This window comes from Pyxicephalus adspersus, chromosome 6, assembly GCF_032062135.1.
Source record: "Pyxicephalus adspersus chromosome 6, UCB_Pads_2.0, whole genome shotgun sequence".
In the NCBI taxonomy this organism is placed as follows: Eukaryota; Metazoa; Chordata; class Amphibia; order Anura; family Pyxicephalidae; genus Pyxicephalus; species Pyxicephalus adspersus.
In genome coordinates this window covers 76,061,169-76,124,039 of record NC_092863.1, presented here as the reverse complement: position 1 = coordinate 76,124,039, position 62,871 = coordinate 76,061,169, and the positions used below count along the sequence as shown (strand labels likewise).

The 62,871-nt window shown below is 37.9% G+C and overlaps 2 protein-coding genes across 4 annotated transcripts; both read right to left on the bottom strand.

The window, feature by feature from the left end:
- Nucleotides 1-3,209: 3,209 nt before the first annotated feature.
- Nucleotides 3,210-24,581, bottom strand: GTF2H2 (general transcription factor IIH subunit 2; the record flags this gene model as incomplete). 2 transcript variants are annotated; one of them, XM_072416228.1, is given in 14 exon segments in its annotated part: nt 3,210-3,312; nt 3,799-3,902; nt 4,616-4,679; nt 4,992-5,099; nt 5,817-5,904; nt 6,756-6,846; nt 8,041-8,146; nt 9,921-9,975; nt 10,813-10,863; nt 12,228-12,314; nt 19,303-19,339; nt 21,672-21,749; nt 21,835-21,921; nt 24,503-24,581. In XM_072416228.1, coding segments are annotated over 13 exon segments (1,028 nt in total), but the record flags the coding sequence as incomplete, so codon positions are not given.
- A 9,905-nt stretch (nt 24,582-34,486) lies between these two features.
- Nucleotides 34,487-55,303, bottom strand: OCLN (occludin). 2 transcript variants are annotated; one of them, XM_072416226.1, is made up of 9 exons: nt 55,175-55,303; nt 48,697-48,771; nt 46,070-46,745; nt 45,524-45,685; nt 40,717-40,853; nt 39,915-40,118; nt 38,826-38,997; nt 38,264-38,305; nt 34,487-36,039 (listed from the first exon to the last, which is right to left on the bottom strand). In XM_072416226.1, exons 2-9 carry the CDS (start codon nt 48,744-48,746, stop codon nt 35,941-35,943), a joined length of 1,542 nt encoding a protein of 513 aa, XP_072272327.1. In that variant the 5' UTR covers nt 48,747-48,771; nt 55,175-55,303; the 3' UTR covers nt 34,487-35,940. The 2 variants fall into 2 exon arrangements, with proteins under 2 accessions (XP_072272327.1, XP_072272328.1); XM_072416227.1 differs by lacking the exon at nt 55,175-55,303 and adding an exon at nt 48,878-49,022.
- Nucleotides 55,304-62,871: the final 7,568 nt, after the last annotated feature.

The window sequence follows — 62,871 nt, the reverse complement described above, 5'->3', positions numbered from 1 at the left end:
AGAAGGCTGCCTCCAGGGAGGATATGGTAAGTAGAAGTATTAGATCTCCCATATAGTTTAATAATATGATTGGGAAAAGGATAAGCATAGCTGGGTATAATGTAATAGATAAGGTGCATAGTATGTAATTATATAGAATAAAGGGGAGTGATCCAGGGTTCCCAATATCATAAAAACTTATGTGAGTGTTGTTAGGTATTCATGTCAACTTGCCATTGGTTAATTAATTAACCAATGACAAGAAGGACACACAACCAGTTCTAATGCTCCTGACAAATCTCCACCAATAGCAAAGCAGCATCATGTCATGTGTCTATCACCCCTGACAACAGGCCTAACTGTGGCCTTGTAAACACATAATTGCCATGTTGAGCAGAGCTCTGGTCACATGACCACACAATCACCTGTGATTACATTATGGCTGTGTGACAGGATAGATAATGATTTCTGGTAAGGCTCTGGTAAGAAGAAGGCTGTCTTGAGGGAGGATATGGTAAGTAGATCTCCCATATTGTTTACTATTATGACTGGGAAAAGGATTAGCATAGCTGGGTATAATGTAATAGATAAGGTGCATAGTATGTAATTATATAGAATGAAGGGGAGTGACCATAATATGGTATGTGAGTTTTCTTAGGTATTTATGTCAACTTGCCATTGGTTAATAAATAACCAATGAAAAAGAGGACACACAACCAGTTCCAATACGGCTCACAAATCTCCACCAATAGCAAAGCAGCATCATGTCATGTGTCTATCACCCCTGACAACAGGCCTAACTGCGGCCTTGTAAATACATAGAAGCCTCTCAGCCATAATTGCTATGATGAGCAGAGCTCTGGTCACATGACCGGCACAATCACCTGTGATCACATTATAGCTGTGTGACAGGATACATAATGATTTCTGGTAAGGCTGTGGTAAGAAGAAGGCAGTCGTAGTGTGCAGCGTGCTTATGGCAGGTCTGGAGGAAGGCAGTGAGGTGTTGTACAGGCGAGGAGCCGGCCAGGTAAAGAGCTAGAAAGCCGTGTCTGCCTGTCATGACTTCTTACCGGGCGGAAGCCGGTCACTCCGCGGTGTCATTACACCGTGCAGCCTCTACATGAGGCCAGGTACTGTCGGTGAACTGCAAGTCGCTGCATGCCAGCCTCTTCCTTCATAGAGCGAGGGTTGTGTGTGCTGCTGGTTCCAATGGCAGGCCCAGAGATTGTGGATGAGGAAATGTCCATTGTGTTGTAACTGTACACATGCTGGCCTATGAGTCCATAACAAGGCAGCCCCAGCCCTCCAGGGCCACAATTTTACATAAATCATTATCTGACTCTGTAAACTATTATAGTGATGTACTTCTAGCTATTATTATTAATAAACAGCATTTATATAGCGCCAACATCCAGTGTAGTGCTGTACATTAAATAGGGGTGGCAAATGACAGACAGTGACACTGGAGGTGAGGACCTTACCCCGAAGAGCTTACAATCTAGGAGATGGGGGAAGTCTCACACAATAGGAGAGAGATATGGGAAGTGATGGGAACTAGTGAGGGTTTTAAGAGACAGAAGAAGAGTCGGCAAGTTTGAAAAAATGGGTTTTGAGAGCTTTTTAAATGATCAGAAAGTAGGAGCAAGTCGAATAGGATGAGGAAGACCATTCCAGTGAGTGGGGTCAGCTCTAGAAAAGTAGGGAGTATTTTTCTATCAGGTCAGAAATGTAAGTGGGACAAGAACTGCAGAGAACTACAAAGAGATGCAGCAGAATAGAAGTGGCGGGAAGGATGGATCTATATTTTGTGCAGATCCTGGGCTTAGAGGACTGGAGGTGGGCAGCTGGGGGTTATAGGACCTCCATAAATATATATATGATTACCTCTGTAATAATGATATGTGCAAGTGTTCCTCTGACCAAAACTCCCAGCAAAAAACGGTGACAGTGGTGGGGCAACCTATTGCCAATGGTGCCTTTAAGATATATATATATATATATACATACAGGTAGTCCCCGGGTTAAATACAAGATAGGGACTGTAGGTTTGTTCTTAAATTGAATTTGTATGTAAGTCGGAACAGGTACATTATTTTAATTATGCAATTAGGACAGATGTTTGTCTCAACATATTATTAGGCAGCGTGGTGTAAGTTACTGTATAAAATCCTCATTGTGAGCTAATCACAAACAAAGCAAAAATAAAACTGTGTGGAGCCTGGACATTCATTAACTTCTGGAGTAAGCTGTGCTATGATATGCAAAAAGAAACAACTTGGTCATTAAAGAGTTGGCTGCAGAAAGAGCTCAACCCTAAGATCACCCACAACCTCGGCTGGGTTTAGCAAAAGATTTCTTCTGCAAGTCATGCAAACTTCCCTCCCTCCCCACATCAAGCCTCCTGCACATGAGTATCTAGGAGACATCTATATGTTGGATGTCCTTTACTCAGTAACTACCTGTGTATATATATATATATATGCACACTATACAACACACACACAATGTCCATGATATTAGTTTCTTCTAAGATTTATTAGAAATAATTGATCTCCCTCAAGCTGGGATTACATTTTCGTACACTTGTATTGCGCTGATTTTTAATGTTCATGACAGCTTGTCAAGATGAGCCCAAAAATCACATGCGTATATCAGGATACATATATTCTGAAATGGTCGTTTGTGTAGTGATTGTGTACAGTACCTTAAGGGGGTAAAATTAAATAAAGGCTAAATAAGTATTATAACAGACAATTCACTATGAAGATAAAAAGCAAACAGAAATGTTACAAGAACACATAATAAACCACAAAGGGTAGATTAATAACCGTGAATGTGACTTTCATCCACTGACTGTAAATCAATCACTGTCGTTTAAAACACACGCACCTGGAGGATTCCCTCATACTAAATGTTTAGTAAATGCCTGATTCATGGATTTTTATATATGTCCCACTGTGGGTGTCATGAGCAATTTACAAAAGAAAACTGGGCAGGGCTGACACCATACAGTCCACACAAATGCCGTGTGTTTTTTTTAAATGTAGAGCATGAAAAGATGTGCAGGTACTGCAGAAATGTACAACATAAGTTTTTTTGTATTTATTTGCCTTGATATACACTAAGAAATGCTAAATCATTTTTTAAAGATATTATACAATAAATGTATTCAGACACCATGTTGGTCACACAATGTTCACAAGTTTCTTTTAATGAAAAAAACTTACTTTTCCCCTTCATATTCTGCAGTGGAAACTTCTCTAAAGGCATCCAATGGGAAAAGGTGATGGTACGACCGTGCTAAGTGCGGAGCAGACACTAAAGTAAGGTCTAAAAGAAAAAGAAAAGAAGGTTCAGTTATAGGAACAGTAAAACATTTACAAAACATTGTTGTGCGAGAAAGTTTCCATCAGGTGACTTGCATGAGTGTTCCTTTGGATACAGAGAGGGATGAACTTGCAGGTGTAAGCCGGTCCTGGGGGAAATCATTCCGGCAGATCTATCCTAACCATGAACAGGTCGGGTCAGGAGAGTCCAGGAGAGATTACAGATATAAAAACATTTCTTAGTATGACCATAAATGGATGGACTGGCCTAGTGAATTGCATATTAGTTTGTTTCACCATTAAAATCATTACATAACATCAAAAAAAAACTAAAAAAAACATAATATAAAAAGATTTTTAAAGTTAAATCCCATTAAAGTTTCTTAGGACCTGTCACAATAAAAACTGTCACATGAATGGCTCTAAATAGCTATAAACTATCCTCTATAGCAGTATTTGAGGGATGAAATAACAATGTTCATTTACTCACGGCAAACTTTGCATTCCACTGGGAGCTCAGAGTACTTTGCTTTACACTGAGGGCAGAAATAGCCTCCTAATGTCAGTCCAGGCTCATTAGTGCTATCCAGGTGTCTAAAACAGAAAAAAATAACTTCACTTATATACACAATAATATCCCCATTATACCAAAACGTTTTTTCACTTTATATTAACTTTATAATAATCTACTGAACTGGAAAACAATGAAATGGTGTAGCAAAGAAGATCATCTTTTCACTGTCAAATTTCATACACAAAAAGGTTCATTAACATTTTTCAAACCAACTACACTGGGTGTATGAACTAAATGTAACATTAATAAACAATGTTTAACCTTCGCTACAAATGGGGGAATTCTCTTCTTTGCACCTGTGAAGTAACCATAGGGGCCACCAAGTATACTACATTAGACCAAAAAGGCAGAATGCGAGAGGGCACAATGGATCACTTCCTCTAGACACAGGGAGCCCCCTATGAATATTGGTCCTTTAGTAATTGGCAAGGTGCCAATGCCAATAATCCTCCTGCTTGGCTTAGATAAGGATGCAGCAGGAAGAAGGATGACAACCCCGCAAAGAGTTCACTGCAGGCAATTTAGCTGGGAATTCACTGACTAGAACACCAATCATTTTCATACACTTTAAATTAGGAATTATTTTGTACAGTATTATTTGTTTTTAAACAATATTTGTCCTAAATTTTTCAGTTTTGTGTAAATTACTTTAATATCTGTTATTTATAGACCAGTTGGTGGATTATTCACTATTTTTAACAAAACATTTTTGTACACTGTATTTCATACATACGCCATACTAAAAGAAGGCTTTGCATCTTGGTCAGACAGAGAACCCATTGTATGCTGAGGGAAGCCTATAAAGAAAACAGTTAAAAAAAGATAAAATATAAACCGACACTCACATTTAAAAGCCTACTAATTAAATCACAAGTTTCACTTTTCTTACTTGAGAATATTTATCCAGATGATTTATTTCTCCTATTGAAACCTGTTCACCTCTTATATTTAAACTTTGCCACATTACTTCGGACATCCCCACCAATTTAAGGACATGAACCAGGCTCTATAAACCTGGCCAAAAACCTATAGAACTTTTTACCTTCCTTACTTACAGATGACTGGGCTGTTTTATTAACATGATTAGAAAGGAATTAAAAGTCCCTTACCCATTCGTATCAAAGAACATTCTGAACTGTTATTAGCTGGAGGTGGGCTGACATGGTGCATTAGGAGCTCTTTGAAGTGACTCTCATCCAGGATGACATGATAAACACCTAACAAATATAAAATAATCCATGTATACGTAATACATTATTTTACTATATAGTAGGCAATCATGAAATATATATTACCTTAATTGTGCATTTATTTGTCATCTATGATGCAGGGCTGGATTTCTGTATGATGAACACAGGACCTAACCTGGTGGAGTAGGTTTGCCAGGGGGAGACACAGTGCCACTAACTTATTATAATCAGGACTCCACATTCCTTTTCACTATAAAAGACTTTAAGGTGCCACTCCGCCTACCAGTGTAACCTATCTTCAATGTTCCTGTGCCTGCACAGCTCACTCACTTTGGGTTCATACACCTGGCATTAAACGGCTAGCAGAATAGGCTATAGACTTATAGTTCTCCAGACGTACGGACACAAAGTTTTCCCACTCAACTCCCCAGCCTCGGGCTGCTTGTGTGGCTGTGACACCCAATAATAAGCACATTAGGTGGATACACCTCTTCCACTGGAGATATACGTTTATTACAGTATGTGTCTGTACAATTAAACATTCAAATAAATGCTGCAGCAATCTGAAAGTACTGAATTAGTTTGAATTATAAAGTTAAAAAATTAGCATGAAGTTAAATATGAAGTCCTGGATATTTAGGTGCAATAAACCTTTTCCAGCAGCTTACTAGTAACGCACTGCTGCAAATTACACTATTGAAGGATGATTATTTCAGACAATTTAGGCTACTAAATATATCTCACCACCAGTCTCTCGCGTGAGTACAGTGCACACGCGAACCTCGGCTGAGAGACCAATAACAGACACCCGGATTTTACTGGCTTTCAGGCACTGACGGAAAAATGAAAACATAAAATTAGTTAGTTGTATAACTGCAGGAACAATATCAAACATTTTTAACAATGTTAAATGTAAAACTGCCTACAAGTTTTGTCAGTTTATACAAGTTAAAAGAAAAACTAGTCTCAGACAATGTAAATATACTGCAGTAAAAACAGTAAATGTCTCTCCTCCTGTGTCACTGTCTATATCTGTCTATCATTTGCAACCCCTATTTAATGTACAGCACTGAATATTATGCTGGCACTAAATAAATCCTGTTTATTAATAGTAATCAAATATTATATAGTGGAAAATGCAACTGGAGCTGATCCATGGGTTGTATGCCAACCAACCTCAAAACACCAGGTAGACATGAGATCCCCCTAAAGGAATATCCTGATTATTAATGAAGGCTACTAGGCTATACCTTTAACTAAATTGACAATATTGGGAAGCCTGTTCCTTAAAAAGGTAAACAGTTTTCATAGCTAGCTTTGCGTACCTAAAATATACTAACACCGTAGCCTGTTTACAGACAATATACTGTAACATTTTATATGAGCAATGCTATTATTTTTCCTAATGACTACAAAACCAGTAATTTATAGTATACCACACATTCTACTAAATTCTTTATAGATAAAATTTGAATTTTCATGTTAATGCCAGAGGTGATTTTCTCTATACAGGTCTGGAAGAGCCATAACTAGCAGAAACTTCAAATTTTTGCAACATAAAGGTGATCTTCACTTTCCAAACACTGTACAGCCTACTAGCCAAAGAATCTGTATTTCTAGGTTTATAAATTATTGAGACACTTTATACTTAAAAGTTACAAAGTTACAAAAGACAACACTTACCTTAATTATATCATATATATTGGAAGGATCACATGTTGTCAAGCTGCTAAAGATTACCAGAATCTCACGGCTGGTATGGCCAGGCATGTGTCTTCATTAAAAGAAACACAAATGAAAAATAAAGATTTACTCAAATTCTAGTCACAATATGATTTTTTACACAAACTACATATTGTTTAAAATAAAACTTATGTATTTCTAAAGGTTTTGAGTCTCTATTGCCAAGATGAAAGTACTTTTGGCTTCAATTTGCTTACTGTTCTAATATTTTCATATTACTCATCTGTGGAAAGCACCATCTAGTACCTAAATGCATGTCTAAGAGATTTTATCAGGTTAGTACCTGGACAGATGTAGTAGTTAACAGAATAGGATACAGAAATGTCAATAAACCAACAAAACAAAAGGAAACAAAGGAGCTAAAGGTAAAACCCATAGAAATCAATCAGATTAGATATTGCAATACAGTTGACATTCAAAAATTTGGCCTTCAATAATCCGAATCCTTCAGTTTTCCAGCATGGATTTCAGAGCGCACTTTCACATTTACACTTTCCGGAGGTGCTGTTTATGTTTTGATGGTGCTCTACTTCAGAATCAGCTGTTGGGTTTTGCTTTTCCTCCATAAAATGAAGCTGGTCAGTCATAAGGATGATCATCCTGACAGCCCATCTGCTATTTAGCTTCTCTTCGGGGGTACAGTAATGATTAAAATTCTGAGGAACTATTTTGTTTAGTTTTTTAGAAATTGAGTAAAACTGTTTTATTTAGTTGGTGAACAATAAAATTTCATTTGCTTTTCCTTTAGTGTCATTTCATTTTAATATATACAGAATATATAACCTTCAAAAATCTGGAATATTCGAAAATCCAGCACACCAAGTCTGGAGGTTGCCGGATTTTTGAACCTGTACTGTAGTTTATTTTACTGCTAGTTGCACAGTCATTGTATTAAAATAGTTACAGCAGGGACAGGATGAAATTCTCTTAATTTCCTGTCCCATATACACACTGGAAATGGATTCTTCATCCCTTTTAGTCCAGGGACAATGCCTTTATTAGGGCAAGCAAAGGATGAATCTCCCCAGAGGTGACACAGCAATAAATAAAAAAAAAAAAACAGTGGTTGTAACTCCACTTTACCAAATCTACAAAATGAAAATGTACATATTAAAGTCATTATTGTTTGGAGATGCATTAGTGTTTGGGTATAGTTGTATTGTTTCTTTTTACATTAAAAAGTCTTGTGTCACATATAAGACATAACAATAGCACAATTACTGACTTCAGTGTCTGCAGAGCGAGGTTGAGGGAGTTGTAGAGAGATGGCTCGCCACTGCAGGTCATGTCTACAGCTTTCTTGAGGGCAGTTATGTGCTGTCTAGGGTTACCTGGAAAAAATGAAATAGGATCCATGATATGTAATTATTGCACCTTAATTTTACAAAACACAATAAATCTAAAGAGGCTCATCCAGCTCCTGCAATGCCTGTTCCTTTATTGCTATCCTATTTTATTGTAGCTCCAACCGGTGGAGAAAATTTTGGTGGTCTGCTGATCTGGCCGAAGCGCCCCCAAGCGGAGTCAGGAGAAAGACCCTGATGGCGGGGTGCACCTGCCAGAGACGCAGACTATGTTTCCTGTACGAAATGCAGGCTCAATGAAGTGGGCGGGTGGTGTCCCTGGACAAAACCCACCACTCTCCCATCACAGGCTCAGATCTGTGATGGGAGAGTGGGTCGGTTCTGGCATCATGACGTCACTATGGGGGAAGTTTCTTCCCCTTTGAATGATACCCGGCTCCCCGTGCATGCGCGATGCAGAGCCGGTAAATTTTAGTGATCCGTGGGACCGAAAAGGTTGGCGACCACTGCAATAGCGGACAATAGCACTTTACCAGAACATGCAGTTCCCTTTCCTCCTCTAGATTTTACCTAACTTCCTGATGTGACTTTAAGACAGGAAGAGAAGGACAATCTCCACAACCATACAAAGACATTAAAAAAACAAAACGACAGGGTTTTCTTTCTCCTACTCAATTTCTAATCCCCTAAAGCTGAAATCTATGAAAACTTATAGACCTTATTTCATACTGTTCCAATGTCCCTTCATATTCTGGCCTTTTTTTGGGGTAAAATCTGCAAATGTAGCAGCAGGAAATGGCACAGCAGAAGCTATACTTCCAAACCACTGTCTAGTAAATCTAACATGGTCCTCCACCTCTTGCATCCTGGTGATTCCTAATAGGAAGTCTGAGGCTGTATATTTATAAATGGCCTGGAGGAAAAGCACTGATTTATGTAACTATAGCAGCTGTATGACTGAGTGGCTGCCCTTATACTACAAAAAAAAAAAATTCACCCTTAAAGAATACCTGCTGGATGAATTACCCTTGCTTTTGGTGAAGAAGGCCCTTGAAAAGAATGAAATAATGTACCATATATACTCATTTTTATACGAATATAAAACAAGATACCTACTTTTTCAAGAAAAAAAAAAAAACACTGACTTGAGTAACAACCTAGGGTACAAAATGCGAGCATTATAGCCCAACATACAAAGGAGTAATCAATAAAAATTCCAATATAATTATTATGAATAATTGCATTCACGGGGCGTTATTTTTATTGGGAAAAAAATTACAATCACATGGACTCAACCTGTTTATCTTTTTCCCCCCTTTTTCCAGGGTAAAGTATGTTGTACATTTGAGTTGGTTATGATGGGTCAACTTGCTCTTAAATTATCTTTTGTACATTACTGTTGGCCTCCAGTAGATGGCACAATTTCCCTATGTAAAGTGCTAATAAATGACAAAGTATTCTAAAAAAAAATCAATGGTAAGAATACATTTACATGAGGACACAGCACAGTCTACTGGTGTGACCAAGATTCTTTTTCTAAAGACATTTTCAGGTCAAAATAAGTGGTGTATACGCACGTATTAAAGATAAGTATGTTTGCCTGAAGTTCAGCTTTAATGAGGTTAACAAAGTACCTGATTGCCTGTTAAAAGTTACAGTCCATTGCCTTATAAAAACATTTTCGGAAGCCCAATATTCTCCTGTATTTTACAAAATTGTCAACTTTATGACCATTGAATAAAAAAATAAATACACAAAGTTGCAGTAAATAGGAAATTGAATATGAATATACGGCTCATACCAGCAAGCTCTGTCAGCTTTTCTGCCCTTTTATTTCTTGTGATAATGAGACCAATCTGAAAATGATCAAAAACGTGTTTAATTAGTAAAGGAAGTGCTTCATTTAAAATATTTAGAAAACAAAGAAGGCAGGGACTCTTTAAGCTCTATTAAATATAAAACAGGGAATCTAACATTCCCTCAAACATTCTCTTCTAAATACTGCCATTGAAACACATGGACCTGGAAGATTCCTGTGAAGGAATGTTTGAGAGAATGTCAGATTCCCTGTTATAATTAGAACCCTATATGTGGCAATTCAGGCAATTTTTATAAATCTAGAGATTTCCTGCAGATATTATTATTGTTATTACAGTCAATATAAAGCCAAGAAAAGGAAGTACTTTAACTATGCAGTCTATGCAGTCCAATCAATACAGGGGCACCACAGTATCATTTATCAAGGCAACAGACATTCCCCCAAAACATTTTGTCAGGACACTTTGCATGGAGCTACAATAAAATGAACTATGAGTCCTGTTTGAGACTGAAAGTGAAGAAAGTCTAATTTTAGAGCTCTAATATCTTATATTTAAGATAATACATAGTTCCAGACTATTTAACACAATTATAACCAAGTATATCAGAGAGGTGTGGCAGAATGTATAATCAATAGGTCATTTGTGCTGAGATGTGTGAAATATTTTAACTTCATCCATTTTATTTTAGGTTACAATTTTTTCATCAAAATGTTTGATTTTCCAATACAAACACTGCATAGCCACTGAATCTTTTTTTAAGACAAGAAACTGATATTTAATTAAACAAACAACCAAAAAAAAGTGTTAAAGATAGAATTCTAAAACAATCTGGCAACACTGTTTTTTTAATATAAAATAAATTATAACCCTTACCTGGCTTATTGGGTTTTGATCAAAATATTCATCCACAAAATATTCCATAAGCTAAAGAGAGACAGAAAAAAATGTATATGGAAACAATATTTTTTAGTCTATGTAATCTATATGTTAAAATTAGCCATAAATCCAAAAACAAAAATATTTTTTTACAGTCTTTCCTTTATTTTGAACAGGTGATCCTGCAAATAACACTCACTTACTGCTTTATATCAAACTGGAAATTGCCTAAAGTGATTTAAAGTGAACCTGAGCTAGGATATGGACATTATTTTTACTTTTTCTATCAAGTAGTAAAAAAGCCTGAATTGACACTAAAATACTCTATATTGTCTGTGGCTACAAAAGTAAGGGTGAATTGTTGAGAAGTACAATTACTGCTTGTTAAGAATAGACGGATACTTGGAATACCACCAATTGTCTTTGAAGAAGGCTGTTTATTATTTTAGGAACATACACAACAAATAACACAGCATTACATTTGTCACCCCCTTTGGCGTCCAAATCCCTGTGAGCAGTTCTTTAGTTCTTCTTCTTTGAATAACTTTTTGTTAGGCAATATCCTATGCATATCTGGATTATACAATCAGGCCTGCTATTTTATAGATGATCTGTCTATACTGTTCCCTTGTCATCACAAATTCTCAGATCCTTACACTTCACATTTATTTCTGCTTCCCACACATCACCATTAAAAACTGTTCACCCGATGCCCAATATATCCCTCCCCTTGACATGTAGGCAGATAATCAATGTATTCATTTATCCTGTTGATGACAAAAAATGTCCTGTTTGCTTTTATGTTGAATACCCAATAGTTAGATTTACAAAACCAGACCATATTTCTATGTTTTTATCAAATCAAGTTAAAGTGGACCTAAACTCAAAAAGTTTACTTCACATAAAAGGGTAGCAACCCTTAAATTTGCAAAACAAAAGTGCAACATCCTTTTAGTTCTGTAAGAGAAAAAAAAAAAAAAAGGGTGCAGCACCTTCCCTCAGCGATCAAGACAGAATGGAGTGCAAAGCCTCCTGGGATACCTGCGTCATGCATCCTAGGAGGCTCTTGGCTACTCCTTCTCTGCCGATCACATGCAAGCGCAGTAAGATCAGCAATCTTTTTCCCTATCTACATCCACCCGATCTTGCGCCTGCGTAGTGCAAGATCAGTAGGTGTACAAAGAAGAACCCGGAAGAAGAGAGAAGATGTCGGCGCTTCTTCTGCAACCATCTGGAAGACAGACACTGGGGCAACACGGGACCCAAACAAAGAAACATCCTGACGGATTTGCAGGATTAAAATTTTTTTTTTTTTTTATTAACTTGCAAAACAATTTGGCTACCGGTGTTATGACCAGTTTAAAAAAATGTGTGTGTCACAAGGAAATCAAACATTAATAATTACAGCTTACCTTCAGTGTACTTGTAAGTCTGTTAGGTTTCAGATCCTGATCTTCCATCGTTCTTGACCCATCAATGATCACATATAAGTGGCGCATCTAGTAAAATAAATACATTTAGGCTCACAGTTGTTCACAAACAATACATGATTGCTGTCCAATTTCAGAAGCATAGGTCAAAGGCTAGGAATAACAGCTAGTGCCACCATCGTATTTAAGGAGGTATGAAGTTACAAGTTTGGGCAACAGGTGTATACAAATTTACAATTTGAAACCAAAGTTTTGCTTTAGTTTGAAACAGCAATAAAAAAGATCAAAAAGCTGCACGGAGCATGTGACCCCATCGGATACTGATCCAATCCCAAGGGTCTACCTAGCCGCGCATTCAAGACTATAATTGGTTGGGACGTGTGGCCAGGTAACCTGTGCGGCCTCCCAGCAACCTGCAGTGCATCCTGGATAGGCAAGGGGGACAGAAAAGCAACAAAAAATGTTATTGCCACACCACCCTTTATCTGATGTCACACAATCACTAGCGCCCAGGTGCTTCCTGTGATATATTGGAGGAGGAGAACTAGCAAAAATATGTAAGTGTATGATGAATCATTATATGTTCTGTGTATGTAAAGAATATTTTGAACAATAGATGAATACATATAGCAATATGTGGACCCTCTAGATCTCCTGAGGAAATGGGCGGTTGTGCTGCGAAACGTGTAGAGAATACTAGACTAACCAGAATCCCCATATATCTGGAATAGTACAGCTTAATTGGTAAAGGTTTTATGTGGATACTAAAGATAAAACAGAATAATTATAATTGTTTTATTACATGTACTGTTTTTAATTTAGGTTTTGAATATACATGGATGATGCAATTTTGTTGTTACTGCCCAACTCATACATATAGTAATGATGTTTTATATCCCACTGTGGGCCAGCCTCCTCTTGTTTTTAAGGGACAGACGGTACTAGAGAGGTATTAGTATTTCTTTCCACTTTTATTGAATATTGTCATGGTAATCCTAGCTCTCACAGGTTAGGTTATGTGATGTTGCTGCTTAATTTGCAGCTGTTCCCAAACAGCTCTAGGTTCCCCAGACGTGCAGATTTGACATTTAGGATATGTCTCCATATGGTTTATGTGGACCCCTCAGGCAGGATCGGGCAGATACCGCTATTGGCTGACACTCCCCCACATGGGTAAATCATCTTTAGTTGACGGAATTTGGGGTTATACTCCCCCTCCTGCCCCGCTTGGTGCTCACCCTCTGTCCCATAGTTTAGTCTTTTTCCGCATTTCACCCCAATCCCTCTGGTTCCCTTCTGCCTCCCCTTATTACAACTTTACAACATAGCTGATGCCACAGATGTCATCACAGTGCCCACTAGTTCAATCTTTACAAGTCCGTACCCTTAATGTCAAGGGGCTCAACAGCCCTACAAAACGCTCCCAACTTTTATACGCTCAACACAAGGCGAAGGTCCACATTCTCTTGCTCCAGGAAACATATTTTTAAACTAATAGGTTACCTTCTCTTCGCAACAGGTACCGGCGGGGTACAGCACCATAGCACCAAGCCTGGAGCCAAAACCAGGGGAGTTTGTATTGCATTCCACAAATCATTGTCAATTCAAGTTATAGATACTCATGCAGATCCCCAGGGGAGATACCTGTTTCTTAAGGTGTCTATTTGGGGAAAGATATTTACTTTAGCATCTCTGTACTCACCGAATTACCAACCGACTGTGTCTTCAATTAAATACCTAGACGCCCTAAAACAGTTTTCTGAAGGTATCTTGGTTGTGGGGGGCGACCTCAACTTTGCTCTTGTTCCCTAAATAGACACTTCATCTGGGAAAACCCCCATATCTTTTGCTAAATAAATGCATTCCAGGCTAAACTGAACACGCTTAGGTTAATGAATGTTTGGCGCACTTACATCCCTCTGACAAAGATTTTACATTTTATTCCAAAACACATCGATTATGCTCACGTATTGACTACATTTTTGTTAGTCACCCTACACTTGATTGTCATCCCCTTTCTACTATCGACACTCATCCGTGGTCAGACCATGCATCTATATCGGTCACTTTTGTCTTTCAAAGGGGGGACCTGGAGGTGTAATGATTCTTTGTTTAAGGACCCCGTTTGTGCCAAGGCAGTTGTCGATGTTATAGCCAACTTCATACAGGACCATAATTCAGACACTACCCCTCTTCCCACGCAATGAAAAGCCATGAAAGCATATATTTGTGGGGTCCTAATTTAACAAGGCTCACGATTGAAGAATATCAGATCCCAAGATTTTCAAACCACAATAGATAAAATTTGAAATTTGGAATGTCTTCATAAACAAACCTTGTCCTCTGACACTTGGTTTAACTGCAGCTAGGACCCATCTATTGGAGCTTTATGATCTGGCACACCAGGGATCGATTTGGCAAAATGCTATACCAATATGGAAACAAATGTGGGAGGCTCTTATCGAGGGGACTTCATCCTCGGGCACCTGTTACATATGTACCATCTATAGCAGGGGTGGGCAAACTTTTTGACTCTTCTAAAACTTGACAGAGGGACCGGACTGGATTATATATTATATATAAAGATTTCTTTGTGTTGGACTCAAAGAAAATACAAAGACATTTTGTATTGGACTTCCACTGTTTTAGTGAATCTCCTGCTGCCAGCTTCATACACAAGTAAAATCCCCAAGTGCTGCATCTGTATTGACGAGGGAGCTCTACTCACATACACTGTTTTCTGTGAAAAACCAAAACTGACAATTACTTTGGCTGCAGCTTCATAAGCAATTCCCAGCCTCTTTTTTAGAAAACTGTTTTGTCCTGTCATTTTCTGACATAATTTACCTTAAATAATCATTCAGAAATTGCACATAATTATTAGTACCACAAACATTATTTCACAGATTCAGCTGCATTAAATTGGAATTATGAAATGATTTGCATGGTAATTGCTGCTGCTTCTGCTTTAAAAACTCAAACAAATACTCATTAGGTAGGATTGGTACCGTGCAGCACAATGCAAGCAAATATTCATTATGTAGAGCTAGAAGGGAGATAACATTCTTTAGCTTTCAACCCTTCAATCCCACAATAACGTCACAAGCTTAATTCCACAAGCTTCTTCTTCTGCTATGGACTGAACATGTGAGGTAAGTAGGCGCCAAGACATAACCCCGCCCACTCTCCTATCGTGGATCTGAGCCTGCGATGGGAGAGTGGGAGGGTTGCGTCAGGGACACAGCCCGCCCACATCAAGGAGCCAGGAAACAAACGGGGGACGTGGTCCTCGGCTCTGCCCAGTGCGCCAGCCCAGCGGGGTCCTTCTTCTGACCCTGCTTGGGGTGGCACAGGCCACGGACCACCAAACAGGCTGCAGAAATACGCCGATTGGGCTGTAGTTTGCACGTGCCTGATGAATACGTACAGCTCAGGGTGACTTAAGAGCCATACTTCAAGATATACTGCAAGAATTTTATAACTATTATGCAGATCTCCACCAACTCTGAGCAAACCCTGTCACTCCCGCAGCTCTCCAATATGTCATGGAAACAGCTCTCCCGATGCTGGACCCTAAGGTAGTGTCTTTTGTGTAATCACCTTTTACGGAAGGTGGCGAATGCCATTAAATCCACACCGGCGGGGAAAAGTCCAGACCCGGACAGGTTCACACCCAAAGTCTATAAAAAAAACATACTTCTAACCTGGTCCCTTTCCTGGCAAGGATGTTCTCTCTCTATATCAGATGATAACCCTTTCCCACCCCAGAGTCTAGAAGCTCACATCACTGTCCTTCCAAAGCCGGGCAAGGACCATACACTGTGCTCAAAATATAGGCCTATCTCTCTCATCAATGTTGATGCAAAATTATTTTCCAAGTTAAAAGCCAATAGACTTACCAAACATATGCCGTCCCTAATACATAAAGATTAAGTAGGATTTATCCATGGACATGAGGCTAGGGATAATACCCTTAAAACCATCCTTCTCACCCAATATGCTAGGACGTCAGGGGTACCGATGTGCCTTCTCTTGGTTGATGCCGAGAAGGCATTTGATAGGGTCAGTTGGTCATTTATGTACGCTGAATTACGCCAAATAGGTCTTGGTTCAAGTATGATTTCCAGGATATCTGCTCTATACTCCTCCCTCAGCGCGAGTTCGGGTTAACCGATACCTATCAGATTCCTTCCTGGATATTAAATGGGACTAGACAGGGATGCCCTTTATCCCCTTTAATATACGCTTTGGTTATGGAGCACTTAGCTGTAGCGCTCAGATATAACTCAGATGTTCGAGGGGTCCAACGTGGAGAGAGAACCATTATAAATTGTCTTTGTATGCAGACGATCTTTTGTTATATATCACTTCACTGCATACTACCATCCCTTCTGTTTTGAAGGAATTTAAGAAATTTGGTTCTTTTAGTAATTTTACAGAAGTCCTCAACATCTCCTTGACCACATTGCAAGAGTAGTCCCTGAGTTCCAATACCTCTATTAGAATATGTAAGGAAGCAGTTAAATATCTCTGTATTCATTACGTCAGACCCTGCCAAACTCTTTGATCATAACTATACACCGTTGCTCAGCAAATTGCAATCAGATTTACAGAAATACAATTCCTTCTCCCTTTCATGGTTTGCTAGACTCAATACACTTAAAATGGATATCTTACCTAAACTGTTATACATCTTTTAAACAGTTCCAATTTTTCTACCTACTATATATCTCCAGAAGATCCATAACTCTTTTAGGGCCTTTTTGGAAGGGTAAACTTTCTAAGGTAGCATATCACACTTTGCGAAACCTAAATGCATGGGTGGGTATTCTGGATGATATATTGTATTACAGAGCATCAGTCCTGGTAAGGTTGATTTATTGGTTCCATAACAGAGAACAAAAGAGTTGGGTCTTGTTGGAAGACACTCTTTCTCCGGTAGACTTGAGATCTCTACCCTGGATAGATCGACTTGGCACAAACTGTCCTCTATCCGGTCTCACATCTGATCTTCTTCATTTATGGGATAATCTTATCCGAGGAGGATGTGTCTCTACACGCCCGAGTCCCATGACACCTCTTTTTGATAACCCAGACGGCCCTCCAACAATACACAAAAAGTGTTTTCAGATTTAGTCACTGCCCTAAGATCGCTATCTTGTAGGTATTACACAACAGCCGGGCAACCTCAATTCAGGCCCAGACGAGCAAGAGGGATGACTTCAGGGTTTGCATACAGGCAGATACAATCATATATATCCTGGTCCCCAGAAACATCTATATTGTCCAGAGGTCTGACAGGGTTCGAGGCATTGTTGCAGTGGCCCTCACCACCCACTCACATAATTTCTTTACTTTACAATCTACCTAATAGGGAAGCCTCTTCCAGCACTCCAGTATACATGCGATATTGGGAGTCTGAATTGGGCATGGAAGTATCCGCAGAAGAATGAGAGAAATCTTTTGCTCTTACACAAACTTACTCCCACCTGTAGGGCACAAGAAACTAATTATAAAATATTGGCACAGTGGTATCTTTGCACGGCAGTCCCCTATCGTATTTCTTCCGCCATTTTAGATAAATGTTGGCGTTGCCTTACACATAGAGGTTCCATGATCCACATTTGGTGGGCATGCCCAATGATTTGCTGTTTCTGGAAAAAAATTTAAAATGAATGTACCAACTCCAATGTGCAAAATAACCCTAAGGTAACTTTGCTGTCCTTGATTCTGGGCTCCATCAAATCCATTAAGCGAAGCGTACTTGGCCACTTTCTTACAGATGCCAGAATGCTCATCCCGAGGTACTGGAAACAAGCCGTAACTCCAGCTGTTAAAAACTGGGTGAAGGAAGTTATTTGATTATTGAGCTGTATTAATCAGGATAGGGAACTTTGATTGTATTTAATTATATTTGCATATGTATCCCAACCTCTCTTTTTGTGCACTGGGATATGGCACTGGAGGCCTCCTAGCCCTGTACAAATTGAATTTTTGGATTGTAATTGGTTTATATATGCTACAACTTATAGGTTGGCCTTTGTATTCCTGATAATGTTTTCATTGTATTTTGTTCCTTTTTTACCCACTGTTTGTTGTGTTCTATGTTAAAATTAATAAAGATATATTATAGAAAAAAAGTCCCAATTCTCTCTTTTGTGCTACTTGAATTGGATTAATAAAGGGAAGTGTCAGTTAGTAATGAGATAACCAGGTTGAAGAACAATTTATTTCATACAGTTTTGTAAACAGTTAATATAAAATCTCTTTCTTCTAGTTCATTGAAAGATAAAATCCACTAGGAGGATTCGGACGAAGTCAAAAAGGCACCAGCTAGTAAAAACCCTACACTCCCAGCCTATGTCAGTGATTTTTTACAAAAGACTTTTATTCTTTATCATCCTTAGAGGGACACAGAATTCTGTACTTTTGGGAGTTTCCACAATAAATGGTGGAAACTGAAATACATAAAGACCAGAAAACTGACCTGGCCTCATGAATAAAAGAAAAACTCATCAGGGGAAATTAAGAACTCCAAGCAGAAACAACACTGAGAGAACCAACTGTTCCCAGAGGTTCCAGGGCAATAGCTAAATGACAAGTGAAACCCACAACCTCCAGAAGACCAGATCAGAACTCAGCCAAGGGTTCTAACCCGAAGTGACAATTATTATTTATAAGGAGAAGATAGATCCAAGCTGCACATTATGACTCCATACAATACACTAAATTTACACTAGATTCCAAAATGAACAGGACTGACAATATCTGGATGGAGGTACAGCCTGAGGAAGAAACACTCCATAAACTCCCGGGAAAAATTGTAACTCATCAGAGATTAGGCAACCAATGCAAGATTGGGTCAGCCAGTTAGAAACAGAAAAAAGCAAAACTAATTAGGAATGTTACCAGAAGGAACAGGAAAAGAGACCTTACCAAACCACACAGGGAGTATGTTGCTCCCAGAAGGCATGGAGAATAGGTCCCAAAACAAGGACGATATATCCGACGAAAATCAACAAAGTTTATTTAGGAAAGCTTTAAAATAAATTCTTACCATGCCAAGTCGAACTTGTCCCCGATGCTCAAATACTCTGTAAAAATTAAATATCCATTTAAATTTATTGCCAAACACAAATGTAACATTTCACCAACTGTTCACTAGATCTTCACTATGATCTTAAGTAAAATTTAAATTTGATCTTAAGTCGAAATTTGGCCTTGAGGACTGTATGATTTATATAGTTACATAGTAGGTTAGGTTAAAAAAATCCAAGTGTAACCACTAGACAAATAAACATATCCCAGATATAAAACAATATAAATCATAGTTAGTCCAGAGGAAAGCAAAAAAAAAACCCTGGTACAATTTGCTTCAACAGGGGAAAAAAATTTCCTTCCTGATTCCATGAGGAATTCGGATGTTCCCTGGATCAACAGTCACTGTTATTTTTACTTTAAAGCTTTAATACCCAGTTATATTCTGTGCTTCTAGAAAAACATCCAGCTTTTTCTTAAAGCAATCTATAGTAGTTGCTGAAACTACTTCCTGAGGGAGCCGATTCCACATTTTCACAGAGTCTTGCCAGTGACTAATTAGAAATAATGGCTTTGAAATAACAGAGCTCAGCTCTTTGAGGACACGTAGATGTAATCCATCAGGTCCTGGTGCTTTGTCAACCCTAATTTTTCACAGCTGTTTCTCAATCATATCAATTCTGAATCATTGTGACTCATTTAAGGCAGTGACATTGCTATTATGAATTTGGACTTGAGCTCTGCCATTTTCCTTCGTGTACACAGAGCTAAAAAAAAGTGTTTAGTAAATCTGCCTTGTCTTTATCCCCAGTTACCAACCCAGTGACATCCTTTAAGTGGACACTTTGCTTACTTGGTGCTTGGACCGATCTTGAGGATCAATTTTCTGGGGGGGGGGAAGAATGGGCTAGTTTGTCTTTGCTGGCAGCAAAAATGGCCATGATGAACCAATGTATCCTTCCCAGCTCCCTACACTGGAGACGGTTAAGGCAACACTCATGACCATATTCTATGGAGATATGCTGGAGGCCACACAAAGAAAAGAACAACATAAATCAAAATTCCTGAGGAAGAGGTATGGCTTTATAACCAAGGTACTGCCAATTCCAGAAAGGGGGGAGACTCTGGAATGTTTCTAATACTCCTCCTGGTACATACTAAAAGTAACATAACAGGGTATACCACAGAATAGGCGACACCCCAGTAACCCTGCACATGTGCACAATCCCTCTTCTCCACTCTCTTTCGCATAGTGATCACTGATAATATGGGAATCCCTATTTTTAAGGGAATCCTTCATCCTAGCACTGGAAGTGGTATGGCAGGATAACAAAATGATGTTCTTCATGTTATGGTGCACTAGAATTGTTCACGACCCCCCCCCCCCCCCCCTTACCCATTTTCCATTTTACCTTGTTTCAATTTTGTTATTTTAGAGAAACCAATTGAACTTTCTTGTAATTAGGTTTTTATTGTATTTCTCTACTGTTTATACCGAGATATAGAAAACCCAATAAAAATATTTTGAAAAAGGGCTGATTCATTTAGCGTAGATTCACACATGCTTCTGAGTCACAGGATTCCACATGGCTCCCCACAGCTGGCACTATTCCAGCTGCTTAAGCACTGACACTGCAGCACTGGCTCCCAAAGAACCTGTGTGTATGCGCATTTGACATCTGGTGGAGAGAGTGTTACTAGTATCAGTCACTGCTACCCCTATTCATTTGCTATGGAGATACTGAAGGGGAGATGCTGAATGTAGCATCTCCACGAGAGGCAGCGGAAGAAAAGGAAAACACTACAACCTCACCACCAAGGTGGATTTAGCCGTTCATTCCTGATTGTTAGCTTCATTATCAGAGGGAAATGCTGTACTGGCTGTAGAATGTGATATGTAGCATTTAGTTTATATGTTGAAGAGGATATACGCTCAGAGAAATTTCACCCTGAAGAGTATAGCATGACTGCTGACTAAATTGTTCTTGTAATGCAGAACTGTGTTTACTGTCCTAAAAATCCACTGAACCAACAGGACATGTTACTGGAATGAAGCCAGGAAGCATATATGGTAATGATTCTGCTCTTTTTTACTCCTTAACAAACCAATAGGTGCTTCAGCAAACCTAATTAATCTGATCTACTGTTTATTTTATTGCAACAAACCCTATACTACATGTGTGTATTAAATTAAGCATTTTTGTCTTTTTTATTTTTTTACCTAATGATAAGTTATTATTATAATTAAAATTAATAATATTATTAAACAGGATATAGCGCCAACATATTACGCAGTGCTGTACATTAAATATTGTATATAAAATGCATAACAAACAAATCATGTGTGTCCTATTTATTCTGAATATAAGCACCAAGAACAAAAATTACCTTTTTCTTTTATCTTTAAATAGAATTTCATCTATTGTGGCTTTCAGAGAGCCTGACTCGTCCTCCTTGAGAACCTCCCTGGGGAAGAAAGCAATGCAATTTAAACACATCAGTAATAGCAACGGACTGAAGATATATTAGACAATGGAGGCACGGTCCTTACCATGTTCTTTCATAGCCACCTTCCCAACGCTTGGTTCTTTCTGGTTCTTCATCCATCTTTAAATGTTCTGTTATATTATGTTTTATTCTGAAGATAAGCAAAGACACGTAATATAACTATGTACTGACTAATTTACTAGATTTCTATGAATAGGAAATATCTCATTTATCAGGTAAGCCTTCAAAAAACTCAAGAACTTCAAAATCATATATATATATATATATATATATATATATATATATATATATATAACACAGACAGGTGTACTTTTATCTTTTTTTTCCAAATAATTTTTATTGATACAAAGGGTTCAAACATACATAACAAATGTATCAAAAACTAATAATCATATAAAAGTGTGGCAGAAATAAAAAACAGAGTACAAAAATGAGCAACATAAGATTTTATTATCTAACTTCAAGGGTATGGGGCGAGGAAAAGGAAAAAAGGATACATAAGCTTGAAGAACTTAGCTCATTGGATCAGAGGCTGAAAGTGCTGGGTCAGCTTGTGAGTGTTGCATAAATGTACTATATTCTGAAGAGGTGCTGAACTAGATCCAAAAGAACCAGGTCACCTTACACCTTAAACCTGCTCCAGATGTGATCATTGCTGATGGAAGGAGCTTGGCAGAGTGCTGTACATAGTTTCTTGAAGATACAACAACACCCTGACTAGGTCCTGATGGAAGAAGTGGGCTGACTTTAAGGAAACATTTTGTTAATATTTACAATTTCTTGATGGGTGGATGTCATTCTGGAAAAGTGTGTGTTTGCCTGCAGACCACCCAAAGTAAGTAATGCCCATATTCCGATCCTCCATGATTCCTACTAGCCAAAGAAAAAGCTCATCATGGTGAATGGCCAAAATTAATGCATGAGGAGGGCAGAAAAGTTTGGGCAAACTCCAAAACTTGAGAAAGGTTCACTATAGTGGCCTTCTGTTATGTTCCTATACCTGTCATAATACGGGTAATAATATGATATGGTATGTACATCCAACTGTCCCCCTTCCTGGTTTCGTCACAAAGGAATATTGGGTGTCTAAAAAGCCAGGCCAAATACCCCTCAAGTGGTGGATAGTTGAGGGTATCCAGCCTTGCTTTCCTGTGAGCCCATAAACACTCTGGGGGTATTAATGCAGCCTTAGCTCACATGGGTAGTGGACTTGTTCTGGGATCTCTTAGATCTTCTTAGTAAGATTTCACTTAGATTTCTGCTTTACCAATAGATTTTTGGTGCAAGTAATTGCATGAAAAAAAGAATGATGAGATCCATACCATTGTATTGCAAAGAGCAGATAAAGGACATGTACTATATTAGGACAGATACCATTGCACCATTGCCTGAAACTTGATAATAATGTAACAGAATTAAAGATGAAATTTGTGGGATCTAAATTGTAATAATAAATAATAATAAATCCCATACATTGATCCGGGTACAATCATATCTGCGAGACCTTATTAACCCCAGATCTGATGACCAATAATGGCTTGACCCTTTATGAGACCCAAGTAGAGAACAAAGTATTCCTATAAGTTTATACATTCCTCTAATGAGGAAGTAAACTGAAAACGACGAAAACAAAAAAAAAATCCACCTACCTTAAATCCCGCAGAGCAGTCGATCGGTCCGGAGGTCTCTTCCATCGGGTCCTGCGTCGTCCTAGTATCTGTCTCCATGCCGGGCGCTGCCATCTTCGCCTTTTCTTTCTACCTCACCCGACTCAGCCGTGAGATAAGGTGACGTAGGTTGAAAAAAAAAATTGCCGATCTCACGCATGGACAGTAAGTTTTTCCCTTTTCACAAAAAGGCTCCTTTTGTGCATGCCCGAGCATCACAAGGAGCACCCAAGACTCTTGGGATGCGTGACGTAGGTATCCCGGGAGGCTTTGCGCACCCCTAGGCGATTGAGAATTATGGGGCGGTGCTGCACCATTAAAAAAAAAAACACACAGAATTTTTACTTAACATAAAGGGTTGTCTACACTTTTATGTAAAGTGAAAATTCTGAGTTTAGGTACGCTTTATTGTAACAGATTTAAAGATGAAATCTGAGAACAGGATCTAAATTGGTTTAATCACCAGACCAAAGAAATATTCCCATACGATTATAATAAATGCCCTAAAACTGCTGCTGGGTGCCACCATGTTGGACGGGCCGTCACCAACACACAGATACGTCCCGGTGTGGACAGGAAGCTGAACCATAATACTGATGTGCCGCTGATATTGGGGTGTATGTGTACAGGATATGACTGGATGGGACTGAAGGGAAACAGTGGCATGAAAAAAATGTATTCACACAGATTCACACATTTATAAAGCAGTGAATCTGGTATTGATTGCAGGTGAATCCTGTGAGTGCAATTGTTTCATAAAACATGAATTCATCCATTGCCTGTGAAAAGGTCACCTTATAAATGCAACCCTGGGTGTCACACAGTTAAGGTGTAACTCTAATCTGTTATAACCCGGAACAATATCTAATAGGACTTTATTATTATAAACAGCTCCCATCTACACACATTCTGCAACGATGCAGCTCGTTGACCCTCCGTTTACATTCATTTGGGTGTAAACAAATGAGGGCAAACATTAGCCCAGAGCCTGCACTGCCCACGGACCATACACTATCAGCACACACACCGCCTCACACATCGTACCTTCTCCGTTACTGTCCGATCCCTTTAACCTGTGTACGGCAATGCACAGCTTCCCCGGAAACATTCACACTGCACAAACGTTCCGCTCTCCAGACACAGCAATGTACAATGTATGCTCAGTGCTGGCTCACATACGACACAGTGTCTCATATATTAAAATAGATTACTGTGCAAACATAGAGACAAATCATATGAATTCTTACATGAAAATTGATTTAGTGTGTAATTGGGCTTCCTAGTTTATATGACAGGGAAGGTTGGCCAAATCAAAGTCCTATTTTAGTTGTGGATATTGGGGAAAGGTTGTAAAGTTCTCTGTGCCGCTAATGAAGAGATTTGTCCCTCCATACTGGTGGCCATGGTTACCAAGACTGGGTCTACACCGACTTTAGTGTTTAACCTGAGGCTTTAAAAGCCCATGTTTGAAATTCATGCATTTTTAAGCTTGCCTTTAAACTGCTGGAAACGTCTATGCTGTGTCTTTACCGCGATTATGTTTTCAAGAATTTATAAATGTGGGAAAACGCCCCCATTGAAATCATTTACCCACGTTAGCCTGCTTTTGAATTTTGCAAGGCGCGTTACCTATTTTAAAAAATGTCCCCCAAGGAAACGCCTGCTGTAGATTAGCCCAGTGTTTTTCAACCGCTGTTCCGCGGCACACTAGTGTGCCTTGAGAGATCTTCGGGTGTACCGTGGGAAATTATCCAATTTCAGTTAATTGGTCCCAAAATGATTTATTTACTGCAAAAAATTTGTCTTCATTTGTCTATACCAGCGATGTATAGTGATAGGCAGAACCAAAAAAAACTCTTCCACTAGATGGCAGCAGGGAGCTAATTTACGTGTCTGACTTTTTGGTGGTGTTCCGTGGGATTTTTCTAATTGTAAAATATGTGCCGCGACTAAGAAAGGTTGGGAAACACTGGATTAGCCTATTGGAATGCATGGGAATATCTGACATGGGCTGCTTTAAACACTGGGGAAACAGCCTAAGAAAGAAAAAGGAGAAATCAAAATAAGAGTTGAGGGGAAATTTTCCTTTTGGGGCAATTGTCCTAATAACAACTAGGAGGGGAATTGGTCTAGCTTTTTTGGGGATTTATTTACCTTGCATCTCTTGGACAGGAAGGAAGTTTTCTTAATAGGAAAGAACTGCCAGAGATTTTAACCCTTACCTACACTATTCAAAGTAAAAAATACCATTTACTTATCCCAGAAACAGACTTACAATGATTACCTCCCATCAACCCAAGTTCTCAGTATCCCAGTCTTTTCTGAGATTCTCCCTGGGATCATTTGTAACTTTCACCATTAGGCTGCGTACACATGTGCAATTTTCATCACAGGAAACAAGCCCGTTCATCTCGGTTGGGAATCATCTGAAATGTGCACATAGCTTAATGCTCCCCAGAAGATTATTGTTCTCAATATGTCCGCCTACTATAGGAAGGCGATTACATATGTAGGATGATAACGGCCCACCTTGGATTGGTTTACTGAGTGTTGAACTTAGTGAAAGCGACTACTGGAGGCGGTGTTTGTCTTCTGTTTGTTCTCCATGTGTTTCACTATTCTTGAACAGAATAAAAAAGGACAGGGCATAGAGTTTTATTTTTATGGGAGAGATGCCTATTGATGTGTGTGTTCTATGTTCAGTTTACATGTATTTGATTTAAAATATGCGTTATATTTTTTGTTATGTTGTCCACTGCTGGTCCTCTGGGCTGCATTCCTTTCATGTTGACAACTGCATTTTTCTATTCTAATTATTTAAAAAAAATAATTTATATAAAAAGAATATTACATTCCTAACTATATCCCCGTATTAAGGATGTTCAGGTTATGGAACATCTCACGGCCCCAATTCCAAGGCACCACAACATGGTAGTTGTGAATTAATCTACTTTTTATAACCACTGGCCAGTTCTTGCATTGCTGGGCCTGTTATTGGTGTCCAGTCCGGGCTTTCTGTATCCCCCACCCACCTGTGCTTCGCCAGTCCAGTCCCTACTATAACTCCTTTGCCAAAGAAGTCTGCAAATAAACCCCTAATATACAATAGTTACAGTTGGTGTTTATATGTAGAAATTAGCATTCATTTGTGTTTTAGTTTTACTTCATGTTTTTCATTATCAGGTATCCCCTTACCTGCCATGTGTCCTCACAGTTTCTGGTGTGTGACATGTATAAATGCCCTAACTGCTCCCTGTGTGTCAAATGCATTAGGGTCCCAGATTCTTTACAAGCCTATATCCATGGGTGTCCCCTATGCTTCCTGTGTAAGAGCCTGTGTAAAGTACCAGTATCTGTAACCCATCTATATCACAAAAGTCTCAAATATGCTTCATCATGAAAAAAAGAAATATATGTTTTTAGCTAAAAGCCCAATACTAACTTGAATTAAACCCTGCAGCACTGCTCCCTTGCTAGCTGCTGCAATCTTTTTTTCTTCTTGTACCCAGTAATGATCCTCGGTTATCTTGACTGGCCATGCCAGCGTGATGTAAGCTTAAATTTTTCACATATTCCCAGCACAATCAGGCAGCTAAGATGTGTTATTGCAGAAAGGACATTGCTTGTCCCATTCTGCAATAATCACTGCCTGGATCACTAAAGGTTAAAGCTTTAGTTCCACTTTTAAGGAAAGAAAGAGTGAATCTGGACAGATTAGGGTTAACACATAAGAGGTTAGGATACTCCTTTCATCTGCACCTAAAACAACATAGGAAATGTTGTAATCTAATGTTTTCATGACACCCTTGAGCTCAAAAGAAATCAGTTGAATGATGCTGGCTGTCATTTACCGTGAAAGACTGAGGACATCCAGTGGTAGAACACAAGTACTGCATGAGATTCAAAGTGAGTACTGACACAAAATTTTATTTAGTGATTTGGCTGACTGAATAGGTCAATTCATAAATGTATTTGCCCAAGATTCACCCAACTTTTACTCAGAATTGAATTCAATTAGGAAATGTGTCAATCAACCTCAAATTATGTTTTGTGTATCTTCTAATTGCATCCAGTGTAAAAAGTATTTGAATATTGGGTAAATTTGGTTAAAGATTTATAAATAGACACAATAGACTTTCATTGTGAAAAGGGGCAGTAATAAATCATTTATGTTTACATTTTAGCAAATACGATGGGGCTCAGACTGGCAAAGAAAACAATTCATAGGTTTTGTTTCAAAATTGAATTTTTGAATAGTTACATGTAAAGCTAAGTAAAGTTAGTGAGAAATAGGGAATGTTAGAAATGTGAACTAACAACCTCTAAACTCACAGCAGACATACAATATTTCTATTGTTCAGGCAAATGGAATGATTTAACTTTTTCAATAGTTTTGCAGTATTTAGTAAACACAGATTATGGATTAGACATAGGCACCATCAATTCTGTTCCAGAAAGCCGACAACATTGTAGCAGATTTATTTTTAAATGAACATTCTGTTTGTTCACCTTCCTCTTCAGCACAATGTGCCCCTCCTGCAGCACCTGAAGACTTTTTATATATTTGTTTCACACATGTCCTGTGTGTATGTGATTTTTTTGCCTCTGATAGAGATCAGAAACTCTTCAATCTTTAAATGTTCTGAGGGTTGGTAATTAACACTATTGTATTCCTGTAGGTGATGTCACCCAAATGGCTTGGCTATGTATATTACAAACATAGTTGGAGAGAAATACAAATCATATGGTAGGTTCGTTATTTTATATATGTATTTACTCTATTTACAAAGCAGGGGAGAGATATAAAAGAAATCTAAAGACTTCCTGCCTGGAATGTCATTAGTGACACGACTAAGGACTTAAAGTGTAAAGTGCTCCATGTTATGTTGCCAATAAATGAGACAACAATAATAATAAAGAAGTAGACATAATGTGGAATTCCCCTTTCCCTCAGAACTTGGACTTTAACTTAATGACAAAGCAAGCTACAGGGAAACAGCAAGCAAATCAATCCTTGGGACAGAAGATTGCAACAATCTTGCAGTGGCCTCAGAATATCTTCTTAACAGGTCAGGCTACTACAGCCACCTGGGCCACCGCAAGGAAATGAAGATAAGGAGAAAGTCACAAGATTGAGAGGATAAATTGCATAGATCTCACAGAACCACCAGAAGACAAACCTGGACAGTCTGATGTATATCCTGGTGGTCAGGAGGTCCACAACTGGCATTCCTCAGCTGCAACACAGGTCCTGGCAAGGGCTCCATAGCAAAGCACAGGCGTCACTGATGTGCTGCAAAGGTAAAGACATGTACTGTAAGAAAGCTCCTTGATTGCCAGAAAAGCCAAAAAGTCTCCACGATGAAGGGAGGTAAAAATTGGGTAGCCTCTTTTAGGAATTTATTGGAGTAAAACTAATGGAACTGTTGTCAAGTCTTGTCACAAGAACTGGCCAATACCACCTTGATCCAGAAGACAAAAAATGGCTCAGTGATGGCTATGTGATGGCACAGAAAGGTTGATAGGAAAAAAAGAGGGCTCCAGTTTGTACCCCTGGGATACCACTTCCTCTACCAAAGCACAGGAGAAGCAAGCAACACTCATGGAGAAACAGATAACTTTGCAATTTGTTCTACAAATAAGAAAGATTAGTCCACCAGTAGCATCCTTGATGATGTTTGTCCAATGCTGTCCCTTGAAGGCCATGTAGATTAAACTCCTTTTACCCAAGGGTTCCACACTCCCAGCATTTTAACCATTCTACAAATCTTGTGTTATCTGACTCAAAAATGATCTCCCACTCATCAGTTGTCACTGATCTATCTCTTTTCGAGGAACCTTTTGCTTATCTACAACTAAGCTCTTATGTATCAGCAGTTATAAAAATTTGTCTCCCAGGGACCAGGCATCTGCGTGTGAGCATGTGGCTGGGGGGCGGGACCAGGTGGGAAATTTAAATTAATAAATATTTTTAAATGTAGCGCTTTTACATTTAACCACCTAAGCGTTACACTGAGGTCTAGATTTCTGTACCAAAAGTGATCCACTGTTTTTCATGAAATTTTTTTTTAAATTGTAGACCTGTAACTTACAGAAATATGTCCGAACAAGGGTTCTAGTAGATAATATGAATATAAAAAATGTTTGAAACACACAATCATGTAAAAAAAAAAATTACTTTTAATAAAATTAAAGGAAAAACACAAAAATCAGCAATGTAAACAAATCATAAATACTGAAAAAGCAGTAACTCTGTATATTGTAAAGTACTATATTATTCTAAAACACCTCCCTAATGTGGCAATTTTTAAAACTTTGATTCTGTATTTATTGGAGTTTGTTTTGAATTATTTTGTATTTGATTGGATACGGGAGTTTGTATCCAATCCAATACAAAATAAGAATTTGAATTTCCAAGTTATTTACTTTTATTTTATTTTTTTTTATTTTCTTGTATTGGATTGGATGCTGGAGTTTGTATCCAATCCAATACAAAATGACAGTTTGAATTTACCAGGTATATACTTTGTAATTATTTGAATTATTTTGTATTGGATTGGATACGCAAGTTTGTATCCAATCAAATACAAAATATAAATTTGAATTTCCAAGTTATTTACTTTTATTCTTTTTTTATTTTTTGTATTGGATTGGATACGCAAGTTTGTATCCAATCCAATACAAAATGACAGTTTGAATTTACCAATTATATACTTTGTATTTATTTGAATCATTTTGTATTGGATTCAATACAGGAGTTTGTATTGAATCCAATACAAAATGAATGAATGAGTTTCAGTTTGAATTTCCCGCACACGCGCCGACGTCATCACGCACGCAGGGAGGAGCCGTCCGGTTTTTTTTTTCTCCGCCGGACGGCTTCTCCCTGCAGAGATCATCCGGCGCTGGAGCGAGGACGACGTGGGACGATGAGCGGGTCCAGGTAAGATGCCAGCCGGCATCTTGTGTTCCGCCGGCCGGCTTCTTACCGGTCCCGCTGTCACCCGACGAAGGCACCCGACGCTGGAGAGATCGGCGGACGATGATCGATGGAGGACGACGCTGGATGAGCACAGGGGGACCAGGTAAGTATGGATGTACAAAATCTCGGGCTTAACCATCCTTGCAGTTTTTTTTTGCCCGAGCGAAGGTCGGGCTTAACTGCAAGGTGGTTAAACATTCTTAATATTCATACCGCCAAGGAGGTTAGCAAAGTAAGGTGACAATGGCTGGATGAGGGACAGGACCCTTAAATTATAACAAGGCTCTAGAAAAGGCCTCCACCACTTATCTGACTGTCCATAACATTGCTGGATCAACCAGGAATAGACTACTTCTGCACAAAATCCTAACAAGTCTTTAAAATATCCTAACAATATATGTACGGTATCTAAAAACTAATAAGCATAGGAAGATAAACAGCCAATGTTACTTCCAATCTTCATAGAAAGAAATTGTTGAGAGTGCAATTGAAAAGTCTTTGTTTTTAAACTTTAGGTTTTAAATGACCAAAGACTTTAAACACTTATAAAAGCAAGAGACTTATCCTTTATTTGTGCATACCGCAACAATCAGACAAACTGGTTTCCCAATATTTTGGAGTAATAGCAGTAGATTGCTTGACTAATCTTACCATTGGGTGATCAGATTAGTCAAGGAATAGAGTAACATAGAATCAATGTATGTAAAGAATCATATATGTATTTTTAAGAGATAGCAACCAGATATTTAAGAAGGCAGCAGTGAAGCACAGTAGCATCACCCTAGTCACTTAAAAGTGTCAGAATGTGGATCCAAAGCAATTTTGCAACATCTTTACTTCATTACTAGCCTTGAGGACCCCACATTTTGGGAGTGGATTAGACTAGGCACCTTCACTTTTACACTTTACTGATTCATCTGCATGATCCCCAATTCCCCAGCTCTGAACTGCACATAACACTGGGGAACAATTTTGAACAAATTTTTTGTTGACTTCAATTTTGTATACTTATTTACATTAAAATAGGTATGCTGATTCTGAAAGTGCATAGTTTTCTTCTAAAATCAAAATCATGTTTTTTCTCTACCGCTTATATTAATGAGATTACTGTAGCGTAGATTTGTATAGGCTATTCATTTACATGCAAAACAGTATGGTCAGAGGTTGTGCGCTGCTCTACTTAGTGAATAAGCAAAATTTATTTTTCTACTTACACACGCATTTCCCTTCATTTAGATCATGTCTGGCCGTGCTGGTTTTTCGTTATAAGTGCCTAAACAACCCTGATTCATTTTGTTATATCTGTGGCAGTTTTACCATTCCCAGTCAAAGGGCGAACATCAGCACAATTGTAGAGCAAGCCTATTTGGCATATTAAACCAAAGTTAAACCTGGTGATCAAGATAAGTCTTTGGCCCCTCATAAGGTGTGCAAACAGTGTGTTGAGGGTTTACGGATGTGGACAAAGGGAACATGTGATAAGATGCCATTTGCTATACCTATGGTTTGGCGAGAGCCGGGAGATCATTTCAATGACTGTTAATTTTTTGTATAGTGAAAACTTCAGGATATAAGAAAAAAAATAAATGCAACAGAGTATCCTAGTCTACCATCGGTTATACGCCCAGTGGCTCATTCAGATGAAATCCCAGTACCGGTTTTCGTTATACTACTCTCTCTTGAAGAACATGATTATGGCAATGAAGTAGGTGACAACAATGAAGAGTTTGAAATTGAGGAGGACTCTGTAAGGGATTTGATCAGCATGAGTTGAGTGATTTGGCACGTGATTTGGGACTATTGAAGAAGGCTTCAGAACTCCTAGCATTAAGAAAAACATGCGTGAGAAAAGCTTACTTGAAAAAGGAACGAAGGTATCGTACTTTTGAACCTGAGAAATTGCATTTCTGCAGCACTTTAGAACTGACAGTGGCTTTGTGTCTTGCCATAACATACCTGCTTTAATTGAGGAATTGGGAATTCCAATATTTAACTCAACTGAATGGCGACTATTCATTGATAGCTCAAAGTGGAGCTTAAAGTGTGTCCTCCTTCACAATGACAATATTTTTGGGTCAGTCCCAATTTGCCATTCAGTTTCTCTTTGTGAAGAATATGCAGACATAAAGAGAGTCATTGAGTTGTTGCAATATCACCAACACAATTGGGTCATCTGTGTTGACCTTAAAATGATATGCTTCCTTCTTGGTCAGCATTGCGGATACACCAAGTATCCCTGTTATCTGTGCATGTGGGACAGCAGAGCTCGTTGGAGGCATTGGTTGGAAAGGAATTGGCTTCCAAGATCTGCCCTAAAAACAGGTGATCCAAACATTACAAAAGCGACTTGTTGATAGAAGGAATATTATATTCCAGCCTCTACAAATTAAACTGGGTCTGATGAAGCAGTTCGCTAAAGCTTTGCTAACTAAAGGAGACGGTTTCAAGTACCTTATTTAGGCATTTCCTAGCCTGTCATTTGAAAAAATAAAGGCCGGTGTGTTTGATGGTCCACAGATTCGGCAGCTCATCAAAGAAAAACCATTTCATCAGGGCAATGTCAGAAGTTGAAAAGAATGCTTGGTTATCATTCAAAGCCATTGTCAAGGACTTTCTTGGAAACACACTAGCAAATATTTACACAGAAATTATCCATAAACTTTTGGGAGAGCTTCAAAATGCTTGGTTGCAATATGAGCATCAGGGTGCATTTTCTGCATAGCCATCTTTCTAACTTCCCAGAAAACCTTGGTGCAGTCAGTGATGAGCAAGGTTAAAGATTCCAAGATTTGAAGGTCAGGGAAGGACGGTATCAGGGTAGATGGGATGTACATATGATGGCTGACTATTGTTGGAGTATCTGAACTGAACACTCCAGGAAAAGCAATAGGCGTAAATTTTTTTGTTAATGTTTTACTGAAAAAAAATGTCAGAGTAACAATAAATCCTGTGTATGAACAAAATACATTTAAATAAACAGTTCCATCAAGTTATTATTTAATTATTTTATAATTGTATGTAAACTTTGCATGTTTTTTGACAAAAATTGAGGGTGCCCTGCATTGTAAAAACTTTTCTGGATTCACCATCCAAAAATTTGTAAAAAAACGTGTAAGATCTAACGCAACAAATAATGTGTTCCCCAGAGTAATCTTATCAAATCCAGGTTTTGGAGGACATTCCAACTAAATCACTTCCTAGCTTAACAGCTGACATAACACCCCCCCCCCCCAGCACTCAGTCTTAAATTAGACCATATTCAGACCTGGAATCACTTTGCAACCCTACAACTCCTCTTTAAAGTAGTTTCTCTTATATCTATAGGCTGCTGCTTTTCAAACAATCCCCTGCAGTCCCTTCCTTTGTCCAGAAGAGAAAAATGTCAAAATGTCACCGTAATATGAACTTTACCAACTAGCAGTAAGATAGCATGTTATACTTTGGCCACAAAACCAATTTTAGCAACAAATATAAGTAAATCAACACTCCCGACTCCTTAGGTATAGAATGTCTGTGGCTCTAGTATATATCCACATCTTCATCCTATGTGTTGGAGATACCACAAAGAGTCTAGTACAAGCCTATTTATTTTGTGTAGTTTTCCAGTACTTTCCTCCTTTTGTTCTTAAGTCTTCAACATCATCTTTGAGCTTACTCAGCTTACTCATATCAATTCATGATAAACCTGAACTGGCTCTTCTGTATGTCTTTGCTTCATCCAAAAAGATATACCAAGACTCTCTATTACAGTGGTCGCCAATCTTTCAGACCTCACGGACCACTAAATTCATAATTTTAAATCCAGCAGTGGTGTAGTAGAAGCTAATGCGCAGGCACCATGTCTGGAATTCAGTGCTTTCCTTTGTTACTTTCTAGCACTTTTGTAATTAAGCATTTTCATGTACAGCTTGTACTTTTTGATTGCTAAGTAGATATTGGTCATTCTGGCTGTAAGTAAATACTGTTTATTCCTTTTGAATGTATTCCTATTTATTTACATAACACCTAAATTTTACATCAAAAGAGAAAAACAAGTGCCTTTGAAATAAGATGCTATAAAACATTTATTATCACAGTTCCCATAAAACACACATCTGTGCATTTGAAAAGGATACATTAGTGCATAAACAAAGTGCCAAAGGCCCAATATGATAATGCAGAAATACACAATCTGTAACAAAATTTTGGTATGTTGAATCACCACAAATAAAAATTGAAAGGAAATTTATATTACACAGATTTTTTTATAAAAAGTATACAAATCTAAAACACCTCACATACAAGTTTAAAGCAATGTTGTTTTTACATTCATTAATGCATAGCTTTTATACACGGATTTCAACTTACACCTAACAAAAAGTACAAAAAATAATACATAATTTTGTGCTGCCTCAAATATACAGCACCAAAAATGTTGAAACTTTACATGGATAAGAAACATATTTATATTTTAGCCTCTATTACTATATAACAGTATTGAATACTCATGTAATAAACATTGCATTTGTGAGTTTTCGGGATCAATATGACAGGCAAGCAAATTGGCTTGATTGCATACAATACTGCGGTCAACGTGGTCACCACCTGGCTAACTCCAGAAGGTGGTGCCAGGAGCAACAGATGGCAACTATATGCGATACTATCAACGACAGAAAATGTCTGTTCCTAGCAAAATCCTTTGTTTCAATTAGTTTTGTTTGCGTTACCATCTATTTCATCATACACCACACAAGGTACTTTTGCAGCTATAGCTTAACTTTTTGTTTTACATTAATTTATGTTGTGATTGGTTCCTTATTCTCACTGAAAAATAATAAATAAAAAAACAACAGGACTTTCGTAGTGGCTAAAGATGAAATCTGATTGTTGGCATTATGAATTATTACATCCCACCTTAAAATGAACTTTTATCTGTTGCACTCACAGACAACCTCTTGTTGCATAAAGGTGGCACAGCAGCTACAGATATCTGTTTCACTGGTTGACAAAGTGGAATGTAATAAGTATTAGATGCTACAACTACAAAACAGTAACAAACTAAAATTCTATTTTCTTTGCAATCAAGATATTACTGTTCTATACATGTCCTAATGCCTTAATACAAAATATATATTTACATACAAACTAACCTGAAATGGGACAGTGTAAGTTTAAAACTATGGACTGCATGGGTTTTCAGAATTAAAGAAAATAGTATTTGCATAAGTGGTTCAGTGTTTAGGAGACCGATTACAACATCAGTCTGAGATGTTCTGCACCCAGAAACAAATGGGAGTTTAGATGTTAATCATTGTATGACTTAAAAACATTTTTAAACTGTATAAAAATGGATAGCAAAATCAAAATGGTTTAAAGGTTTAAAAATGAACTATGGGTTATTTTTAGAAATATAAAAAACCTGTATTCATGCTTAAACAATTATTGAGTCCCAAACATGGCTCCACTGTGGTAATACAAGTCAAACATTTGACTTGTGTATTTAGCATGTGAGTCCAGTTAACTAATAGTTGTTGTCATAGTTGCTGACCATGCGTTTGATGTGGTTCAGTTTGTTCTTGAGGAGTTTGCAGCGTTCCCGCTTGTTCTTGTAATCTGAAGACTGGAAAGAAAAAAGGCATATCATAAATTAATATTCCAGTAGTAATTGGGAAAAGAATACTTTAAAATGATGTTTGCACAAAAATCTAATTTTATAGTGCATCCTGCCTTTATGCTAATTTTACAGAGGAAATGATTTTAATGTGTTAGTATGCATAATAAAAGTACTCCACTTCTTCACAACTACTATCTTTGCAATACAGTAACCCACACAATCCAGGTTTATTGTATTTTCTCATTTGATCCCTAAATCTTTGATTCCCCTCAGGAAAGATAAAAAGAAGGGATGGGACATTTCGGTGACCCCAGGCCTGATATGATCATCTAGATAGAGGGAAATCTAATGGAACTACATCCTCTCTGGCCATGAAAATACCTTGTATAACTCTCAGCTGGACATTCATAAAAGGCTGGTTTAAAAACAACTGTGATCGTTATCTTTTAATGTCATCAGAGAAACAATTTCAAAAAAGTAAAATTCAATCAATCAAACATGTCGGGAGTGCTCTTTCCTGAAAAGCGGCTTTCCCCACCTATTAGATTGTAAGCTCTTCTGGGCAGGGTCCTCTCCTCTGCGTTACTGTTTGTATCTGTCTGTCATTTGCAACCCCTATTTAATGTACAGCACTGCTTAATATGTTATTATTAAAAAATATTTATATAGTAATAAGGGGTGTGTGTTATAACAGTAGTTGTTATATAAAGGCAAAACAGCGTGCACGTGAAGACCTGCTATGAACACTGCTATCAGCCAACTAAAGCACAATTAATTTAAATCACACTTTAAAATCTTGAAATATAGTATGGAGGGGAGTAAGTGGTATAAAATCGCTGTCTGCCCCTAAACCCAAGAAGGATTGTATGGGCCAAGGTAATGCTGACTCTAAAACCTATATATACTACACCAAGAGCCTAATCAGAAAAAAAAAATAAAAAAAGGAGGACACATGAAAGAATCCGGGCTCTGGTATATTAAAATTCTTTTGATATATTATTTCCTGTACGTGCACAGTCTTTACTAGTTGGACAACTACAGATGTCCAAAAAAAAATCTCAAGTACACAGAGCTTTTGTAGTATGTACAGTCTTCTGCTCCCCTCTCTGCAAAAAAATCAGCAGAGCAGAGCCCTAAAACCCTAGGTTATTCCAAAAAAAGAAATAATGACCTATCAAAAAATCTAATCTGACCAACTACAGGTTCCTTAAATAACGACAAGCTCCGAAGACCGGCTACATGCTGCTGATATTAGACAAGGACCATTTAACCCTGTTCTCAGCCATAGGCATGTGTGAATTATAAACTGCTTTAGTGCCCTTCTGCTAATTCTGTCACTGAGGTTAGTCAACCAAAATCACTAATACAGCTCTCAACCATGAGAACATTTTCAGGTACTGAATATTTTTAACAGGTCCAGAATTTTGATGCTGAGGTCTCATTGTTACAACAAGGTGTGGACAATATTTCTGACGTCAGGAAACCCTTAACTGTAACAACAAATGCATGGAAAACATTCCAAGACAAATAACAGTATAACAGTACCTAGGATTTGAAATCATGCCAGAGCTTGATACATTGTGTCTTTCTACTAGTATTTATGTATCAGATCGAAGCTGAAACGAATCATTGGGGTGCAATATTCTATGAACTGAATTCAGCAGAATGTATGTATGGAGCAGTTTTTGAAAGTTGTCATGCTTTGAAATCCTTTATTCCTGCTTTACTAAACCGTAGATGTATATTTAGAACAAATATACAGCCATTATATCTGGTCAAAGTATACAAACACAAATTATGGGATCCTTTATAAGGTCAGCAATATAACATTGCTTGACTCCTGGCCTGGCTAATTACCTGGCTGTTTTGATGATCCTACACTATTTAAAATAAAGTAATACTAAAGAAAAAGATGCAAACTACTGCCAATTTCCAATTGAAAAAGCTAATCATCCCTGGGGCTTCAGTACTTTTAGTCACTGAGCTAGAACAAGCACGGAAATAGCTTTAGAATACCATCTTCACATGTGTACTGGGTCAGAGACTTTAGGCAAAGAATAAGCATGACAGACCAGCAGACAATATTGTTTCTTGCTACTGGTTTAAAAGCAGGCCGAAATGCTACAGTTCTTGTTGCAATGTTTATTAAAAACACTTAGTATTACAGGTTTGGTACATATATTTGAATTTCTTTCTGCTATTTGTTGCTGCAAACTGCAAGTGTACATACCGCTTTGATGTCCTTTAAACGATTGTATTCATCAGCAATGGCCTGTAACAAAAGAATTAGAAACCATTACAATGTGATAGACTTGGACAGTATTGTAAGATCGTACCCTACATCACTGTACATAATTTACTGGGTAACAGTCTCAAAACAGGAAAAGGATCAGAAAGATTACAAAAATAGGAACTGTATGGTGCCTCCTACAAAACAGACCTATTGCATTGCCCAAAATGAGGAAAAGTAATAACTTTAGCAACCAAATGGGTTCTTCCATTGTCTTGCCTGCATCTGACACATGGAGTGTGGGAGTTAATTTGGATGCTTTTGCTTTAGTTCTTGGATCAATTCGAGACCTGAAGGACCCGGCAGTTTACAGAGGGCAAGCCACACAGACATCTTAGAAGTGTGAGGGGCAGGATAAGGTGGTCCAGAGGGATGCATGTAAGTAAACATTCTGTAAAGGAGCAGCGTGTAGGCATTATATTTAATGCATAAATATGAAGGAGAATGAGGAAAATAAAGTCACCAGCATATAACATCTATGGAAATATTTCCGAAACATTACCCTGTATGACTGGCTTCCCTCTGGATGTTCGTCCAATTCCCTGTCCAGCGTAGATAAGGATTTGGAGACCTCATCTAGTTCAGCTTGTAGCTTCTTGTATTCCTGCAGGCCTGTATCAAAGTCCCTCTTGTATTCTTGTCTCATTTGGTCTGAATTGATAGGAGGATATTCACTGTAAAAATAAAAAGTAAACCAAGTGAAATACCATTTTAAGGTAAAGTTACATCTGACACCAACACCTGGAGCCTCAATCCTTCACTATTAAAGTGACCTAGTTGACACTGATTCATATAGGCAGATGGGTGCATATCTTCAATTGCCATTTTGAGGCCTTATCTTGCTGCTGGAAATTTTTTTTAAACTATGGAATTATTGAGGAAAAACAAGAATTCAATAGCTGGCATTGTATTCACTGTAGTGAAAAACTGAAGAGAACACTCCCACAGAATCTGGGAAAACTCAGCTAGGTTCACTTCAAAGCTCATTTTCAACACCCGGAATAAATGTTGCTTTGATGTTGACTGTGTGGCTCTGGTTTGTCAGAAAAAAAAATGGTTATCCTCTTGATTCATCCCCAGTTCTGAGCCTAGGTGTTCTTTTTAATTTCCTCCTCATAAACACCAACTCAAGGTCCATCAGAGACCAATCATAGTAAGCTGCTTTTCTTATCAAAATGTGAGATTTGGGAGCTTCACATGCAGTTTATTAGCTTGACTGAGTTAATTGCTATTACTTTCAGGCCTATAAAAGGTAGATAAACTACCATTTCTAGTTCTAAAATTATAGCTTCCCTACTTTTTGTTCTGATCCTATGCCTTTAATACTTTTGGAATCCCTGATCTAGAAGGAGTATGTAGTTTAGGTGTTTAGCTAATTGTTTCAGATTTGTGATTGTCACTATGTGCATCAAAAGCTTTACATCCAGACAATTAGCATTCTTTATATTCTGAGTTCATCAATGACAGGTGAGATCACCTCTCAGTGACAGGTCTACTTTAAGTTACAATACAGTGAGTTGGCGTTGTCCCCCTAGGACAGGAAGTGTTACTGGCAGTAATTCCAGGTTAGGAATAAAGACCTCGAACATACCTGTCCCAGTCCTCATCCTCCAGCTCCTCCCCAGATTCCCCTCCTGTTGTATAGTCTGTGTCATAGTTCTCATTGGGAGATCTCCTGGCTCTTCCCGGTCTCTTATTGCGAGGTGGACCTTTCTTGCTTGTGTCTGAGCTGCTGCTGTAAATATTTGGAGAAAATCCTGATTCATTCTTCACTGGATATTCTTCTTCTGGAATACTAGTGTAAGAAAAAAAAAAGAAAAGGAAAACCAATTCTTTTAGAACCAAGAGACAGTGTTTAGAATACTCATGTACACAGTTCATTGTACCTCAGTGACACCACTATACCTGTCTAGCAATTTTGCAAACTGTTGTACAGATAAAATATGGGAGTGAACATTGTTACCCTAGGACATGCACCACATTTAGGGACTCCTAAGCTGGGTCTTGGGTTTGAATACACTTTAGAACTTTTTCTATTAATTAATATTAAAGGGTTGTATTATCCCAGGATGCAGATGGGACAAGAAATCAGCCAAACACATTCCATACCTAAAATGCATCATACTTTGCTAAAAGCATTTAGAAAATGCCCTTTGCATTTACAAGTGGTAGTTATTATTATTATTATTATTATTATTATTAAACAGGATTTTTATAGCGCCAACATATTATGCAGTGCTGTACATTAAATAGGGATTGCAAATGACAGACTAATACAGACAGTGATACAGGAGGAGATCAACACCATTACTGATCACTTAAACTGTTGTCAAATCTACAGTACATTTACAATGAGTAAATTACTTATCTATCTATTAAGGGGTTATACTTACACACGGGATGGCATGTTGTGATCAGAATAGGTTTGCACACCGTTAACACTTCTATAATCCAAAACAGATCCATTGACCTTATCATTGTATTCAGACATTGCAGGTACTGCTTCAAGATTGGCCGACACTGTTTTTACCTTTATTGAAGTAAATACAGCACAACGTTAATCATTTTCATGCCTGACACTGACTGGCACCTGCATCAGGTATGTATGGCAGCTAGGCAACTAGCATTTTCAATAGAAGGCCATTGTAGTCTATGTATTTCAGATCAGTTTTCTTTAACATGGGGAATTCTTAAAATGTCTATGCCAGCCAGGTAGAAAGGTATTGCTCATTCTGAACAGTCTCCACTGCACCAACCCCTTCATTTATTGAATCTGATCCAAGGAAATGAGGGTTGGGAGCACCAATATCTATCTCAGGATCACTGCCCTAGCTGCAGCCAGAAAATAGCTAAGGACATCCTTATTTGCACAAGGTTAATAAACAAACGCTTTACTTAGAAAGAACTTTCTACAGCAGTTAGACAAGACATTGTGTACATGAACATCTTAACTTTTCTGGAATATGTCAAGTTTAATAAAAAAGGCCACTGTTTTCTAAGGAAACTTAGAATTATGTGCGAACTCCAACACAACAACGAAATGCTCCAAACAGCTCTTTCTTCCAGGACCGGAAATGCCTTTCTCTTTGTCCTTTTGAATGACAATACACATTTACAAGCAATCACAGTGTTTTAAATCCAAACAGAAAGCAGAAAAACTGGTTATTCCTGCTTGTTTCACACTCAGAAATAGCTACAGAAACTATGGCACAGTACAAAACACCCGGAATTATAAGAAATAGCCTTTTATTTTCTTGTAATACATAAAAACTATTAAAAAAAAAAAAAAAAAAAAAAAAGAAGAAAGCAGTGAACTCAATAATCCTGTCATTGCATACGGACTACACATCCACACAATAAAACCCTTACTAATCTACTACAAACCCAGTACCCTTTCTTTACAAGAGACTGGTCATGCAAACCAACAGATTCACAACCTTACAGCACCAAACTCACTCAGTAGGAACGATATGTTAAACCTCAAGTTTTTTTTTTTAGAGTCTTCAATCATATTAATCCAATGTCCAAGGAAATTTAACTTTCTTTAACTCCAAAAATTTGCTTGATTTACTATCTAAATAATGGAAAGCTAATTTTCTGCATATTCCAGAGGGGGGAGGTGATATACGATACACCTATGCTATCCACATAAAAATTATTTTTACTAAAGTATTAAAAACTGAATTGTTCCTGGCAACATCCCATTTCAAATATTGGTCAACCAGTGGGTTAACTAAACAGTTTCTTGCCAATATTTTTATATTTTTTCTAGCAGAGAGTTATCTGCATTGTTGGCATCATACTCTTGGCTCCGCTCATAGCATTTAAAGCTTCTCTAAATGGATAAGACTTGCATCAAATTTCTGTTATGATAACCTCTACTGCATGTCTCAGGAATTTATAACATTATTAATACATTTTTATTTATAAATATACTGTATGATTTACACATGGTACAAATAGACAATAAAAGGCAAACTTGTACCAATTTACCTGCAGAAATATACATATATAGGTAGCATGGACTGAGAATTTCTGTAATAAAAACAATTTATAAACTATGCAGAAAGAGATAATGTGCACTGACTCATATCATATGATTTGTTTTTGTGTAATCAGTCATAAAAATGATATTTTATTAGGTGGTGCACTGTGGTACCATTAGCAAGCCATAAACAAACTAAATTTTCAATTCAATGCACTTGTTTGATACAAATGTAATCTGCATGAATAGCATTTCAAACATTTTTTAATCATCTCTCAGTAGACGAAAAAAGTATATGTGTGCATTGCTACAAAAATTATTTTAAATAAAGAGGTCCCAAGATCCCACCAGAAACTTGTACAATCAATGGAAATCTTCTGACCTGACTGATCAAAGTTTGTTTTCTACACGTTTCAAATTCAGAAATAAAATGGACTTACACGGTATTCAATAAAAACAACTGACTGAGCTGGTTACAATTGTTCCATCTATGACCAGACTTCTATGCTTATCACAGTTTTATCCATATTTAAAATTTAAGCCAGGCAGGGCAAACAATATTTGTCTATGGGATAAGATACAAACATACCTAAACCTCTACCTGTCATTATGCATGGAAAAATACTGTATAATGCAATGGATTATTCTACTTTGAGTTAAGGATTGGATTGATGCCAGTAGAAACTTTTTTTTATTTTAGGTTCATAGCTATAAAGAGTGGTTACTGCAGAGTAGACCAGAAGCAACACTTTGTACTGAGTAATTTTAACCTTAAATACAATTGATTTTTCATTAATTTTGGTACCCAGAATCAGATTAAATTGATGGGTACCATTCAACATTTCCAACCAACTGTTCTCAAAACTTTTAGCCAATTGGCCAGGTTTTCTGACAACTCCCCCACCCAATGTGATTCTGTACATTTTAAAGCTAGAGGTCAAACACTAATCTAAGATCCAAAAGCCATGATACATGAAGACCAGCTTTAGTCTGGAAACCACTGTATGTGTGGTCATTTGTTAAAAAATGAAAATAGAAATGCCTAATGCTGGGCATGCAGTTTTCTCTCAATGGCGGTCTTTATTTATATTATGGTAAACATATGAATTGATCCTTTGCAATCAGCTACAAGTATTTTACCTATTTGATAACTGATCTGCATATAAAAAAAAAAAAAAAATTTGGATTCAATGTTTTTGTTTTTTCCCCTGTCTAAAATGTCAGTTATTGTAGGAGATATGGCTATAACAAGTTTAAAAATAAATAATTCTGCCTGGAATGGTTTAGGCACTTGTTATAAGCACAACGATAATTTATCCCTTTCACCTAACAAAAACGTGCTGGTAAAAAGGTGAGAAATGAAAGCTGTACATGATCATCACTGCACGCAACGTTGTAGCTCTCGCTGCGAAGCCAGAATAAACAAGTTGATAATGTAATGAAACTGCAGGCCCCTCCCAGAAACTCAATCTCTCATTACAAACATGTCCCTCTTGCGAGACATCATCTTACATCATCTATGAGCAGCTGAAAGATACTTATCAGCACCCACATCTTTCACTTGGAATTCTTACTTCTGGCCCTGACAGGCTTACAAGACAGGAAAACGTATCTACCATGATACAATCAATATTACTGTTATAAATATAAATATTCTGTTTGCAATCACAAAATTCTAAAGAAAAATCACACTGCTGGTTCATAACACTTTCATAAGCAGGGTACTGCATTAGATTCAAAAGCATCACAGAGCATACTAAAAAAAAAAACAAGAAGTGAAAAGTGAACTTCACTTTAGAAAGCAAACAACACAGACCACATCATTGCAGAGCAAGCAAAAGAGGTTGCCCATTAATTGCTTGGCTATGCCATTTCTTTTGTCAGCAGACTTGGTACCCCTTAAAGTTTTTGCAAACAGAAGCATATTAGATGTATAGTGAGGTTTGTGTTGGTGGTAAATCAGAACGTTTCCACATAGTAGTCTGTATCTCCATTCACCACAGGAAGACACCCTATCTATTTGTTAAATCCAACATCCATTCAGAGAATACAATAGAATAACCCTTCTCTTGGCTTTGCTAAAGCTACGTACACTCGTCCAATGCTTCTCGTGCGATAATTGGCTCAGGGCCGATATATCGGACGGGAATCTGGCGTGTGAAGAACGTGCACCGTCCATACACGGACGATGGACGACGTTCCAACTCGTTCAGCCATTGTGCAGTCCTTAGTCATTGGAAAGGATTGTGAAAGATCCTTTCCAACGACAACTATTGCACGTGTGTACCCAGCTTTACACTTCAACAGCTGGATCAGACTATTAATCCTGGTGGAGAGATCAGACCCCTCAGAGAATATCCCAAACTGCCAAAAGGTAGCTAATAATTCAATTTGCCGGAAACCAAAAAACTAAAATAGTAGTTTAGAGATATATTACAACACCAAAAACCTTATTAAAACACAACACAGTGTGCTTTATTTTCAACGGATGGTCAACCTACAAAAAGAATATACTGTGCTCAATTCTTATATATATGTATATTTCTTATATGTATAATTCTTATATATATGCCATGCACCTAAATTGCACAGAGTTTCTGCATCTGCACTTTATGGCAAACTGTAGAAAAATGTTTATGTGACATTAAGAATCAATGGTCATGTAACACAACACAAATATAGTACACTGCCCTACGTTACCATACTGTATTATGCTGCACACTATAGTACTAAGCCCTAAAATCTCATGTAAACTGTTCCATTGTTTATTTTAGTAAAGCTTTTCTCCTTAACCACCTGCACCTTTGCTCATTGTTTTGGTGTTTGCATTTCCTCCCTCAACATTTTTTTTTCAAATGCATCAAACCAAGTTCTCTGCTCAGATACTACAAAAAGTTTACAGCAAGGGTAAAATAAAAAATAAGCAGACACATCACTGAACATTACCATCAGATAATAAAATATGTTCTTCAGGCTACCAAAGATTAACATAAGCTATTACATGATAAATAAAAAAAGGAAAACTAACAATTCAAATAGAATGTAATAAATAAAAAAAAACATTTTAAAAACTGCATAGCATAGACATTATTGGGGCCAGATGTACCCTTCCTAACCCAGTACTTGCCCAATACTATGTTGGACAGCCCCACTAACCTAACAAAGAGAATGTGACAGCAATACATAAAAATATATTTTTGATAGAACAGACTCACCCATTCTTCCACGTTAGGATCTCCCTCTCCCTGAAGCTTTTCCTTCTTCCAGAGAATGTTCATTTTGCCATATCGGTTGATATTCCTTCTTGTTTTCACAGCAAAGAATATGATAATGGCAAATGCCACCACTATCAGGAAACCCAGAACAATAGCAATGGCCTAGAAGGGGGAACCAAGTTATATATTATATTATAAAGGGATGTTTTTAAGTTGTGGTCATTATTACGTGAAAACAGAATATGATCATATTAGGCAGACCATATGCTAAATACAAGTATTTGCAGTTCAATTTAAATTCCTCAACTTCAAGCTCCTGAATTTGTCCAGGGTACAGTCAAAATATAGTTTTCATATAGTGATTACTAGTTCATGATCCCATTGTACTTTCTGTATACCTACTAGGTTTTTACATCTTTTAAAATACTTAGATAGGGTTGTGATAAGATGCCTACATCTTGTGATGTAAATGTAAAAGTAAAACAATTTGTTTCTTATTTGTGCCTAATTGTTTTGTATGTACATATAAATCGGGGACAAGCTTACCTCTTGCGGCTCGACTACACAGTAGTGGTAAAGGTACTGATTCACAAAAACTCCAGTTGTGACCGGTGAATAGAACTGATTGCATATGGACACAATCTGTGTGTAGAAAGCAGATCCAGATGCCTGAGCTACAGGATTTACTCCTATAGTGTACACAATTGTTGCAATGAAGACCAAGCCTCCGATAATTGCACTGGCAACGATAACAATCAGATAGAATCTTCTGGTAGTGGAAGTTTGTGTCCTTGTTACGAGCATCACAAACAGCACCATGCTAATAATAAAGCAAATAGCAGCCATGGCGAGGATGAATCCTTTGGCAGCTCTTGGGTCAGTATAATTTCCTCCATAAGCAAAGCCTAAACCCATTTGAGACCCACCAAATCCATAGCCACTGTATCCCCCAGAATATCCAGAGGATCCTCCAAAGCCATAACCCATCGACTGTCCTGTGATATCCAAATCCCATGGTAACGTGGAAGCTACACAAGCAAAAATTCCAACACACATGACAACAATAAGGATGGCCATAATTTTTATGATGCCAGGTGGGGAGCTCCATTTGTAGAAATGCTGGGTATGTGGGATTTCATCTTCAGGATAGTAAGAGTAAGCTGGCTGTGAGCGCATCTCTCCTCCATACATGTCTCGGCTACGGGCATAGTTTGAAGGTCGACTTAAAAAAGAAAAAAAAAAATTAAAATATTTTTAAGGAAAGGGTATACCAGTTAAAAAAAAAACAAAACAGGACACACACACACAGAATGTAACATATTTCAGATTTAGGAGAAATCCAATATTCCTATATACTGTAGTCAGAAATATTTAGAAAAGCCGGAGCCTGGAATATATCCTGAACTTGAGATCATTAGAAAAAAATAAATAAATAAGGTACAACAATGACCGTACATTTATTGTCCCAATTGGATGCATGCCCATAGGCCTATGCTGCATGGTAAATGCATTCTTGCATTTACAGTGGAAGAAAATCAAATACGTAGACACATGCAACACTTTCAGATCATGCTCAATACATTTATAATTTTTCAATTATATAAACATTTGAGCTTAGCACCTAACACTATATAAAAAGTAAACATCTAAACTTGTTTCTAAAATGGCTATAAAACATCTCTGCATACAGAATGAAGATTGACCTGACAAAGCATTGCATTGCACTATAGATAAAAATACTTTACAAAAGTCCACATTATTCGCAGGTTATGGAATGGTCCTATTGTGGCATTGTGTTTAACAAAAAAAAAAAAAAAAAACTATATAGCAAAAATATTAGCAGCGGTTAATCTAGTGTATACATGACTATGAGTTAGGTCCATGTTCTCATAGCATTTCCTCTGGGGTTGCTTTAAACAAAACTGGCTCATAAATTAATCAGAGGTTTGTAAATAATAAAAGTCTTGTGGTCTGCAGGAAAAACATCATCATTACAAAACAATAGGCAGTAAAAGGAAACTTTTGCATGAGTTCACCTAGCCATTTGTTAAGACAATAGGTTTAGACAAAAGTTTTTATAATTTTTTTTTTTTTTACTATACATGCCATAACTTAACTGTAGATAACATTGTAAGAAAAAACAGTAAATGTTTTCAATGCTGATATATACGTTTTTCTTGAATAAAAGAAAGGATATAATCTTGTCTATTAAAGAAAATTAAAAATAAAATAAAGAAAAAAACACAACAAAACATTTAACTCTCTTTAAATTTCCTTTAAAGACAGACAAGGAGCTATGCAAAGCTTCCACTGGGTTTACATGGAAAAAAACGGGTTCTTGTTCCTCAAGAGAAATACCCATAAATAGGATAAGGTTCTAGAAAGTTGCAGGAAAACCCACAACACACAGAATGCATTACAGAATATGTGCATAAGCAAGTTGCCAACCCACCAAGAATACCCATGTCTGAATACAGGGATTTAACAAATCTAGCGTAAACGCACCAGACAAAACATGATGTATGTGTTTTCTTGTGCAGGAAATAAAACCCTGCGCAAAGCATATTAACCCTGAATGAATAGGAATGCTCCTCCTCCCTCTTCAAGTATAAGCTCTGTTGTGCAGATAATTGCAGGAGGCCATTTGAAAACAAACAGATTAGGGGTTTTCAACAAAAACATGACTGGATTAAACTATAATATAATTTTCCAACAATATTTGAGTCATATTTATTTGTTTTTCAAACATCATATATTTTTACCACCTCTCCACATACCACATACACAAAAATCATTGTTTTACAAATAAGCATATCTAAAGCACCTCTTTGGATAGTCTTAGCAGGTCCCAAATGTAATTTTAACTACAGTAGAGATACAATTTTTGACCCACGTGCACTCCAAGTTCTAATTGTTAATGCCAAAAAAAAATATGTACAACACTACTATATATTGCATTTCATATAACAATGTAAGAACATCATTTGGAGGCGGAGGAGTTTATTATTTGCCAGGAGAATTATAAATTCTTGAGCTGGCTTGCCAACTTCCAAGTATACATACTTGTAGGACACTATCACCTGCTTATCACCTAAGTTCAGTGTAATAGGGCACACCCAGTTTACATTTCTTATCAAATGTTTATTTGAAAATGAGGAAAATAAGATACATACTATTCATCTGGCCGATATGGAGGAGGACTTTCAAAGGGTCTCGAAGACATTTTTGAAGGTTGTCAGAGAAGGAACCTAAAATGAAAGAGATAGATTAATCTGTATGTTCTATTGATGAGCTTTGATTTTGGATTTTAATGAACAGTACAAGGACACAAATGACAGTCCTTGAAGTACAGACCTGAAAACATCCTTCTGGTATTCTAAGAAACAAAGATGTATTATTCAGTAATTACAGTCTTCTTCCCACTGTGTACCATGCCAGATTGTAGATGACAATGGACGTACTATAAAATTAAATACACTGAGGCATATATTACCAAAACATGACTTCCTTGCTAGTTATCCAGTGTAATGACCGTTTTGTGCACATGCAGCGCTAGGATAACTGATAACATAGCGTCTATCAGCGGTTACTTGGGACACTGAAATTCCTCAGTCCCCTAAATTATATGTTGCTGTCACACAGGATTAAGGGATACAATTTGAAATAGTATATTCTTTGAAATTGTGTTTTTTCCAAATCAAGTCAGTTTCCTGTTGGGTGCACAGAGCCAATTAGCATTCTTTCAAAGGACTATTTTTGTGCACATAATCAGCACACTTTTTATTAACCTCTTTCTAGGTAAATTGCAAGTTTTCAATAAAAATCCTTTTAATAAAAGGTGCATTCTTGACCGTATTCTTCACTTCATAAAATGAACCCCTACTGTTTATACAAGACAAATGCAAACCAAATCACTCTGAGTAAGAACTAATGATTTCTATACCTTAGGAATAGCCCACAATATTGTAGTTTTCCTTAGCTGCAAATGCTGTAAGTGTAAAGGCTTGCAATCAAGGACAGCCAATGTTTAGGCACCCCCGAAGGCTGCACAGCCACCCTGGCACATTCTACTATTTTTCCTAATCTACAAACTTCAAATAATGAAAACTGCTGTAGAGGAATCCTACAAGAATCTTCTGATCATAAAACATGTAAATGTATTTTGTCTTTATGATCACGCCTTATCCTCAATGCCATAAAAAGGAGTGCTGGCAATCTAGCACACAAGAAGTAGCAGAGGCGATATCTGGATTCCTTTATCCACCTCGTGACTCCCTTCTCAGACAATAGCCCTGCTGACTGTATCACAGAGGAACAAGTGCAGTGGTGGAAGCTTTTTTCTTTTCTACAGGAACACACCAAGAATCCTGCTGTCTGTATCACAGCCAAATCAGTCAGAGCAAAGTATGCATAACACTGGGAGGAAGCAGGAGAGGTCTATTCACAGGGTGTTTCCTCACATCAAATACATTTTTGGGCTTATTTACAAAGCTGAATTTCTGGTGACCTAACCCTTTCCTCCTTCCTCAAAAATAAAAATTATAATAAAAAGAAAAGACTGCTGTCTAATAAACCAAACAGATCAATTCAAAACTGGCCATACACTACATAATCTGTGCAGAAATTGTATCTTGTTGAGATTTACCATATCTATACAATCTGGATACAAAGTGCATGAATATTTAGGTTTTCCTTCAATCAGACTTGATATAGTGTACAATCAGCTTAAATGAAATAGAGAATAGATAATAGATGATAAGAGAAAGATGAATGACTGCAGCCATTAGTAATAGATTCTATACTGCCGGCCAATTGGAAAAACTCAACATCATGGTGCCCACATAAAGCTTTTACTTTGTAAAACCACGGTTGTTTCAGTAAGGAAGGTTTTAAAGAGAGAGTAATTGAAAAAAAGAAAAAAAAAAAAAAACAGTTCTCAGCAAAAGAATAGGCATTATACTTGCCCCTTTAGCAGTTCAGGTCTACTACTTGCCTAAAACCCCATCAAAGCACTGCTGCCTCCACCAGAAGTCAGCAAATGACACACATCGGGAGTGTCAGATGCTGGTATTCTCCAGCTGCACAGTATGGTTCCATCCTCTGGTCTCATATGACTGCAGGACACAGTAATGTCAGATGCCTAAGAATGGAATAAGCTTGCCACACCTTATACCGGACAATACAATCTATTTGATTTAGCTAAATGTGTACAGAAATTTAAGTGGATGAGGTAGGTGCATAGCAAAAACTGGAAATGATAAATCCGGCCACATAAAAGTCTCATCTATCAACCATCTTTCTGACATTTTGTTTCAAGGAAATTGTCATTTTCTTGCCATATTAGCAGGCAATGTGTAGCTGCTTTTAAGATATGGTAATAAGGCTGAGGAGTAGAAATAGAAAGTGATTTTTGGTTAGCCATAGTCAGCAAAAAAAATTCACCAACTTTAGTTTTACTAACCTGGTTAAAAACACTTATTTGGTAGTCACACCTTAAAAAAAAAAAAAAACTTTCAAAACCTTGCTACTCAAGCCAGTTCTCAGTTTGTTCTAATAGACACGCTACATTGGTAGCTCTTCCTACCTTCTGAACATTCCTATTGTCCCCTGAGGCAGAAGACAAAAGGAATGTTGGTTGAATGGGGGGTAAAGCACAAAGAAACAGGCAGCTTCAAATGCAGTATAAATCATTCCTTGTATCATTGTGCAGTGCTTGCATTTTAATCGGTATTGGCACTGAAAGGCATGCCAAGCTGGCATATTCTAGCTGCAATTGGCACTAAAGGGTTCCCCATGCTGACCATAGACCAACCTATCAACTAAGTAATTGGTGGTAGGTTTAAAATTTCATGCCAGCTTAATGCTGGTTGAAGTTATCTGAGGTTTGAAGGGTTGAAGCTATCAAAGGTTCCATCACCCTACAACTTCAGATATTTACCACTTATTAATGTTCTACCAAGTGATTGAGATTGCATTGGAAACCCAAAGCACCATAAGTCCCAAGACATTTGGTAATCCAAAACCATAAAACAAATGAAAGAGGGGAAGGCAGACTGGTTTTACATCAAGGGAACACTACAAAAAACACAAAATAATTGTATGATCAGCAGGTTTTCTGACTATTGGTGAAACTAGAAAGCCACCTTTAATTAGAACAAGTACATCATGAACACTTTCTCATGCTCCCAAGGTGGAGTCAACACTTAAAATAGCTGCCTTGGCACTAACATATTACGCCTCAGTAAAAAATAATCGTGCATAATCGTTAGTTGTTCGTTTTCTAGCGATAATGATTGCAAGTGTGTAACTAGCTTTCCAGTTATCCTAGAGGGACACTTGCACCAATTGTATTCCAGACAACAATGTAACGACTACATCCCTGTAGCAATTCAAAGTGCAAAGGAAGAATGCGGAAGGCAAAACATTCATCAAGTGTTATAAAGATACTATATGCTATGTAAAATACCAAATAGACAACCGAGACTGACTACCCAAACAGCAACACTTTACCAATCGATAATGGCTGACCAATATCCACCTATTACTTAGGTGTCCATACACATGAAAACTTCCGCACCAGAGATTTTCTGAAACAAGAAATGTCATATCTTTGGCTGCCTTTAAAGGAAAGCCTGTTTACATGCTAATATTTGTGTGATTTAACCATGCTTTGATAAAGCACATGCATGCATATATTTCCTGTTTTGTACAGTATGAGTAAATAATTGACACTTGTACATGTTCATACATACGAGTTGTTCAGTAAACAACCCCCATTAGTGGTGATCAGGAATGCAGGCTGTAATGTACACATAAGGCAAGCCAGTGCTGCATCTAAGGCGGACACAATGTGTACAGAGCTGTCACCATGCATCTCTATAACCTTTCATTACACATAGAAGGGGTATCGAATACCCAGATCAAAGTAGTTACAGTCAGGTGACAAAGAACGATCCAACTTCGAATATGATCGAATATGTAATACCTTTTCGTATTTTATGCACGCACTGAACGGCAATGGACAAACTAAAAACGTTCCATCCTAAACAAAACTTTCTCCTGAAACTTAACTCAGTATGCACTCACTCCCTAAAGACAACTAAATGTCAACCAAACCCAACAGGTAACCTCCTCAGCTCCATTACTTTCTGTATTGGGAGGCAGAAGGAAAGGAAGAAATTTCTTGTTTATAAGCTGCATGTGATTTAGAAGAGGGCATCTACTTTATACTATATAACCTTACAAGAAGTCAGTAGATACAAGAAATCTACAGGTTATCCCCGTTTTACAGGTTCAGCTACATGCAGTGCACATCAGGGTCACTCCAAGCATTCAGAATAAGGCTGATGAGCCCAGGCTGAGCAGATACAAGACAAGGGTCACATACAAATATAACAGAGGGGACAGATATAGAGGAGAACATGTACTGAGGACAGGTACTCAGCTGTATGTAATAATCCAGGAGGAAACCAAGGTGAGCAGATCACAGAGGGGACAGACACAAAAAGGGTATGGAGGACAGGTACTCGCCTATGTAATAATCCTGGATGAGTCTAAAGCTACGTACACACGTCCAATGGTTCTCACCCGATAATCGGCTCAGGGACAATATCGGACGAGAATCTGGTGTGTGTACAGCGCCCATCGTCCATACAACCGTCCTGGCGGATCCACGGACGTTGGACGACGAACTATCCTAATGCAAGGGAAGAGGGAGAGCACGCATGGGGATGCCGCTCTGTCGTTCTCCCCCTCTCTATAGGGCAGAACAGTGCTATATGTACAGAACTCGTTCATGCATCGTGCAGGCCTTAGTCGTTGGAAAGGATGGTGAAAGATCCTTTCCAAGGACTATAATTGCATGTGTGTATGTAGCTTTTGGTGAGCAGATTTAAGGATCACAGAGGGGACCAATACAAAGAGGGGAAGGAGGACAGGTACTCACCTATGTAATAGTCTAGGATGAGTCTAAGGTGAGCAGATATAAGGATCAAATAGGAGACAAATACAAAGAGGGGAAAGAGGACAGGTACTCACCTATTTAATAATCTAGGATGAGTCTAAGGTGAGCAGATATAAGGATCAAATAGGAGACAAATACAAAGAGGGGAAAGAGGACAGGTACTCACCTATTTAATAATCTAGGATGAGTCTAAGGTGAGCAGATATAAGGATCAAATAGGAGACAAATACAAAGAGGGGAAAGAGGACAGGTACTCACCTATTTAATAATCCAGGATGAGTCTAAGGTGAGCAGATATAAGGATCAAATAGGAGACAAATACAAAGAGGGGAAAGAGGACAGGTACTCACCTATTTAATAGTTCAGTATTATAAACATGAGCCCAGGGTGAGCAGGTAAAAGGACCACGGAGGGGACAGATACAGAAAGGACAAGGTGGACAATGTAATGTCAATATTATAAAGATGAGCTCTGGTTCAGAAGATAGAAGGGTAACATACAAATATCACAGAGGGGACAACTATAAAGGTCAGATCTACAGGAGAACATGTATTGGACAGGTACTCAGCTGTATGTAATAATTCAGGATGAGTCTAAGGTGAGCAAATACAAGGATCACAGAGGGGACAGATACAAGGAGGGGAAGGTGGACAGGTACTCATCTATGTAATAGTTCAGTATTATAAAGATGAGCCTTGGCTGAGCAGATAGAAAGGTAACATACAAATATCACAGGAGACAGACATGGAAGAGAACAGGTAGTGAGGACAGGTACTCGACCTATGTAATAATTCAGTATCATAAGCATGAGTGCAGGCTGAGCAGAAGTGAACAGATATTATAAGGATAAGTCCATGGTCAGCAGATACAAGGGACAGATACAAAGGAGGACATGCACTCATCTCTATGTAATATTTCATAAAGATGAGCCCTGGTTGAGCAGATAGAAGGGTAACATACTAATATCACAGAGAGGACAGGTATTGGGGACAGGTACTCGTCTATGTAATAATACAATAACATAAGCATGAGTGCAGGCTGATATAGATATAGGAGGGGACAAGTATTTACCTCTGTGTAATATTGTCTTGGGTAAGCAGGAGAGGACAGATACAGAGGAGTGCAGGTAGTCACCTCTATATAATAATTCAGTATTATAAGGATAAACCCAGGCTCAGAAAAGGTTACAGATGTAGGAGAGGACTCAGCATAATATCGGACAGGTCAGGTACTCACCTCTGTACCAACTCAGTATTCTATAGATCAGTATATTTAGCAGGGAGGGGAAGGTACAGGTGAGGACAGGTACACATGTGTGTGTAATAACTCAGTATTCTATAGATGAGAAAATATAGCAGAAAGGGGAAAGTATAGGTGAGGACAGATATATAGGAGGACAGGTAGACATCTGTGTGTAATAACTCAGTGTTCCATAGATCAGGATATATAGCAGGAAGGAGAAGGTATAGGTGAGGACAGGTAGACATCTGTAATAACTCAGTATTCTATAGATGAGAATACATAGCAGGAAGGGGAAGGTATAGGTGGTGTCCCACTTGCGTGTAATACTAATTTAGCATTATATAGAATACCTTAGAAGAAGAGGACAGGTTCTCACCTGTGTGTAATAAATTACTATCACATACACTAGCCCAAGTAAAGTAGAAGCCAGGTATTAAAGTGCTTACCTGTGTGCAGCCTTGGAGTCTCCTATGTACACCCTCCACACAGCAGACAATACAACTTATGAGGTCTCCTCACAACACGGTGAGTCGGGTCTGTGCTATTGGATTGTTGCTGCTCCTCCTAAGCCCCGCCCTCCCGGGCCGTGTCTCCCTCCCCCACTCCCCCGGGGAGCAGGGCGTGGCCGAGCAGGCTGCACACCTGAAACTGGGAAGAACAGGTTTCAGTGTCCTGCTATGTGCTGTAACCCGAGTCTGTGAAATCACCTATAGGGATGGCCGATGTTTTACAGCACTGATACCACAGTGAGGAGAGCTGGGTGCCAATTGCTCAATCCACAAGTGATCTTTGAGCTCTTTAGAGAGCAATAACTGGGATAGTTGAAATGATTGGACAGCAATAAAAGATTATTATTGCAGAAAGTAATGTGATTGTCTAGTTCAGTGTTTCCCGACCTTTTAAATAAGAACCCTAGAAATAACTTTCAGAGCTCAGGGAACCCCTTCTATATCCACAGATCACAATATATTAGTGTGGTGGTCAGTAGGATGAATGTCTCTTACATTGCTGGTCAGTGGAAGAATGCCGCCCTTACAGATAGCCAAAAGGATCATTGGTATAATAAAAACTGACCTGAGAGTCACATATTGCTTAAGAACCCCCAGCAATCTCTGCTAGCCATGCATTTGTGTCATAATAGCACTTCATTTTTTAATTGTTGCTTGAAATTTTAGGGTAAACTGTCCTGCAAAGTGACATGACTTATGGTCAACTAAGGGCTAGAACACACTGGAAGATTTTATTTTCTGATCTAAAGGATTACCTAACCAGTCATAACAGACTAACTTTTTGGGAGGACAGATTTTGTACATGAGATACATCTGATTGAAAATCAAATAATTTCTGCCTGGTAAAAATGAACAAACGTCAGAATCTCATACACATGTGCAGTGTTTTGCATGATGTTTATACAACTATTAAGAAAATCTGTAATTGTATATAATTATTTTAGTGCACACAAACACGATATGCTCTGTGTTTTTGAATCATGAGACTGTGCCAGTTACAGAGACATTTCAGACTATAGGATGACTCTAGGCTTTAAATTCACTCCGAACTGCTCCTGTTCAACTGAATAGGAGTGGTTGGAAACCATTTTGTGTATGTGCTTGCATGCGCCTGCAGTAAATCACAATGCGGTTCCTTGCTCTGCTGTTGCTTTTCCTCTGGAAGAAGAATTGCACTGCTAAAAAAACATGTAAACGTTGAAATAAAGGCACCTGGGAACAGCTAACTGGGGATAAAGGAGATAAAAAATTGTGTGTTCCCACAAAGCAGCAGTGAATATTAGTGAACATTTTTTTTATTTAATTGGTGACACATGAAAACCTTCACAGCCCATTACTTTGGAGATAACCTATCATGATAGCACTGGAATTATTCCTCTTAATCTGACATGCACAGCGATACCCAATGGGTGCCAAAACCCTATATATTCCTCTGTATGAGCTGTACTCCCCTGGATGTCTGGAGACCACCATCAGTACAATTCATCCATAGAAATGCTAAATAGGTATAGGACCCCCCCAGGACATTTTCTTTACTATGCTGTAGGGCACAGACAGGCAGTGTGAAGATCATGCATAAGTTAGGTGCTTTACAGGACACAGGGTGGGGGGTTTACTTAAAGGAAAATGTCATTGAGACTTGCTGCCACTGCTACAAAGTGTGCACTTTTCCACCAACAGTTTCTGATTGTTTCCCTCTTTCACAAAACTTCCAGGAGTGTTGATCTTCTCAGTCCCCTGTAGCTCCAATGTGTTCTTCCTGCTGACCTCCACATTACCATTACATTTCATGCCATTTACATTTTTACTATTGATCCTTGCAGCCACCATCCATATGCACTCATCAGCAGCTATATGTTTTCTCATAACAGGGGAACCATTTAACAAACTTTGAAGTCTTAGGGAATTCTTACTAAAATTATTTTTTTGAGAAAGTTAGGAAAGTGGTAATCAGAACAGCTAAAAATATCATTGGCGTCATGCAGGTGGCTCTGCCAAGCTGCCCTGGACCCACAACTAGGCAAACACCATCACATGGGAGGTTAGTTAGCCACAATACAGGGAACCCCTAGAAACCTCTTGATGAACCCTAGTTGAGAATTGCTGATCCAATCCTTTATGCTCCTTAAGATGATGAAGGATTATAAAGTTTGAAAACTACTTTTGACTTTAAAATTAATTTTTTAAAGATATTATATTTTGTACTTTGGTTTAGACTTACTTTAAGACCCCTACATCCTCATAAACACCTTGTTCTTTTTCACTGCTATCACCTCTATCAACATAATTGATGTCAGTGAGTTAAGCTACGTACACACTTCCAATTATTATCGTTGGAAAACGAACGACGAACGATCCTGCACGATATCTACGAACGATCGTATAGCACCGATCCTGCACATAGAGATAACGACACGATCGTTCGTAGATATTGTACACACAATAGATACGATCGTTTGAGCGATAGAGGAACTATGTGCACGACAGGAAAGTGAACGAACGTTCGTTCATTACGCATGCTCAGCCCATGGACGATCAACGAACGACCGTACACACGAATGATGTTCAACGATCATCGTCCAATCCGATCCGCCGGTCTGGTCGTTCGTTTCCAACGACTTTCCTCGTTCGTCGGCGTCGTTGGTTACTTTTTTACGAACGATTTTTTGCCCAATCGATCGTTCGTCGTTCGTTTTGAACGATAAAAATTGGAAGTGTGTACGCACCTTAAGGGTAGTGATGACCACACTCCCCCGAACTTTTATCACTGGCTGAGCCCAATTATTGCCTGGTAGTCTTAAGCTGCGTACACACTTCCAATTCTTATCGTTGGAAATGAACAATGAACGAACGACCGATTGGCCAAAAATCGTTCGTAAAAAAGTAACCAATGACGCCGACGAATGAGGATAGTCGTTGGAAATGAATGACCAGACCGGCGGATCGGATTGGACGAGGATCGTTGACCATCTATCGTGTGTACGGTCGTTCAGTAATCGTCCATGGTCTGAGCATGCGCGGTGAACGAACGTTCGCTCACTTCCTGTGGTGCCCGTCACTTCCTGTATCGTTCAAACGATTGCATCTATCGTGTGTACAATATCTTTGAACGATCGTGTCGTTATCTGTATGTACAGGATCGGTGCCATACGATCGTTCGCAGATATCGTGCAGGATCGTTTGTCGTTCGTTTACCAACGATAAAAATTGTAAGTGTGTAGGTAGCTTTAGCCTGAAGCACTATCATAGGAGAAGCGCTCACATACTCCCCCCACATCATGGAAGTAGTAGCTGATATGAAGATTCAGATAATATATCTTTTAGTTGATCTGTAGGTAGAGATGCCCATGGAACACATCACACTATTTATTAAACCAGATCACTCATAAAAGAAAAAGGAATATATGTCAGTGAAGCAGATCCTGACAACCAATCATATGACTTAGTATTCTTAACAACATTAATAAAGGAATTTTGGGGATTTTTTAGATGAATCTAAGTAAAGGTTTACCTACTAGATTGTAAGCTCTCCAGGGCAGGGTCCTCTCCTCCTGTATCACCATCTGTATTAGTCTGTCATTTGCAACCCCTATTTAATGTTCAGCGCCGCGTAATATGTTGGCGCTATATAAATCCTGTTTAATAATAATAATAAATATGTATTGAAGCAGGTTGCTGTGACCAACATACATATACATCATGTATACAATAGCAGTTATTACCACATATGTGCTCTGTGTATTTAAGACTTAAGTACCTGGCCCTCATACAAATTATTACAACATAGAAGGTAGCATTGTGAGTTCATATCCAGAGAATCTCTGATACAATCTGTTAACATTCCTTAGAACAAAATAAACAATACCAGACTTTCCATAGAGACCGAAAAGAATGTTCTATAGGTCTGTATCACAGTGGTCACATTTGATATATTGGAAACAAAACATGTTCCTCAGCTGCTATACATTTACTATAAACTGTTCAAGTTCTTATATTTATGAGTTGTTTCATAAATGCAAAAGTAATGCCAGCAGTCACAGATTATAATCTGTCATACTGTATGATCTTCTGTATGATAATCGGCACTTACCCGTTACTTAAGGGAAATTCATTACACATGGATCTTTATATAGAATTGTCAAGAGGTATTATATGAAAGAATGCAATGATATTTAGAAACAAGCCTCTAACGTTGGGAGTATGATAACTGGTATACTTATGGAAATGAAAGATTATGGGGTAACCCTTTAATAGGGAATCTCTGTCAAGATGCAAAACACCTTAACACAGTTTTCCCAAACTTTTTTTTACATGAGGGAACCCCCTTCTATAACTATATGCACAACTCATAGTATATTAGTGTTGTGGTCAGTGGGAAGATGTCACCCTTACAGATAGCCACAATGATTATTGAGGAAACTGGTTGAGTAACACTTTACTAACATAAACACAACATAAACTTAACTGGTGGCTGATTGACCCATCCATCAACCAATCCACACCAATTACAGAGCCATAAAATGAGAGCTGTTCTATGTGTTACTATCTTACCATGGAACACATATTTTTAATCAGTAGCACATCAAAAATATGTTTGCTTTGTAACTTTATTTATTTACAGAAGTACAATGACTTCTTTGTGTGCTGTTTGTTAGATAAGTGTACATATTTCTTTGGCTCTTGTTCTATATTTTGCCGACAATGATTAACAGTAGCTTATTGTTCCTAGATTTTGGGTAAAACTAAAAATCACTTTGTTGTTCAAGTTTAAAGGACACATTTTCCTTGCCTTTTTTTAGAATTTTTTTAAAATTGTCGTTAAAATGAAATCTGTGTTACTGTGCGTTCAGATTTCTCATTGATCTACAGAGATCTTCTCCCATAATAACATACTTTCCTGACCTTTTGTGAAGGTTTATCAAAGAGTGATTTTCCATAGCAATAATAGTTATAACAGATCATGTTAAATAGTCATCCCAAAACCAGAAAATTAAAAGATGACTATATTAGCAAACATATTAAGCCTAAGGCTAATGTCAACAGATCTGGAGCAGTTGGGGACCATTTTGTGCACACGTTTGCCTTGCAGTTGTAGAGAGCAGTTGCTTTTCCTCCTCCGCAGAAAACACTGCACCATCAATGGGCCTGATTTTATAAAGCTCTCCAAGGCTTGGGAAAATACACTTTCCTTAGTGAACTTGGGGGATCCAGAAAACCTGGAATGGATTTCTTCAGTCTTTTGCTATTTGTTAGCAAATGTTTTTATTCCTGAACCAGATCTATTTCAGGTTTGCCGGATCACCCAGGTTTACTGATGAAAATGTATCTTCTCCAGCATTGGTGTGCTTTAATAAATCAGGCCCAATGTAAGGACAATGCATGCAAATGTTTTCACCTGCGGTGCAGTTTGTTGCTGTAAGGCGCATAGGAGAAGTGTGCTATGGGCCTGGGAACGGCTGTGTGATTTTAGACCGCTGGTCTCAAAGTCTTAACTGACCTGCTTCTGTTAATCTAGAACCTTGACCGACAGGGCTGGGGGGTTCTTCATCACCAAGAAAAACAAGAAGTTCCCACATGCTTTGCTGGATATTTAATTCAACTGAATGAAGAAAGAAGGATTTAAAAACACCTAAAAATAGTCTGGAACACCCAAAACTACCTGGCAGAGAACAGATCCAGTAACTATGGGTAGGTGAGTCCAACAATTACTGGAACCATGGGAATTAGGCGATTTTATAATTTTGGGAATGGAAATTTCAAGAAATAATAAAGATCGGTGCATTACATAGCTTATGTGAGCCACATAAAACACATATACTTTACTAGATAACATGCAACATGTCATGAGAGGACCCTTTGCGTTGCTATTAAAGGCCTCCTCCTGAAAATACTACTTGGCCACCTATGCATGCTTTAAGTACTTTTAAGCCACAGGCTTGGAACAAGATTTCCTTATACCTATACTTGTTTTAGGACCATGACCAAATAGCATTAAAGTCAGAAAACAAACATTTTAAAAAGAAAGGTCAGGTTTTATTTTCACATAACATAAAAACATCTTGTTGCCTGCAAGCTGGTATGCTAAGAATATCAACTGCCGAGTCCTCAAAGTGCATAAGCCAGATTTATTTAACTTTGTTCACAGCAGAGAGATAGTAAGATGATCCTCATTTGAATATGTAGTTAACACAGAACATGTAATCAGGACCCAAATAACTAGATCAGTTTTGAAAAACTGCGATAATTAATATCAAAATAGTTTGAATAGAATATTGCAAATGCTGCTCAACATTGCACCTTCCTTGCCTAACTTTGAAAGTGCTAAATTAAAAATATTAGACCTGTTGTTAGATGAACATGATAACATATTGCTCTTTCAAGGGGTCACTGCATAGTGTACCTTAGTACACAGGGATTCTTCAGAAAAGGAGAACGATCACAAGCAGTGAATTTGTTTTCTCAGTTGTGTAAACAAAGGCATTAATGAATTGCGGTCACATGAAATCATTCGGGTGATAAACAGTTTATTATTTCTAATCATGATCTTTGCATGTTTTTCAATCAATAAAAGTCATGTTTTACAATCAGTAAGGATTTCCTACAGCTTTGTGCCCTCTATACAGGTCCTTCAGTCTTTCATGCAGGGTCTCCTGGTCTAAGATTTTATTGGAGCTGTGATGAAATTCCTTGTAATACCTTTAACATTTTAATACCTATATCAATAATTTTTAATATAATACACAATCATAAAAGTCATCTATGTTGTACACTGATCATTTAATATGAATATACAGGTCAGACACCTATTTAAAGAAGAAAACCACAGGAATTGTGATAAAAAGAGAGATATAATCATGTGTACAGTACTTATCAAGAGTAAATTAGGAAACAGAGCTAATGTTAAATATTTGTTTTTCTGATAATACAAGTGCAAACACCTTTAAGAAGACAAATGGATATTTACATATGCAACAAACTAATGTGAAGAGATTTTTATCATTTAAAAATCATTAAAACACATGACAATTTTATAAAAAGTACCTTTTATATTCAGTATATAAGTGTCCTCATGTCACAAGTAAACCGTAAACTTATAGCAAAAACAAACAAAAGATGTCATTGCCAACTTCCTTTCTTCTGTAAAAATGCTATTTGCATGACTGCCATGCATACAGTGGTTATAAAAAGTGTACACAACGCTGTAAATAAGTCAGATTTCTGTGATAAAAATGAGACCACAATAAACCAATATAAAACTTTTCCCACCTTTAAGGTGACCTATCACCTGTACATTTCAATTAACACCCTTAAAATAATACTTTGTTGAAGCCCCTTTTAATTACAGCATTCAGTTTTCTTGGGTATATACCCGCCACTAATTAAAGACTTGATTAACCCCAAATAAAGTTCATCCTAGAAGGATTTTTGACATTTACTTCGTTGCTACACAGAATGCAACTAAAGCAACAACGGGATCTCATTATTGAAAGGTATCAGTCAGGAGAAGGTGACAAAAATGTTTCCAAAGCATTGGAAATACCATGGAGCACAGTAAAAACAGTCATCAAAAAGTGGACTGACATTCTTCAGTTCTAAAACATTGTCAAGTGACAGATTCACGTTAAAGAGGAAGT

Bases quoted from the DNA above. Each gene is read 5' to 3' on its own strand.
- OCLN (XM_072416226.1), bottom strand. From the start codon at position 48,746: ATGTCTTCGAGACCCTTTGAAAGTCCTCCTCCATATCGGCCAGATGAA. The intron at 38,998-39,914 runs GTATGTTCGAGG...TTATTTTTACAG, and splicing joins GAGGATGAGGACTGGGACAG to TGAATATCCTCCTATCAATT. The intron at 38,306-38,825 runs GTAATGTTTCGG...CTTTTGTTACAG, and splicing joins AGGGAAGCCAGTCATACAGG to GCCATTGCTGATGAATACAA.